Source organism: Gymnoscopelus microlampas (assembly GCF_963454915.1).
Source record: "Gymnoscopelus microlampas genome assembly, chromosome: 8".
Lineage (NCBI taxonomy): Eukaryota > Metazoa > Chordata > Actinopteri > Myctophiformes > Myctophidae > Gymnoscopelus > Gymnoscopelus microlampas.
The window spans coordinates 21,967,360-22,022,359 of NC_139945.1; the positions used below are offsets into that span (position 1 = coordinate 21,967,360).

Here is a 55,000-nt window from a genome sequence, read left to right on the forward strand (position 1 = left end):
TCATAGGCCTGCGTCCTGCGTCTCTGACGCACAATATTGTGAAAGGACGCATTCATGACACCGTCCTGGCGTCCATGGGACGCACTAGAGTTGTCACCAACAACAGAGAAAAATATTTTTTTTACCGCGAATATTTTACAAATCCACGGGACACCACCATTTTGCATGGCCACGTTCTACTTTATCCTACTTTATAAACAATAAAATCCACATAGAAAGACGATACAAATAACATTAATAATCCACGGGAGCCGCCATTTTGCACATGCTAACTCACTGCTCAGACCGAATTCTTTAGGTAACGCGTTTGCGTGCCGTCCGCGCAGTTGAAACGTGACGCAGATGCCGTGAGGCCCGTGACGCCAGTAGACCTGATTCTGTCGTTATGAACCCCCCCCCTTGACAAAACCGCCCCGGGGGGCACCGAACCGGGTCCAAGCACCGGGCACCACGTAGGGTGTGATTTTTGTGGGACTCATAAAATGTCCCTGGGACCCATCTAAAAGACCACCCTTGGGTCCCAGGACCCATTACATTGAAAACCTAGCAACATCACTGGACGTGGCCATGCAAAATGGTGGTGTCCCGAGGATTGTTTTAACATTCTTTTCTCTTTAACATGGAATCTGTTGTTGGTAACAACAGTAGTGCGTCACATGGACACCGCGACGGTGACACGAATGCGTCCTTTCTCAATAATGTGCGTCAGAGACACAGGATGCAGGCCAACGAGCATCTCTGACGTAGATGCACTACATGTTGACATTATGATCAATTCTAAGGAGGGAAAAAAAGAAGACAAGGTGGTGCAATGTGTCCCTCTTCAGAAATACTTGATGAGTCACAATTCAGTAAGTGGAGAGACACAGTAGCTGTGATAGCTGTAGTCTAATAACGTTAGGGGAGATAAGACAGGTGTAACACAGAGAGAGCTCCTCTCCTATCACTTGCAGACCATCATTAGGGCCTCAGCTGGGTGACAGACGCTGCAGCATCTGCTGGCAGGCTGGACCCACGCCAGGGCCACTGTGTATGTGCCTATGTGTGTCATCAATGTTATGTACTATAGGTGCAACTTAGTTACTTTATGTAATGTATAGCAGTTGTAGGAAGCTGTTTCATTGTGTGTGTGTGTGTGCGTGTGCGTGTGCGTGTGCGTGTGTGTGTGTGTGTGTGCGTGTGTGTGCGTGCGTGCACATGCATGTTGTGTGCAATGCATGCATATTTAGGGGCATAGGTACATCAGCATCTATGCTGCCAGCTCTTGTTTGGGTTGTAAGTGAAGAACATATGGGATGGCAACTGTTGCCTTCATGGGGAAATGGACAGATTAATTGAAATTGAGAACAGATAGGAGAACAGACACGCAAGTGATGAGCATTTAAGACGATCATCAAGGAAAAATCACTAAGGGGCTGTGTGTGTGTGTGTGTGTGTGTGTGTGTGTGTGTGTGTGTGTGTGTGTGTGTGTGTGTGTGTGTGTGTGTGTGTGTGTGTGTGTGTGTGTGTGTGTGCGTGGGCTTTGGGGTAGACGTGAGCAAAAGGAGAAAATAAGAATGACTGCAATTAAGTAATAAGTGGGTGCCTGCTCAACACCACCTGTCGAGAACGCTCGACATAGCAACACATTAGCAACGACTAATGCAATACCAACCAGCTCCCCAGTAATCACAATGGCACTGTCTCTGTGCAGGCTGGCAGTGTAGACAGCTGTCTGACAAAACCCATGTATTTGCAACCAGTAGCCTTCCAAGGATCGGGGGTGAAATAATCACGACTTATGGAAATCTCATGAACACGAAACCCTGACATGAAATCACTTGCTCTCAATGTGCACAATAGCGCTGGATGATATATTCTATTTAATTGTGTTGGAGAGACAAAAGTAGGCAGCATCATAAATATTGAATACCTATCAGCAATTTTAATGAGCTTTTTATGTGGGCAATTGTGTTCCTTGAGGACCGGGCCAATTTCATTGGCCTCGACCTCCTCCTACTATCAATGTCAATGATGAGCATGTGTATACACATAACTGAAACAAAAATGTACTGTATGTGTTCCTGTCGTGTTTTTCAAGTATTGTATTACTATACTTGTGAGGACCTCAACACTTTAAGACAGCCATGTTATGAATGCCATTTAAAAAAAAGTATTGACATTTTTAACCGTAAGCCTAAAGCCGAAAAACAGCAGATCTACAAGCTCACAACGCGTCGCGCTGCGACTGTTTTTCGGTGCATGACACTGGCGCGCAACTACGTATGAATCATGTTTAACTCTAATTCCAATCCCTAAACCTAACCTCTAAATGTCTAATCCTGACCTGAATGTTTTTCTAAGTGTAAACGTAACTCTAAAACAAAACATTTTTAACTATAAAACAACCATTTGTCTTGTGAGGACCAGGAAAACGGTCCTCACAATGTAGATTTCTTCAAATTCTACTATACTTGGTCCTCCAAGTATAGTAATACACACACACACACACACACACACACACACACACACACACACACACACACACACACACACACACACACACACACACACACACACACACACACACACACACACACACACACACACACACACACACACACACACATCAAATGAAGAGCGTGGTGCTGGTGAGATTGGGGGCGTGAGAGTGATTGGACAAACGGAGGAGAGAGAGAGAGATGAGGAGGAGGGGGGGGGGAGATTGAAGTGGTGGCAGATGAGGACCTCATGGAACACTGGAGAGCACTTGGATGCCACAGGCCAACCCCCTGACTACAACGGACTAATCTATATGGCAAGAACCACTTAAATCCTTTAATGAGGTCAATTATCTTGACTAAATGTGACCCACACGCACGCACACACACACACACACACACACAGACACACACACACACACACACACACACTGTAGGAGTAGGAGTATTAGGAGTATTAGACCAAAGCGTTGTCAGTGTTAAAGGAGCACCTATTTTCAACCTCATCTTGGTATAATTGGTCCTCTCTAATGTTCATTATAAGATCCATATACTCACTCTGCATCTCATTGGTGGGCTGGACAGCTCAGAAGCTTGCCGACCGATGGCATCATCGATAGGGACAATTAAGAAGTTCACCTTGCAACGTAATGTGACAATAAAGTTTGATTCTGATTCTGATAGAAGCCATTGTTCTTGCATTAATAAAAAATATGTTTGAAATGGCCTAAATGAGTAGACACTAGACAGAAATGTTCATCTTATAATGAGCATTAGTGAGGACCAATTATATGAAGATTAGGTTGACAATGTCCAAAGAGGCCATGGTATATTGTCATTATCGGGGATACAGACACATTTAGTCTGAAAAAAGACAGAACTACCTGAAGTCAACCCCACCACTACCACCAAAAAAAGCGACAGTGTAGTGTAATATGAAAAATGCCTGTGTTATATGCTTAGATTATATGTAATGTATTCAGATCGATAAGCAATGGATAGATTGTCAGTCAATTACATTCTGTATTTTCAGATTTAGAAACAAATGTCAAACTGTCAAATGAGAAGACGCTTGTTTGCATTTTGCTTTGCAAGAGTAGGATATTTAATCAGACCATCAATGAGTAACTGTTGCACAAGAAGTGCATAGCTTTTCTCAAATTCTCTCATTCTGAAAATGAACGGTGCCATTAGTTGCAGCAGTCTGTATTGTAAAACAAAACAAATCATATATCTGCACTAGAGTATAATAACCAAGTGCTAGAAACTGATGGAATTTACTGGTGTGACTTTGCAATGAATATGTCTACTTTCTAGCCGGGCATTGCACAGTTGTGCATGTCATCCATTTGTTGTGGATTTGACCTTGACCCACAGTTAGGAGCTGCACAGTGATACAGACCCCTATGTCAATTTAACTCTGAGAGTGTACAAATGGAACCAAATGGACCCGTTAGGGTCCATTTGGTTCCATTTGTACACTCTCAGAGTTACAGACCCATAAGGGTCCATTTGGTGCCTAATCTATCATTTAGCTGGGGACCCCCTGGAAGTCCCTCAAGGACCCCTGGGGGTCCCCGGACCCCACTTTGAGAACCAATGGACCAGAGGACCTATTACACACTTCGACCTCACACTGCATTGTAACAGTCTCTCACTTTTGGCATCCCTTCCGTCCTGTCCTCTCCTGTCCTCTCCTCTCTCTGTCCTCTCCTCTCTGTGTCCTCTACCCGTGTCCTCTCTCTGTCCTCTCCTCTCGCTGTCCTCTCCTCTCTCTGTCCTCTCCTGTCCTCTTCTTTCCTTCCCTGTCTTCTCTGCCCCAAGACTCAAACTCAAACAGACAACAGAAGGTTCTACACAGTGACCAACAGAATTCTACAGAAGCTCATCGTCGTCTCGTCATCTTTACTCTTTACAGGGGTAGATCAATGAGCCTTGACCGTCTGAACATCGACTTCCAAGTATGGCCTGCCATAGAAAACAGGGGAGACACATCCAACCTCTTTCTGCTCCAGTCAACTCAGTGAACCACCTGAACCACACACTGACACCATCTGACCTCACGCCCACATCCACCCCAATTCCCTCATGTCTTGAAATGAGACTAAAGTACATGAGCATGAGGGCAACAAAGAAAAAAGAATAGAAAGAAAAAAGGAGAAAGATATATGGAGCGAGCCGAGAAAAATAACAGTTTTAACCCATTAAGACCGGGAACGCATTCATGTCATTTTTTTGATTCCTTTGGCTATTCAAAAATAGCAGATCTACAAGCTCATAGCGCGGCACCGAGTGCCGCGCTATGAGCTTGTAGATCTGCATTTTTTTGCAAATCTTTGAATAAATATTTTGAATATATATATATATATTTTTTGCAAATCTTTGAATATATATTTTGAATATATATTCTTTAAAGTGAAGATTGTAACTCAAATCTTTGCTTCTGGGGGATTCTGCAAATGTCTTCTACATCCAAACAGGATTTTTTTTTTTTAAACCCATGTTGCTACAATATCAGTGGCTCTCAAACCTTTTTCATGTCAAGGACCAAAAATAGCAGATCTACAAGCTCATAGCACGGCACTTGGTGCTTGTGAGCTTGTATATCTGCTATTTTTGAATAGCCTAAAAATGACACACAGATGCGTTCCCGGTCTTGAAGCGTTAAGTGTAGGCCACGCCGGAATACGAATGTCTTAGATAAGCACATTACAACAGGATCTGATAGCTGCTGCTTTCAGGGACTAAGGCTTTTTTCAATACCACCCGCAATGCCTGCATCTGTGAGAGTACACAGTTATGAGAAAAGGAAGAAAAAATAAAAGCTAGGCTAAATTAGAGGACCCATGCACCCCTAGAAGATTGAGAGAAAATGAAAGGATAAGGTGGAAGTAAATCAGGCAATACTTGACATGGCTCTCAGTAACCAGCATGAGAGCTATAGCAACACACACTCGCAATAGCACTGAAGTATTAACCTTGGTCCAAGCAGGCTGATCTAGTATCTGCAGTCATAGCCTTCTATTTCTGATCTCAGGCCAGTGTTAAGATCAATGACCCGGCGTTCACCCATACCTGCAGCCCCTGAATCCACAATGATCCCTGTTGTCTATGAGCTGTACAGGGATCAGCCTCTCGCCATACAGTACCTCCATCGCACTGAGATCAGTGAGGCTTTGAGGCTGAAGATGGAGCAGTGTTCTAGGGGGCAAGTAAGGCTCCCTGGTCCCAGCGGCCCCGGATTTAAGCCATGCATTGATTTATGTAGCGCTCCTATAATACACTTCCCCTCTCTGGATGGGGGACATAAATCTGCCTCTTGTTTTTGTCACACCTCTTTTTTTTTATTTGCTGACGGGATCTCCAATTCAATCTCCACATCTCTCTCTCTCTCCCCCTCTCTCTCACCCACACACATGCAATTATAATAACCTTAAGGGCAATGTCAACACATCCAACAAATCTTCAGTGTCAGGTTTCAGAATTCAGTCAAATAGTTAGAGTTATATAACACACTGGTCTTACTCAACAGTAAATCTCATTACCAGGCCAAGCCCGAAAATTGCATTTCTAACTAGGCAGATATTTATTTAAAGGGAAAAAAGTAACAGTATAAGGTGTTTATCAGGAGAATTATGAAGCTGCCCAAGGTTCTACCCACAAAGAGTCTCACAGCGGGAAGGCAAATTGGAATACATTGCAGTAGTAATGAGCTATCTAAATTCAGAGTTCATATTGCTTGGAATTACACAAAGAATTGGGCTCTGTGAAGCACTGGCTGGCAAATAAAGAAACTGTGATTTCTGCTTCTCTCCAAAAGAATCCCCCTGTCGAGCACAGACACTCTCCTGTACTGGGGGAATCTTTTGAGCTTCAGTGTGTATCTGTAAATGCAATAATACCTTCGTAAATGGCATTTGGTGATGCCTTGCCCATTTCTGCATACTTGGCTGCTGTCAACATGTCAGCTGCACTCTATCACTCTCTCTTGTGGGAAAACGCACGCACGCACGCACGCACGCACACACAGTTCCGAATGCCTCAAGCTCTGATCCCCCACGCCTCTAACACACATGCTTACAGCACGCACGCACGGACACACACATGCACGACACGCACGTGTGTGCGCGCGCGCGCACACACACACACACACACACACACACACACACACACGCACAACCTCTGAAAGTCTAAATGGGATGACTTGAGGGTGACTATGATTAAAGGAATTTGCACATGGTTCCATGGTTCCCTAGAATGAAACGGTAGTTAAACAGCAAATGACAGGAGTAACGGTGCTTCAAAGTTATCTGGAAAACAGCTTGGCATCCTCTTGCTCCAGAGGCAGCCTCTCTGTCATTAAACAGGACATGGATGCACCATTTCACTTGTCATTTGTAAAATTAAAACAGAAAAATGGATGCGGAAGAGCTGGGGGTGGAGGTGGGGAGGGGCGGGGGGGGTGTCTGGATTTATAGCACTTTTCATTTGTCATTTCTTGGGGCGACGGTTGCTGCCAATTGGAGTGGGAAATAAGATAGACAACACACGGGGCAATGTTGAAAACCGATAGAAGACAGGCCTGTCTGAGACAATGGACTTCTTATTTTCCCCTGAATGTAGCCCTGCTGTACTGTAGCCCGGGGGACTCAATTAGAAGCACGGTGTGCTTGTGTTTTCCACCCCCATTGACTCGGCAGTAATTTGTTTACTTCACAGTGACGCTCTGGATAGAAAAAAATGTTTCCTGCGAGTGCAGCTACGATCCCACCTGCAGTGTTACAATGTGTACATGAGCTACCACTATACTGTAGGCTGTATAGCTGCTGCTTCACGCACGCGCGCACACACACACACACACACACACACACACACACACACACACACACACACACACACACACACACACACACACACACACACACACACACACACACACACACACACACACACACACACACACACACACACACACACACATTTGCATTGATACATTCCCAGCATACTGTTATACAATATGCACCCCTGAATGTGCAAGCATGATGACACAAGCACACACAGCACAGCACAATATACAAAATATAAAATATTGTTGCTCGCAAGCGAATTCCATTGAAACGTAGCCAAACCCTGACCTCTGGATGAGGTCATGGCCTGTGGCATCTCCATTAGCATATGTCTACATCATGACCACAGACTGCAGCCTCAGAAAAGCCAGCCAGGCAGCCGGCCGGCAGGGAGCCTCTCTAACCATTTCAGGGAGATGAACGGCCAGTGCTAGACAACAGTGACAGATGTTAACTTGTTATTCCACTATACCTAAACAGCAGTACCTGTCTACGGGGAGTTGATGATTAGCACTGTCTGTACCTGTTGATCTAGCGGTTTCTGTATATGGCACATGCCAACTAACAACACAACAGACTCTGCAGTAGCCACAGTCATAGGCCGAGATGAACTCAAGATGAGGAACAAAGCTGGCAGCAACATGATTGATACACACATAGTTACAGAAGTCAGAAGTTCCATGTGATATGGGCTACTCCCAGTGTCATGTTGATATGTCCTTGAGCAAGACACTGAACATCTATACCTGCTCCAATGTCCAAGGCTCCTAATAGTTAAGATGGGGTCATTCAGAGCACAAAATAATATGTGCGATTTGCAAATGCGCTTGGCCAAATAATGCAACGTTCCCTCCATCCATATATGTATATTTCTTATTTAAGAAACATTTCCAAATAAAGTTATAGGAGATGGCCAGTGTAATTAAGGTTCACACAGAAACCATACACAGATTTGAATTTGTGAACATGAAGAACTCAAATTGTTGTCTCTAAATTCCTCCAGAGACTAATAGGCAATTGCTATGTATTGCATATCAAGTCTATGAACACATTTCTGCATTTAAATCCAAATGAATTAGAGACTACAGCCTTTCAAATATAGGCCCCATCTTAATCTCCACTGTAGAGCTAACGGATGGGAAGCACAATATAGCCCATGCACCTGTGAAATCAGCCTGAATCTGTCTGTTCACTTGGTAGGCTATCCATTCCACACAGTCAATGCAGCAGCAACTGTTTGTTTCTTCATGCATCATGAAGATTAGATAGGTCACTTGTTTCTAAGCTTGTTTGCCTAATCAAATCTACCAAGTAACAACAGATTTCTGTTATCTTAGGTGCTGGGGGTGTAGTCTGTTAAAAAGAGCAGGCTTGTTTAAAGAAACAAATCTTTTTGTAACAGTAGCCAAGGCTTGAGTGGTGTTGGACTTATAATAGCCTACACTGGCATTTCTCTGTCAGAAAGTGACACTTCCCAATGGTAAACGCTGCGCTCTCCTATAATAGAATACCTTTCCTCACAGTCAGTGACCCAAAAGCATCGTTAACCACTTAAACACCAGTATCCCTATTGAGGCGAAAGCTTTCGTTGGAAATAGCAGATCAACAAGCTCATAATCGCATTGTGAGCTTGTCGATCGGCTATTGTCAACAAAAGCGTTCACCACAATAACACAAAACAGAAAATACACTAGTATTGAGCCCCGATTTGTTAACCATTTGGGGTTGAAGTGGTTAAAGTAGCCCTAGACAGACTGGATTCCATTCAGAATACAGCAGCAACAACAAAAAGGAATGCACAAACCGGCAAAACAAAATGCTTCATGATATCTTTGCAACATCCATCCTTATCTGCTATAATCTGGAGACGGCCACCATGCACGGCCACCTCTATGACAACAACATGACACATCACTGTCAAAGGTAACAGGATAGGTGGGCACTTATATGGATATCTGGGCACCTCGATGTAAAATTGGCTATTGGGATTTTTTTGTTGTAAAGTAAACATGATTAGAGAACATGCTTGAACGTCCAATAATTAAGGTTTAATATTTCTACAATTGCTACGAATTTCTACAAAACCTGTATATCCAGTCATTTTGGGGCATAAACAAGAAGTCGAAGGATAACATTAAGTCTGATAATGATGTAGGGCCTGCCGTGCATGTTCACATCATGTATGCTCTACATTACTTTCATATATATATATATATATATATATATATATATATATATATATATATATATATATATATATATATATATATATATATATATATATATATAGGCAATTGTACATCAAGGTGCCCAGATGTCCCAGAGTGCCCAGACTAACCCACCTATCTTTTATCTGATAAAGATCAGTGGTTCTCAACCAGTGGTCCGGGGACCACCAGTGGTCCTTGAGGGGGTTCCAGGGGGTCCTCAGCCAAATGAATAGATAGGAACCAAATTGACCCTTATGTATCTGTAACTCTTAGAGTGTACAAATGGACCCTGGGTCCATTTGGTTCCATTTGTACACTCTCAGAGTTAAATGAACACTAATGATGATGATACAGTGTAGATTGGGACCCCCAAGAAATCAAAATGGTCGAGTCCCCTGCCTGGCGTATCTTTTCAAGTGGGGGTCCGCGGGGGGCTAATATGTGTGTGTCAATTTGGGGGTCCTTGACACGAAAAAGGTTGAAAACCACTGCTTTATCAGATATCACTGTCAATGCGCGCGACGCAGGACAGTTCGGGGGGGGGGGGGGGGGGGGGGGAGCGCAATTATGAACTTGCCCTTCACCTACCTTTACCGGTGTGTGCGGCGCACAGCCCAACAGCAACTAAAGCCACCACGTCGACTAGTATTCTTCTCAGCATCTTCTCTCTCTGGTGTTAAAGCGGGGAGATTCAGCCAGGGGGGACGATGACCTCTTTCCTCTCTCTCTCCCTCTCTCTCGCGCGCCTTTTCGCCCTGCTCTCCCTTGAATTATCAGCGTCCTCCTCCCAGCCTGTGCTTGTGTCCTCCTCACAGCTTGTGAAAATATCTCAACAGGACGGGTAATAAAGGAGAGAATGGAGAAGAGAAGTGGTAAAAACTGCACCACAGCTCGCCGTGAGGGAGGACGTTCGGTCGGTCGAAGGAGCAACTCTTCGGTGAAGACGACAAACGGTCTGAGCGCAAACCCCGGGACTAGACTGTTGTTACGTCACGGGGTGGAGATTCATTCTCTCTCTCTCTCTCTCTCTCTCTCTCTCTCTCTCTCTCTCTCTCTCTCTCTCTCTCTCTCTCTCTCTCTCTCTCTCTCTCTCTCTCTCTAGCTCTCTCTCTCCCTCTCTCTCAGCCCCTCCCTATCTCTAGCGACATCACTTTTTCACAACCCAGAACCTGCTGGGAAGGAAATTGAATTATTTTTGTCAAACAGTTGTGTTTGAAACAGAAAGCACTGTGTGGCACTGTGGCAGCCCTAAACAAAAATAAGTTATGTAAAAGCATACAGCAGACATCATAAATGCTTCTTTTTCATCTATGAGACACTTCACTTCACAGACACTTCATCTTAGACCCCTCTTAAAACATTACAGAAATGTGGCACTTTAATTACCGCCTGGCCCGTTTCTGTCATGTTATGCCAGTTTATATGTCGTCGTAAGGCGGCTGAAGACGCCTGAAATGATTTTTTTTTTTTATAAAAAAAAAACACCAGACTATAATGCATGTTAAACATGAGTAATTAACCTCAATCATAATGAGGTAGGCCTACTGCATAGGCAAACAGAATCCAACAGAATACAACAGTTGGACACATTAACAAACAATTGGGCTTGTACAAAACAGAGCAGTCACTTGAGCCCTTGGTAACTTTGGGTAAAATGATTTGCTGTCTTAAATTATAATTTTAAAAAATCTTAAAACTAAAGATATGTTTTATGTCCCACCTCCATTGATGTAAAATCTGCCAGTTGGACAGGTTCAGAGGAAACATAGAGTGACAATGACTTTCTCTGGCCACCAGGCTGCAGCACAGTTAAAGCAAACATTAACCTGACGGGTAGTTAGAGGGGGAGGATTTCCCAGCATGCCCCCGGGCATATGAAGCTCTCTTATTGTGTGTATTATTTAGTTGTTGGTTGAATTTGGGAATGCATTGTGAGATTCGTAACCGGGAGGGTATATTTTTTACTATGTCACTAAAGGGCTGTTTTTCTATTGGCACGTTTGACCTTCAAGGTTTCAGCCTCCAGGTAGAAACTCAAAATAGTCAGAGAAGACATAAAACACCATAAAAACACCACCAGGGGGCTTAATGAAGTTCTATCAACCTCATAGACACATGTAAAACAGAAAAAGTGCAAAACCATGGCACCACCTCTTTAAGGTTCACACATTCCGCTTCAGCCAACACAATGCTGTTCGAGTTACATCCCAATAGAATCGTAAATCAACTAAAGTATTTATCAAATAGTCATAATAATTCATGAGATTATGTTGTGGACATTTATGAGTAATCTTGTATCATGGTGTTCATTTGGTAATTTATCTTGGTAGGCTGTCTTTTTGCGAACGCGGAAGGAGGCGCGCCGAAGGCTTCGCCTCCAACAGTTCGGTCGAAGGCGTCCTAACAGGCTGTATCACGGCCTGGTATGGGAACTGCACTGCCCGAGAGAAGATCAATCTACAGCGAGTAGTGCGATCGGCAGAGCGAATAATGGGAAGCGAGCTCCCAGAGCTCCAGGATCTGTACAGAAAGCGGTGCGTGGTCAAAGCCAAGCGCATCATCAAGGATAAGCACCACCCTAGTCACAGACTGTTCAGAACCCTACAACGACCGCGGCCGGGCAAGGGGACCTACCGCAGTATCAAGAGTTCCACCACTAGGTTCTGGAGTAGTTTTAACCCGGCTGCTGTCAGAATGCTGAATGAGGCATGAGCCCTGTCCAGCAGCCTGACAACAGGCGGTACTGCCCAGCTGGTCGCAGATTTTTTTTTTTTCTGGCTCTTCCTGAACACACATGTGGATTATAACAGGGACACATGACTTGGATTTAGCTCCCCCTCGGACACACCTGTGGACTACACCAGGTACAATGATTTTTCTTTTTTTTTGCTGCTCTCCCTCATGGAGCTACTTGCGGATTATACCAGGGTCAGTCCACCTTCAGGGACACGCACTGACCTTTTGCACCTTAATCCCATGTATAACGCACTGACTTTTGTCTTTTTTTATTGTGCTCTTTTTTTCTCTAAGCACCTTAACGTCCATAAGTATATCATGCACAGTATACATACATTGATGCTATGCTATGCTCAGGCACCTTAGTTTGTTTCTTATCTCAGGTACTCTTGTAAATATGTAGATAACTTGTTTGGCCTTTCTGCTGTTCTCTTGTCTGATCTCCTTCCCACTTACCCCCCACCCCTCTTCTTCTTCTCCCTCCCCCCTCTTCTTTCTATGGAAATTAACATTTTCTATCCTCAGATTCCAGCCATGATTCTATGAGATGATTATGCTGATCGATTAGATTGATCGGCAGCAAAAATGCCATGACCGTCAAAACCCTATGGGTGTAATGGCAAAAACCTTGAGGCATAGGGACAGTGGAAGTCCCCACTGTACTCTTTGAGTTGGTATTGTGTTTTGTGCGCTGGCATTAGAAATAAAAGATTGTTCCTAATGAAAGTTGTCGAGTTTTCCTTCAGGGATGAACCATTATAGAATACAGCCTTCAAGGACGGACAAATTGTTCAGACTGAGCACAAAGGTTTAAGCTAGTATAACACATAACACGTGTTGTTTACCTCTACCATGCAGGGAGGGACAAGAGAAATTCTCTTCATTTCGCCTCAGCAAAATGTACAAAGATTATGTTGACAAAGTGCACCACCACTGAGTTACCATTCCTTGAGATAAGATAAGAAACATCACACACAGTATATTGTTCACACAGAAAGGCTGAACAGCTGGGTACAGGCCTTTCATGTGGTTCAAATTCCTGTGTCTGTTCTGTCTGCATTGGTTTGCACCTGTATCAAAGAATTATTTCGCTGCTGGCCTATCTCTCTTCAGTTTAGGACTATTTTTGGATACAGAGAGCATGTTGAAGGCATTTTATAGCCTAAAATAATAGCATTAGAATGTCTATTTTTGCAAATACATGGTCGTGCTCTTCTCTGTCCTTGTCCTTGCCTGCTTATAAAAGAATACATACGGAAGCAGTCTTCTGGAAATGTTACCTGTTGATACAAGCCAACAGGGATGAAAAACATTCAACTGCTTTGCCAAAAATGTAGGCTATTTTCTATTTTCAAGAATCTTTAAGCACAATAAAAAGATTCAGTTAACACATGATTTATGCTCTTTTTCTCCACTCAAAAACTATTGTCTCAGCAACATTATAACCCGCTGCTGTTGGCAAATTTCATTAATTCAGTCTCTGCACCTTGGGTTTTGATGTTTTTCATTACTGACATCCATTATGCGCACTGGGCTGCTAAATCCATTCCATCCCGAGAATGCTGAAAGGCAAGACATAATACTAATGTCATTGTTACAACCCAAAGTCGAACCCTGAGTCGAGGGATAAGAGACGCAACAGTATGCCAATGGAGTCAGGCAAAAGTGAAGGTTTATTGAGGGGACCAACCTCAATATATAAAATAACAGAGGCAAGTAATATAGTGAATGGTTATTTACAGTGATACAATGTGCATATATGAACAGAAAAAGTAAATCAAGTCAAAACTAAAGATAGTTCCCTAGCCTACTACTCCAGTGAGTTTGCCTCTGTGAACACAGTCCTGTGATGTCTGGGTCAATTGACGTCAGCTTCAGTCTCAGGTTTGGCTCAGTATCCATCCTGCTTCGCTTCTGTATCTAATTTGTATGACAGCAAGTGGAGAGAAGCCTTTCTCGCACAGAAAGGAGAAAGCGGACGCCCTTGACCGAAAGCCCAGCATATTCACTGTGTTTTTGTATAAAGAAGTCGTAAATGAAGAATTTCAGGGGTTATTCTGCAGGACAATTTTGTTAAACTCTTCTGCTCACCAACAGTGAAGTTGTTGGGCATTTCAGATTTGGCTGTAGTTCTCGACTGCAGTGATTGACAGAACAGAAAGCACTCCTGAGCTGCACCATCATATTTATCTGGCGTAAACAAGCAAATTGGCCAAATCTGCAATATCAGTAGTCGTCCAGCTGGATGGAGCAATACATTTATGCGCTCAATGTGTTTTTAACGTAATCTGCCATGGCTCCTGTTCTCCGTGTGACACGGTGTCATTTGAAAGTAGCACCAATTGTACTGGCAGCCTTCTCCCCAAACATGGTATGATGTGTGTTATATCTTTGGATATAGACACAGTAGTTTGCCAATTCTTCTTCAGTGTGCGAGCACTATCTGCTCACACACTCACAGGCTCGTTCGCAGCATTTTGTAAAGCAAAAGACACTAATGTGCATGTTCTATGGAACAGGCACCTGGAAAGTGGGAAACTTCAAATGTGCTGCTTGAGGCATCCGTGTTTCGTTGAAATGAATAGGTGGCCATTTTCCCATACCTGAGTAGTGGTAAGGAGGGAGAGTGAGAGGGGGAGGCAGAAAGGGAGGGGAGGGGAGAGAGGGGAAGGAGTGGGAGGGAGGGAGAGTGAGAGGGTGAAGGGAGGGAGTGAGGGGGCTATTGAGGGAGAGAGAGAGGGGGAGAACCTACTTCATCCACCCAATAACCTGTGTGTGCGCGCGCCTCTGGTAAAAGAGAAATGTCTGACTTTTATGGTAGTGAGCTGATTCTTGTGAGAAAAAGATAAGATATGCACATCCCCACAGTTTCTGCTGATTCTTACCACCATGATGATTTGGACCACCATAAGATAGATTACAGTTTGGAAAACGCTGAATTGGTCCCACAAGTGAAGCCTATTGTGCGTTACATTTGATATTAGATGTTTTTAAGCGTGTTTTGCTTATAGAACACTTACTTCCCCTCTTCTTTGCTGCTGAGGCACACACACACACGCACGCACGCACGCACGCACGCACGCAAGCACGCACGCACGCGCGCACACACACACACACACACACACACACACACACACACACACACACACACACACACACACACCCACACACACACCATCAAACGCAGCCAACATCACAGTTATTGACAACTTGAAAATGTCACTTGAGGCCCCATAAAAGAGTACCGCTGACGCTGACCCCAAATTGGATTAACTCGGAGCAGAATGTTTGATTATAAGGCCATTAAACTGTAATGAATTAGACGTAATAATTTTGTTTCCTATTGATTTTCCTGAGCGGCTCCGGGCTCAATTCCACATCCATTTAAGAACTGCTCCTATACAGCACGGCAGCGCTAATGACTCACACACATAATCCCTGTGTGACATTTAGGATTTGTTCAACAAAATAAAGCAAACCTGTGGATATACTATAGTATCTGTTGTGGGGAGTAATTAAGTAAACATACTCAAGTACTGTACTTAATATTTTCAATTTTCAATACTTTTACTTCTACCCCACTACACCTCAGAGGCAAATATTATACTATACTACTATTATACTACTATATACTAATATTATATTATACTTTTACTCCACTACAATTATTTGAAAACTTGAGTTACTAGTTACTTTGTAGTTTTTAATTTTTTTTTTGTTTAAACATGCGATTCAGCCCTATAGTATACTTCAGCTATAGAGATTTATAGGCTATACATTTTGAAATGTTGTGAAATAGGAAATTCTGCGTACTTTTACTTTTGGCACTTTAAATATATTTTGAGGCCAATGCTTGTGTGCTTTTAGTCAAGTAAATTTTGAATACCAGACTTTTACTTGTAACAGAGTATTTCTACAATGTGGTATTGATACTTTTACTTACCGGTAAGTAAAATAAAAATATGTGAGTACTTCTTCCCCCACATTATACCTGTGTGTGACATTTTGGGATTTGTTCAACAAAATAAAGCAAACCTGTGGCTATACTGTAGTTCGGGCAGACAACGTGAGTGGCTTCTCCCCACCGGATAAGGTGATGTGTCAGCCGTTATGTGACACTAATCAGGCAGACTTTTTCAATGCTACGCTCACTCCATGCTGCTGCTGCTCTGCTGCTGTTATGAGGGTTGCTGATTCTTGCTAACACCAACCAGCCAAGCTGTATTCATCCATATTTACTTTTCTTTCAATATGCGCACTGCCTGAGTCAGCCTGACTGAAATGAATAATCATCCAAAAGAGATCTGCAGTTGGCAAACTGGCTAACATCACTGGCTATAAGTATTTCAGAATCTTGTGTATATCAGTCAAATAAGCCCTTGACCGAAAGCACAGCATATTCACTGTGTTTTTGTTTAAAGAAGTCGTATGTGAAGAATTTCAGAAGATATTCTGAAAGCAGAATTCTATGTTTTGTCTTAAAGGAAAATGAGAAATTGATTCTCCACAGTGTTATTATCCATTCCCACTCAGCAACATGTTCACAGCTATAATACACGCTGTGTTCCTCTCCCTGCATGCTTGTTCACAACAAGGATGACCATGGTTGACGTATTTGCAAAGCTATTCACACATACACATAGTAACACAACACATAAATGCCAATGTTCTTTCATAAACACACATGTGCACACGCACTCTATGAAACCTTAGCTCATTTCCATTCATTATCGACATAACAAGATCAATAAATACATGAATTGCATGCATATCATCGTGTGTGTGTGTGTGTGTGTGTGTGTGTGTGTGTGTGCGTGCGTGCGTGCGTGCGTGCGTACGTAACTTATTCTATATCTCTACAGTTTATAATCAGTATGGTTCATTTGGGTCAGTTTACATTCTCAGAGTAAAATATAGAATGTGCATTATGTGTCTTATTTGTCTATGTGCAAACTGTTCTTGATGATGTGACTAAATTGAAACCCACGCCAGTTAGAAAAGGCTTGACCCTGTGCTTTCTGAGATAATTCGTGGACGTGGATGGAATAGCGCGCACCGCATTATGATGAGGGAAGCAGTGCATTCTGCTATAAGCTAGATAATCATATGGAGATGTGTGTGTATTTTATGCACATTATTTACCAAGGTCCTTTTTAGACAACAGAGTAAGCATGTATGTAATTCAATTATACCAGCTTTCTGAATATTTGGGTCAGGATCAAGCATTATTTTATCTAGGAATGTTTTACTGTATGCTTTGCAAACTGTATACCACAGAATAGATTATTTAATGTAGCGTTTGAACAATGCTTTCTTTTGTGTAACAGAATATTAAGGTTGGTACAGTGTGCCACTCATTACATTTCTGGAGAGAGCAGCTCAACTTGCAGCTTGCTGATGGCTTGCTGTTAATATACCTGTAGTTCCTGTATTTTCCTAGTATAGTTTCTGTATCCTAGTATATTTCCTGCAGTATCCTAATACTGTATATGTCCTGTATAGTTTCTGCATTATCTTAGTGTACTTCCTGTATTATCCCAGTAAAGTTCCTGCATTAGCCTATACTCACTACATTATCCTAGAGTACTTCATGTAGTATCCTAGTATATTCCCTGCATTATCCAATAGTTCCTATATTATGCAGGGGTCCAGGCATTGACAGGAGCACTTGACAGCCTGCAACTCTCGTATTCCACCGACCATATTCAATCCTCATCTTCGAATGGCTGCGTATTCTCAATAGAGTGCAGAATGGGCCTGTCAACATGTACGGCTGCACAAATATATAGCCTATCCGGAAATGTCTCTGAACTGGGTGCATTAACTTTGCAGCCCGCTCATTTCCCCTGGCAAAGTGTACATCAGTCCCCTTCTCATCTGTCACTCAGACGGGACACTCTCGTTCGCTCTGTTTACAGAGGCTTCACAAGTCGTCCCTTTGGCCCTTCCACGCAGTTCTGCCCGTCCTTCATACTACTTCATCATCCTCGGGGCCTTCCTTTGTTCCTCCTGACTCCTCCGTCTCTGCCCTGAGAGTTACAACCCAGCCCACCCCACCCAGCCAAAGACGCAGGCACACGCACCCGCACACGCACTCGCGTACGCGCACGCGCACGCACACACACACACACACACACACACACACACACACACACACACACACACACACGCGCGCGCGCACACGCTTCCCACTCCCCCAGATCTCTCTATCGCAGCCCCCAGGTCCCCATGTCTCTCTCCAGTTAGTGTGTGTGACAGAGTGCAGTGCCCCCACACTCTCCCAGTGACAGCTGGCGTGGGCTGGCAGAGGGGTGGATGGGGAAGGTGGAAGAGGGAGGGATAAGAGAGGCACACATATAGAGAAAGACACCGCCACCCTCTCTCCCCCTGCGCCTCTCCTGCTGCCGTTTCTCAAGCAGTGACGGTGGTACTGCGTTTCTTCGTCTTTGATGCCGTCTAAGGAAGTGTGGTGCAGTGTGGGAATGCCTTCTGGCCCCGTTATGCCCTTCCCGTGCTGGTGCAAATCAGGCCAGAAGTTGCTTGTCTGCTTAATTCAGAAGTGTTACTTGCTTCATGGCAACTTGCAATCTCTCTACCTTGAAAATAAGTAATATCCTGTCCTCTTGAAGAATAGGCTCTATGCACAGAAGCCATATTGGCAATGAATTGGGTCCCCCTTCCTTACTTCCTTCACAGGTGTTACCAATGATACTAATTAAGGCTCTGTTCCATTTAGTGTGGCATAGTGGTTGTCTTATTTTCAAGAACCCCCATAACTCTGAGAGTGTACAAATGGAACCAAATGGACCCGTACACTCTCAGAGTTACACACCCACCATAAGGGGCCATTTGGGAACCAAAATGGAGTGTTTCTAGTGAGCCAACATGCACGATATCACATAACAGCACTCTGACCAGAATGGAACAGAGCCTTCATTAGTATCATTGGTAACACCTGTGAAGGAAGTAAGAAGAGGCCCAATCTCTTTCCAATATGGCTGCTGTGCATAGATTGCCCGGCTAGACAGATCGTTAACGTCTGAGGGATGAAAAGAACACTTGAAGCTTCAATGAGTTTCGCTTCTTTACTCCTCTTATTTAATCTGGAACAACACAAAAACAGGGTACTTGGCTTGTTACATGAACTAAACAATACTTGACAGAAAATAAATGATAGCTCTACCAAACGTAAAATCTTTACAGGGATAACAGAAAAGCACATCATATGTCATTACAATGCAACACAAAGAAAGGATGTGTAACTTACAGGCATACAGCATATCTTCAGAGCTTCACAGAGAGAATGAAAGTGAACTGCACTCCAGCCCAGCCAGGCTAAGACTTAACTAGATACAGGTGCGTAAAACTGACCACTAGAGGGAGCTCAACACAATGAACCTAAAACATGACTTAAAAACAAAATTATATGAAATACCAGTACAAGTACAACAAGTTAAAGGCAGGGTACATTATATGTTTAGTTTAAAACAAAAAACTAAAAGTTAAAAGGTTAAAGCACTATGTTCTGATAGTATTCATTGTTATAGAGTGTTTGTTCAGTCTGAAAGGTCTCCCCGTCTCTCCAACTCTTTAATAAACAGATTTTTTTTTTTTTACCCTACCTTTAAATTAATTAGAAGAAAAACACTACTCTCTCTCTCTCTCTCTCTCTCTCTCTCTCTCTCTCTCTCTCTCTCTCTCTCTCTCTCTCTCTCTCTCTCTCTCTCTAAACAAGGGTTTAGGGTTGTTTTTTATATTAGAATTCAAAAGAAAATGTTCACTGTTCTCTGCACCTCATCTTACTCTGTCTCCTGTTTTTCTCTCCTTCATGGAGTAGGGGATGCGGGCGTACTGACTGTGGCCTTACTGCAACTGGTCACGGTCAGGTAACCCTCTGACCCCCAAGGTAGAAGAGAGCATTACGCACACAACTATAACACGCATAATGTTGGCACACGTGCATATGCACACACACACACATACACATGTACACACGACACATGCACACATTTGTTCTCAGCCACAAGCATTCTTTTTCCCACTTACCTAAAACACATATACAGTATGTATAGCTGAGTTCACATAAACCTATATAAGAAGCACCTTAATGTTTGAGCTCCAGTTCGCCATGTTGAAGAAAAGAAAAGTGCGGATGTAACACATTGTGCAGTAAAATCCTAATTTAATCCCTTTAATCTTATTTAATAATTTAACTCTACTTTAACTTAGAGTTCAATTAATACTCAGGGCTCTACAGTGTGGTTGCTATGAAAACAGGCACATCAATTGACTGATGTGAAAAGCTCCATAGATACACTGAGCTATTATTAATAGCTACAAAATATGCAGTTTATCTCAAATCAAAGCTCAAAAGATGGTGTTAATTTGTGACTAAATGGAGTATTGTGCATGCAATAAAACTAATTTCTCTGGGTAGAGTGTGTGGGTACGAGTCGTGCTGAACCCAGAGTTGCTTGAAATAAAACTTTAATCGAGTAGAGGGAAGTGACTAACTGCTGTACAAAGGTACAGTTTGGGGTCAAGTCTCTGCTTTATATGTAAAGTGTCTTGAGACAATTTGTTGTGATTCAGCACTCTATCAAATTTAACTAGGGCCTGATTCATTATTATTAGGGCCCGAGCACTGCACAGTAGTGCGAAGCCCTATTGAAACTGCAATGATTATTATTTTCCCGATAATGAATCGCATTTTTGAGGGGCAATGCGTACTCCAAAAGTTACACAACTTTCCACACACATTACCAGTGGCAAAAGAGTACGTATTTTTTTTAAAAAGTGGTGTTTTACTGACAGGGGAGATAAGGAGTTATTTGTTGCCAATGTTGCAAAATAATCCACCCTCGAGGGATTCTATATGGAATGCCTATTTTATCTGATTCAAGGTTGCTAATAGAAACAGAAAAATATCCATACGGTAAGATAAGATGATAAGCAGTTTAGAAGTATGCGCTGTGGGCACTGGGGGCGTGTCCTCTCCTCCGCGTCATCAGTGCCCATACCCTAGGTGGGGTTGGCGAAAGGGCCTTTCTGTGTGGAGTTTGCATGTTCTCCCTGTGTCCCCTAGGGTAGGTACCCTCACAAAAACATGCAGTAAGCCGAGTAACGAGTTCCTTCCATGCTCTACAGTACGTCCTACCGGGGAAACTCCCCCCTGTCGGGTGATAAGAAGGCTTGTTAGCTCTCATGCATTAAAGGAGGCATGAGCTCGGCTCTGGGCTCTCCCTATAGGCTGGCAGAGTGAGTGTAGCGCCCAGGATTAGACAATTGGCACTGAGTGAAAAAATTGGGGTTGCAAAATCGTGGGATAAAAATTTTGACAGAAAATAAGTATGCCTTTACGGTGTGAGCAGTGTTCAATTCTATGAAAATGTGGAGTCAAACAGCTGTCTGATTTGCTTCTCAACGTGACCGGGATCACAAAAGAGCTGCTTGTGTGGTCGAAGGCTGCATTGAGATCAAGCAGTACCAAAACAGAAACGTTATTATTGTCAATGCCAAGTTTTAAGGTCATTAAAACTCTTACCAGGGCAGCTTCTGTGTGTGATTGACCCTAAAACTGGACTGACAAACATCAAAAAAATTGTGGTGTGCCAGATATGTAAATGTTTATGTATGGCCTTTTCTAGGACTTTTCCCAGGAATGGAAGATTTGTCTGTAGGCTATTTCCCCAAAAAACAAGTGGATCAGAATGTTTTTCAACAGTGGTGATATAATATTAGCCTGTTTGGGATATGTGGGAAAGATTCCAGAGAGTAGTGAGAAATGAACAATTACCAGGACATCATCAACCTGATAGCTAAAAACATTTTTAAACATCTTTGTGGGCTTTGGGTCCAGAGCACAAGTTGCAGAGCTTAAGTGCTGCACCACTTCTTGTAATTCACTATGTTGGATTGAAGTGAAATTGGAAAGAGTGCTGGTAATATGGCACTGTGTGGACGAAGCGTGAGCACACCCTCCAAAAGAGGAAGACACAATGTTATTCTTTACATTGGACATTTTAGAGTTAAAGTAAAAGGTAAATTAATTTAGGCTCTAATGTAGCCTGACAGCGCATTACGGGTTCGAGTCCCGTTCCTGACGATCTTTGCTGCATGTCTCTCGCCATCTCTCTCTCCCTGTTTCCTGTCCATCTATACACTATAAATGAAGGCAGAAAATTGCCCCCAAAAATATCTTGGAGAAAAAAAAGAATAAAAAGGCTAATTCAGTGCATTTCTCCAAGGAGAGGAGCTTCTGAAGGGATTCATTAGTTTGTCAATAGTATTAAACAGAATTATGCACATTTTCTGTGATGATTTGGGAAATAGTGCTGTCTGGATATTTTCGTTTCTTTGTTGTATTTTTGAGCAGTTCTTTATATATCATATATTAATAGTCAACCTGTAGTTTGCGCTTAGGCCATAGAGTACCAAATTGACGCCCCCTGGGTCATGGAAGTGTTTTCCCTTTTTAAATTCCATATACTTTTTTAACAAAATCAGCGTCACATCGTGTTGTATTCATAGACCGTAAAAAATATGGACAGCGTCACGCCATTGGTTTCTACAGACCGTAAAAATCCTCCATCTTTCTATATCCGGTTGATATCTGGTCCGAAATACTAACAGAAATTAATGTTATTGGCTGAAACCGCAGCGAGGGCGGGTCTTCACTTGGTAGAACCAGTTGAAACCCTATACTTTATCATTATTTTTTAAATAAATGGGACCATAATTTACCAGAACACACGTTATGGATTGAAAGAAGACTATAAACTAGCGACTGGAAGCATATAGTATTTATGAACATGTTTATGAAGATAATTAAAATCAAGTGTAAAGTTCGGTCAAAAATCCATCCGCTTGAATTGAGCTTAATTCGTTCTGCAACCAGCAAGGGTGAAACAGCGGTGAAAAAGCGAGAATACAGGCCATTCATATGAACTGTCAAACTTCCTACAGTATATAGCCTCAATTTACAAGCTGGATGCTAGCCCCTTGGTTGTGTTGGATTAAAACAAACACACTCTGATAACAAATGTCACAAAATCTACGGAATATTAGGAATGCTTTTGACAGAGCATCAAGTGATTCACTTGGTGAATCAAGTGATTTCCTTCAGTAGTTTCCAACGATATTTCCGGGTACCAGCGTAGAATTAGTTGTGTTCTCCAAACACAGATTTTATCTATCTATTTTTTTGTGCGTATTTTGTATGCCTTCGGCAACGGATTGCCGTATCCAGAGGTATTATGTTTTGTAATAGCCTATCTACAAGCTCACAATGTATCATGCTGCGACACGTTGTGAGTTTGTAGATATGCTATTTTCAGCACGTCGTGTGACAAATGATAAATCAGGCTTAATGCTCAATTGCAAACCCACAATTCCTGATTGCAAATATGAAGTTTTGATCATTTTGAACCTAATGTAAGCCTGTAGTAATTTAAATCCTTCCAGTAAACCCTACAGTCACCTAGACATCTGCTTTTCCGTCTGACAAGGCTCACCACTCAAGAACTGACTCTGTCAAATAAAACAGGATGTTGCAAGTGGGCTAATGTATGCGTGCTTGTGCTTTCGTTATATTCTACTGACATAATTTTGGGGGCATTTCCTGTCTCTCTCTCTCTCTGCACTATCGCAGTCAAATAAAGGCTTTAAAATAACTCAGATTTGATCTCACCAGATGTAAATAGCCATGTACATTAGTAGTTGTCTGTGCAAATCCAATCATTTGACAGAAATGCTTCACGGTGGGATGCAATTTAAGAACTGATTGAACTGTTCAAGCATGGATGTGTGCAGAACAATTCAAAACAACAACTCCACCAATGTCAGTGTGTTTTCAAGAAGTGTGCATTATACTGCAACAACAATTTCTCTTCTCAGGTACATTTAAACTCCCACCCTTGTTTGGCTGCCCCATACATTTTGAATACACGTTTTCCTACAGGTCAGTATTCCTGAGGCTTAGGCTTTAGGCTTTACTGTAGATGAATTAAAATTATTGAGATTTACTCCATAAAAATGTGTGAAAATAAATAGCTTTTACTTTCTCCATAAACATCATCAGCCACATATCCAGTTCTAAAACATACTGTGCTGATTCAAAAGAGATGTGAAAATCTCTCTCTCACAAGCGCACGCACACACAGTTTAACAATTTATTTACGTCCACAGTCACACAGGGAAAGCATACAGGGACACAAATATTTTAGGTGCAGTGAAGGTTACATTGACAAACTCATGGATATGTCCTCATGATACAACACATATTTCACTCAGTCCTCCATGGGCACAAGTAGCGGCGGCTCCGCCATATATGGCAGCGGCGACAGCACAATACTTTGCCAGCCTTTCTGCCTCGTCTTTGGGCATCCCAAGATATCGAAACCCTCCAACAACCAGTCCGTGGGTATGTCCTAGGCTGGATCACCAGAGGAAACAAAGTTCTTAGTCTTGCACTGCTGCTTGGTGTTAAAGCGCTCTCTGTAGTTGTTCTCATGGGCCTGGAGGTCCACCTATTGCTTTTCCAACAGCAGACGGATATACCGCGGGAAGGCCGCCGGGTCTATTGTCTCTCTCTTCCCGGTAGCTGTTCACGGGAGGGGCCGTTAGGTAGCGTCGGCTGTTGGTAGATTCCACCGGTTCTCTTAAACAGGTGTCCACATTCTCTTTTTTCTTCCAGAAGGCATCCAAAGAGAAGTAATAAATCAGTGGATCTATACAGCAGTTAACACTACAGAGACACAATGTGGGGCTGATGGCAGCTTTCAATTTAAGCATTATGACCACATTGAGAGGCATGAAAAAAATCGCAAACATCAACAAGTTAATTACAAAAATCAGCAGTATATTCATCTTGTTGTTGATCCTTGCAGAGTCATTGAGATGTCTGTGAAGAGTCCAGTACACCATAGCAGTGGACACAACATTGACTGCTAGCAAGGCGAATAATACAGCAACCATAAAATAATACATTGTGAAACCTGAAAACTGTGTCAATACACCTTTAGGAAACTCAAAACATGTTATATTGCAGCTTTCAAAGTAGTTTGTAATAGCCATTTGAAAACTTATGCCCTCTGGGATGTTTGAAGCCAATATCAAGACCCAAACAAAGGCACAGGCTCTCCAGGCATTGGTGGTGGTTCTCAGATACCCAAACCTCAGAGGATAAACCACTGCCAGCAGCCGGTCCACACTGATGAAGGTGATGAAGAAGGCACTGGAGCGCATATTGTTGCGGAAGAGCATAGTGATACAGGTACATCCCAAAGGGCCCAGGGGCCAGGAACCTGTAGCATAGAAATAGACTCTCATAGGCAAGGAGATCACCAGCACAAAGTCTGAAATTGCCAGGTTGATCATGAAGACGGCACTGGGAGATTTAAGGCTGTGACGGCGCGCCAGAATCCAGAGTGACAACGCATTGAGAGGAAAGCCTAACACTAAAATACAGCCAAACACTACAGAATAGGTCATGAAGTAACTTGTGTCCTCCAACTCCAAGGTGCAGTTGTCCATGATGTAGTTGAAGCAGTCAAAGGCAGTCGGAAACCACTTGAAGGCAAAGTGTGTGAGATCTGTCTTGATCATTCAGTCTGAACAGTGTCTGATCTTTATAGGGCAGCGCATTGCAACCGAAAATGGGGAGGAACTAAAAACTGGTTGTTTTTAAACTTTCTGAGGTTTTCCTCTTTTCTGCTGTAGTCTGAAACCTGACATCTCTTCAGACTTTAGCTCATCTAAGGGTTGAGGTAAAGTCTTACCCCTTGTTGCCTGTTCTTTGATGGATGCTAGTTAAGCCATGCAATGTTGGTAACGTGTTCACCATGTTATGTTACGTACAGTATATAGATAGACATATGATGTTTGCTTGACCACAAATACTAAAGCCTATCCACACCAATGATTCACAATGCAACTGGTTGCAAAATTCAGACCGCTGCAATTTCTTGCAACTGGTTGCAAGTTGCAACTAGTTGCATTGAGAAACATTGGTGTGGAAACATTGGTGAACTACTGTATAAATGCAGCTACCCCAAGTATGGAGTGTGTTGTCTAACCTCAATGTGTCGTCATGGCATCAGGCGCAAACAAATCAATCAGCTCCATATGTGGACATCGGTGTGATAAATGTATATACAAATACAGCCGATTGGGTACAATTTACCATGTAGGTATTTAACAGTTTCTCTTGTCCAGAGTGACTTACAAAGTCAAAACCCTAGCCAACAAACAGCGGTCTGGATTTTGCAAGCAGTTGCATTGCGAATCATTGGTGGAGACTAGGCTTTAGTATTTGTGGTAAAGCAAACATCATATGTCTATCTATATACTCACTGTAAGTGACATAACATGGTGAACAAGCAACATTGCATGGCTTAACTATCATCAAAGAACAGGCAACAAGGGGTAAGACTTTACCTCTAGGTCTTCAACAGGGGGTCAGAGGTACTGCAGGGAGTCCGCGAAATTGTTTCTTGATTAGACAATTAAATCATATACATATATATATATATATACATATACATATACATATACATATACATATACATATATATATATATATATATATATATATAAATATAAATAGTGGAAGCTGACCAACACCAAGACGCTGAGAGAGCTGGGTTTCACAAGAAAACAGGTTTATTCAGGGTAATTAACAAAGGTGGGGTGGGGGAATAGATGCGGCCAAACGTAAATCATCTTCCCAATCGGGGTATTTTCATCAACATTCATCAGTTAGTAGTGTCCCGCATAGGTTGCCTAAAAACAGAAAGAACAGTCCATTAGTAACGAGTTAACTTCGACTCAAATGTTGGGAAAATAGTGGAATGTATGCCTTACCGCTCGACAGCGTCCAATGCAGAGAAGAGTGAGCCTTACTGAGCTGAGGTGAGCCTCAGCCTTTTATGGCCCAGGCTGATCAGAACCCAGGTGTCCTTACTTGGTAATCAGACACAACAGTCATCATTGCCAGCTGATTGAGGAGGAATGCAGGTAGATACCGCCCCTCAATCACTCTGCCTAGGGCCAAACATGGTCTGCAGTGCTGCACCTCAGCTAGAGCACACCTCTTACCTCTCATGGGACGCTGGTCAGAGCGGGCCCATAGAGACACTCCACAATATATATTATTTTTATTTTTTTTCCAAAATGTCCATTTGTCTTTAAATATATTAAAAAAAAACATTTTCCACATTTATGTTTAAAATAAATCATGATTCTATCCATTTTAATGGCTTGTATATATGATTATAATGCAATTGACAGATTGTTGATAGTATTGACATTGGTTCTCAATAAGGTATGTTTATAAATGGCAGTACGGCCACCCATACTCACTGTAAATGGTAAATTAAATACATTTACCAGAGATAACTGGTCTCTGGTAAATTTATTTCATTTACCAGTTATTGTCTCCTGGCGGAGACAATAACTGGTTATTGGTTATTTCAACATATTGTCACGTGTCACGTGAAGCTTGACCAATGTTAGCTTGGCTAGGGGGGGGTGACACACAGCGGGACGGGAACGAAAACATACTCTCCACCATGCCTTCGGCCTGAAGGCATGGTGGAGAGTATGTTTTCGTTCCCGTCCCGCTGTGTGTCACCCCCCCCTAGCCAAGCTAACATTGGTCAAGCTTCACGTGACACGTGACAATATGTTGAAAGGGTGTGCTTTGATTGGCTAGCGAGACGCATGACGAAATACATACCTATAAATAGGTGTGTCACTTCGAAACATTGTTTACATGTTTCGAAGTAACATCAGTGCCATCAGCCAAGCTAACATTTAGTCAGGGGATATTAGCAGAAAAAGTTCCAATCTTGGAATAAATTCCTTACCAAAAATCCTCACCAATGTGTTTGTAAAGGTGTCTAGTAACACATCTCACAAAGACTGAAATGCAGTTTCCCTAGTTTCCCAGTTTCCCCACACCTATCCTTCAGCCAAGCTAACATTGGTCAAGTGACACGTGACAATATGTAATATTGACAGGATTAATGGAGAGTATCTCTTCCTCTCCGTCCGTCTCTATGTGTCCGTCTGAGAACACCCAACATTGGTCAAGCTGCATGTGACATCACATGCACGACCTCGGAGCACAGGTCTCCGCCAGCGGACCTGTGCTATTTTAACCAAAGGAAATCACTTACCCTATCTTTAATCACCTTTAACACCTATCCATCAGCCAAGCTAACATTGGTCAAGTGACACGTGACAATATGTAATATTGACAGGATTAATATTACATCCGTCTCTATGTGTCTGTCTGAGAACACCCAACATTGGTCAAGCTGCATGTGACATCACAATATGTTATATAAATAGGTAAGACAGGATCAATCAGGAACAGTACTTTCCAGTACAAATTACCCGACCGTGCGTGTGTGTCCGTCTGAGAACACCTAACATTGGTCAAGACCTGCCAGTGGCTGGCAGGTCTATATTACATATTCTGATGTAATATAAATAGCTTAGACAGGATCAATCAGGAACAGTACATTCCAGTACAAACTGAGATCACAGCTGAGATCACACAATGCAACTAACTCCCAGTACGCGAACTGAAGAAGCAGCAAATCATCGTCTGAAGCTTGGTGTAGTAATAATGACTGTTCGATGGTTGATTTGATTGTGGTTTCTTACCACCTCTGTATCTCATTACTTATTGCTATAATAATATAATTGCTATGATATAGTAACATGTTCTATCTTTGGTAAGAATTAGAACATTTCTAGAAAACTATGGTTAAAGATAAAGTAAGTGATTTCCTTTGGTTAAAATAGCACAGGTCCGCTGGCGGAGACCTGTGCTCCGAGGAGCACATTTTCTAGTCTCTTTCTGTAACCATGGTTATTATCTTACCTCAGAAAGTGTAAAAACAACCATATAGTACCTCCCCATTTCCTGTTGCAATGCGCTGCCCTACAAAGATCAGACTAGATCTAGACTGATCTCACACACTTTGCCTTCGAGTGGTTTCCTTTGCTGTCATATTCACAGCTACTGCTTCAACTGCATCATGAACTGCACCTTGGAGTCGGAGGACACAAGTAACTACATGACCTATTCTGTAGTGTTTGGCTGTATTTTAGCGTTAGGCTTTCCTCTTAATGCTGTGTCACTCTGGATTCTGGTGCGCCGTCACAGCCTTAAATCTCCCAGTGCCGTCTTCATGATCAACCTGGCACTTTCAGACCTTCTGCTGGTGATCTCCTTGCCTATGAGAGTCTATTTCTACGCTACGGGTTGCTGGCCCCGGGAGGCATGCGTTAATCCGACAGACCTTTTCTCCGACTATGTGGCATCCGCGTGCGGTTAGGGTTAGGGTGCGGGTTTGGTTCGGGTTTAGTATTGGAAACGTCGGAGCGCTGCGCTGTCGGAGGAATGCGCTGTCGGACTAACGTACTGCACCCGCTGGCCCCAGGCCCTGGGCCCTTTGGGATGTACCTGGATCACTATGCTCTTCCGGAACAATTTGCGCTCCAGTGCCTTCTTCATCACCTTCATCAGTGTGGACCGACTGCTGGCAGTGGTTTATCCTCTGAGGTCAGGATATCTGAGAACCACCACCAATGCCTGGAGAGCCTGTGCCCTGGTTTGGGTCTTGATAGTGGCTGCAAACGTCCCAGAGGGGATAAGTTATGAAATAACTATTAGAAACTACACTGAAAGCTACAATATAACTGCATGTTTTGAGTTTCCTGACAGTATTCAAATCCAGATTTAAAAAAGCAACGCATTTTATTATGGTTGGTGTATTATTCGCCATGCTAGCAGTCAATGTTGTGTCCACTGCTATGGTGTACTGGACTCTTCGCAGACAGGATCGACAACAAGATGAATGTCATGCTTATTTTTGTCATGAACTTGTTACGGGGCCAGAGCTCAGCTCTGGAACCGTATTGTTATTGGCAGTATTCTGTCACTTCTTCTTCTTCTTCTGCCACTTTTCGCAGTTCTGGCTGAACCGTGCAGTCGCTTTTTACGAAACTCGGCCATATGGTAGATGGTCATGAAAAACAATCAAGAAATAATTCTCACAATCTTTCGTCCAAAGGTGGCGCTATAGCACTCAATTGAAAATGGCAACTTTTAACAGGTACAACTCATGCCCTGTTTGACCTACAGCCATGAAACTTGGATACACATATGCGTCTCCTCATGCTGAACAACTTTCACACTCTGACTTTTGACCTCTGACCTTTAGATCTCCCACCATTTTGAATTATATGAAAAACAGTCATTGGCTCCTAACTTCTGCATTTTTTCACTTATGGAAAATCCGTTGGAAATTTTTGTAGGCAGTGGTCCAAAGTTCAAGTGTTAAACGTTTCGTGCAGATTGCTCAAAAATCCCAGGAGGAGATAGATTTTAACTATTACAGTTTTATGAAAAGTATTCATCTGTGCCTAAAACATACATGCAGACTCACATTTCTTTGAAACTTTGCAGAAATGTACAGGGTCATTCCAAATATCACTGAAACCAATCTTACTCCAATTGGCCAAAAGGGGGCACTATAGCAATTTTTTGAAAAGGCAGACTTTAAACAGGCATAAGTCATGCCTCGTTTGGCCGAAAGTCGTGAAACTTGCTTACACATGTGCCTTGACTCATGAGGAACACACGTATCGATTTGACCATTAAGCTCCGCCCTTAGATTTTCCGCAATTTTGAGCAGTTTGAAAAATACTTGTTTTTGCCAGTTCTGGCTTAACCGTGCATACGCTTTTTACGAAACTCGGCCATATGGTAGATGCTCATGAAAAACTACCAAAAAATAATTCTCACACTCATTCGTCAAAGGGTGGCGCTATAGCACTCAATTGAAAGTGCCAACTTTGAACAGGTACAACTCATGCCCTGTTTGACCTACAACCATGAAACTTCGATACACACATGCGTCTCTTCATGCCCGACAACTTTCGTGGTCTGACTTTTGACCTCTGACCTTTAGATCGCCCACCATTTTGAATTATATGAAAAACAGTCATTGGCTCCTAACTTCTGCATTTTTTCACTTATGGAAAATCCGTTGGAAATTTTTGTAGGCAGTGGTCCAAAGTTCAAGTGTTAAACGTTTCGTGCAGATTGCTCAAAAATCCCAGGAGGAGATAGATTTTAACTATTGCAGTTTTATGAAAATTATTCATCTGCCCCTAACGCATACATGCAAGACTCACATTTCTTTGAAACGTTGCAGTAATGTAGAGAGTCATTCCAAATATCACTGAAACCAATCTCACTCCAATTGGCCAAAGGGGGGCGCTATAGCAATTTTTTGAAAATGCAAATTTTAAACAGGCAAAAGTCATGCCTCGTTTGGCCGAAAGTCGTGAAACTTGCTTACACTTGTGCCTTGACTCATGAGGAACACATCTATCGCTTTGACCAGTAAACTCCGCCCTTAGATTGTCCGCAATTTTGAGCAGTTTGAAAAACACTTAAACCCAGGATTTTTCAGCTATTTGCGTGAAACTGTATCATCTGTGTGATCTCCTTTTTCACAGTTACTTGTCTGTTGGGCCAATGGCGTCTCCCTTAAATGAATGCCTCACAATCTCAAGGTCGCCAGTTCAAGCCTCACTTGATGCAGACTTAATTTAAGTTGAATTGCAAACAACATGACTGTATCAATGAATACATGTGCAAATGGTAAAGATAACCTGAAATGCTTATTTGAGAGTACGTTTTTTCAACGTATGACATACTTCATTCTGAAAATAGCTGATCTACAATCTCACAACTTTTCATGGTTTGTGAGCTTGTAGATCGGCTACTTTCACTAGTTTTGGTTCTGAGGAGATGTACAATTTCTTCATTGGTAAATGGTTTGTGAACGAGTGATCTTAGTGTTAGTGAAACAGGGGCTTGGTTCATGAAAGAAGGCAAGAGTTTATGATCTTCAACAGACAATATCAGCCTGGACAAAGCTATAGCACTATAGGTAGTGTTGCAGCCTATTAGTCTGAAGGTTGAGAGTTCGAATCCTGTTAATGGCAGTAGGTTGAGATGTCCAATCAAACCATTATGTTTCCATCTCTCTCTCTCATCAATCTATTGTTTCCATGTCACTCTCTCTCTCTCTTCAATCTATTCCGTTTCCATGTCTCTCTCTCTCTCTATTCACTGGCCCCGTATTATCGCTGCTTGCAGCTATATTTGATGTTTGTGATTCTTTTCTTGCCTCTCAGTGTGGTCATAATGGTTGAAGGGAAAGCAGCTGCCTTCAATTCCACATTGTGTCTCTGTAGTGTTAACTGCTGTCTAGATCCACTGTTGTATTACTTCTCTTTGGATGCCTTTTGGAAGAAACAAGAGGATGTGGACTCCCGTGTAAGAGATCAGTAGGCAATGACAAAAGGCTGTGTGTGTGTGTGCGTGCGTGCGTGCGTGCGTGCGTGCGTGCGTGCGAGATTTAAGTGATAATAGCTTATTTTTACATCTCATTTGAATCAGCATAATATGTTTTAGAACTTGACATGTGGCTGATTTGGTAGAACCAGTAGAAACCCTTGAAACATACCCTATACTTTATCATTAATCTTAAAATAAATGGGACCATGATTTACCAAAACGCATGTCATGGTGATTGAAAGAAGACTTTAAACAGCAACTGGAAGCATATAGTATTTAAGACCATGTTTATTAATTAAGGTAATTAAAATCAAGTGTAAAGTTCGGTCAAAAACCCATCCGCTTGAATAGAGCCTAACAGTACGTTTTAACAGCGGGCGAGTCTCCGGACGATCGCCGGGCGACATCGTCCAAAAGATAAATAAAATCCATCTTTTGAGATCAACATCGTCCCCCCGCCCACTTCGCCTCATCGCCAGTAGTTGCCGGCTCTCATAGACATATAATGAAAATACTATCCTGAATCGCCCGCTGTTAAAACGCACCGTTATTCCTTCTGCAACCAGCAAGGGTGAAACAGCGGTGATAAAGCGAGAATACAGGCCATTCATATGAACTGTCAAACTTCCTATATAGCCTCAATTTACAAGCTGGATGCTAGCCCCTTGGTTGTGTTGGATTAGAATAAACACACTCTGATAACAAATGTCACAAAATCTACGGAATATTAGGAATGCTTTTGACAGAGCGTCAAGTGATTCACTTGGTGAATCAAGTGATTTCCTTCAGTAGTTTCCAACGATATTTCCGGGTACCAGCGTAGAATTAGTTGTGTTCTCCAAACACAGATTTTATCTATCTATTTTTTTGTGCGTATTTTGTATGCCTTTGGCAACGGATTGCCGTATCCAGAGGCATTATGTTTTGTAATAGCCTATCTACAAGCTCACAATGCATCATGCTGCGACACGTTGTGAGTTTGTAAATCTGCTTTGGCAGTTATAATACTTTATTTATACCCACAGCTGTTATTTTCAGCACGTCGTGTGACAAATGATAAATCAGGCTGAATGCTCAATTGCAAACCCACAATTCCTGATTGCAAATATGAAGTTTTGATCATTTTAAACCTATTGTAAGCCTAGACATCTGCTTTTCCGTCTGACAAGGCTCACTGTTCAAGAACTGACTCTGTCAAATAAAACCGGATGTTGCAAGTGTGCTAATGTATGCGTGCTTGTGCTTTTGTTATATTCTACTGACATAATTGGTGGGATGCAATTTAAGAACTGATTGAACTGTTCAAGCATGGAAGTGTGCAGTATAATTCAAAACAACAACACCACCGATATCAGTGTGTTTTCAACAAGTGTTATACTGCAACAGCAATTTCTCTTCTCAGGTACATTTAAACTCCCACCCTTGTTTGGCTGCCCCATACATTTTGAATACATGTTTTCCTACAGGTCAGTATTCCTGACTTAGGCTTTACTGTAGATGAATGAACATTATTGAGATTTACTCCATAAAAATGTGTGAAAATAAATAGCTTTTACTTTCTCCATAAACATCATCAGCCACATGTCCAGTTCTAAAACATATTGTGCTGATTCAAAAGAGATGTAAAAAGAAGCTTATCACATAAATCTCTCTCTCACAAGTGCATGCACGTTTAACAATTTATTTACGTCCACAGTCACACAGGGAAAGCATACAGGGACACAAATATTTTAGGTGCAGTGAAGGTTACATTGACAAACTCATGGATATGTCCTCATGATACAACACGAATTTCACTCAGTCCTCCATGGGCACAAGTAGCGGCGGCTCCGCCATTTATGGCAGCGGCAACAGCACAATACTTTGCCAGCCTTTCTGCCTCGTCTTTGGGCATCCCAAGATATCGAAACCCTCCAACAACCAGTCCGTGGGTATGTCCTAGGCTGGATCACCAGAGGAAACAAAGTTCTTAGTCTTGCACTGCTGCTTGGTGTTAAAGCGCTCTCTGTAGTTGTTCTCATGGGCCTGGAGGTCCACCTATTGCTTTTCCAACAGCAGACGGACATACCGCTGGAAGGCCGCCGGGTCTATTGTCTCTCTTCCTGGTAGCTGTTCACGGGAGGGGCCGTTAGGTAGCGTCGGCTGTTGGTAGATTCCACCAGTGAGTAGTGCGTTCTTATATGCAAGCTACATAGTCCACAGAAGATGTAAATGCATCCACTGCACCTACTGCATTGACAACTGGGCACTTTAATGTCATACACGCACACACACACGCACGCACGCACGCACGCACGCACGCACACGCACACGCACACGCACACGCACACACACACACACACACACACACACACACACACACACAGCCTTTTGTCCATGCCTACTGATCTCTTACACGAGAGTCCACCACGTCCTCTTGTTTCTTCCAGAAGGCATCCAAAGAGAAGTAATACAACAGTGGATCTAGACAGCAGTTAACACTACAGAGACACAATGTGGGATTGATGGCAGTTCTCCATTTAACCATTATGACCACACTGAGAGGCAAGAAAAAAATCGCAAACATCAACAAGTTAATTACAAAAATCAGCATGACATTCATCTTGTTGTTGATCCTTGCAGAGTCATTGAGATGTCTGCGAAGAGTCCAGTACACCATAGCAGTGGACACAACAATGACTGCTAGAATGGCGAATACTACAGCAACCATAAAATAATTCATTGCTTCTTTGAAATCGAACTGTACATCGTCAGGAAACTCAAAACATGTTATATTGCAGCTTTCAGTGTAGTTTTTAAGAGTCATTTGAAAACCTATGCTCTCTGGGATGTTTGCAGCCACTATCAAGACCCAAACAAAGGCACAGGCTCTCCAGGCATTGGTGGTGGTTCTCAGATACCCAAACCTCACAGGATAAACCACTGCCAGCAGCCGGTCCACACTGATGAAGGTGATGAAGATGGCACTGGAGCGCAAATTGTTGCGAAAGAGCATAGTGGCCCAGGTACATGCCATAATGTCCAGGGGCCATGAACCCGTAGCATAGAAATAGACTCTCATAGGCAAGGAGATCACCAGCAGAAGGTCTGAAAGTGCCAGGTTGATCATGAAGACGGCACTGGGAGATTTAAGTTTGTGGCGGCGCACCAGAATCCAGAGTGACACAGCATTGAGAGGAAAGCCTAACGCTAAAATACAGCCAAACACTACAGAATAGGTCATGTAGTTACTTGTGTCCAAGGTGCAGTTGTCCATGATGTAGTTGAAGCAGTCGAAGGCAGTCGGAAACCACTTGACGGCAAAGTGTGTGAGATCAGTCTTGATCATTCAGTCTGAACAGTGTCTGATCTGTATAGGGCAGCACATTGTAACAGGAAATGGGGAGGAACTAAATGGTTGTTTTTAAACTTTCTGAGGTTTTCCTCTTTCCTGCTGCAGTCTGAAACCTGACTTCTCTTCAGACTTTAGCTCATCTAAGGGTTGAGGTAAAGTCTTACCCCTTGTTGCCTGTTCTTTGATGGATGATTTGTGGTAAAGCAAACATCATATGTCTATCTAAATACTCACTGTACGTAACATAACATGGTGAACAAGCAACATTGCATGGCTTACCTAGCATCCATCAAAGAACAAGCAACAAGGGGTAAGACTTTACCTCTAGGTCTTCAACAGGGGGTCAGAGGTACTGCAGAGGTACTGCAAGGGGTCCGCAAAATTGTTGCTTGATTAGACAATTAAATCACACCTATATATATATATATATATATATATATATATATATAAACATTTTCCACATTTATGTTTAAAATAAATCATGATTCTATGATTTAATAGCTTGTATATATGATTATAATGCAATTGACAGATTGTTGATAGTATTGACATTGGTTCTCAGTTAATAAGGTATGTTTATAAATGGCAGTACGGCCGCCCATACTCACTGTAAATGGTATTATTATAAAATAAATTTACCAGAGATAACTGGTTATCTCTTTCTGTAACCATGGTTATTATCTTACCTCAGAAAGTGTAAAAACAATATAGTACCTCCCCATTTCCTGTTGCAATGCGGTGAATGCGCTGCCGTATAAAGATCAGACACTATTCAGACTGATCAAGACTGATCTCACACACTTTGCCTTCGAGTGGTTTCCTTTGCTGTCATATTCACAGCTACTGCTTCAACTGCATCATGAACTGCACCTTGGAGTCGGAGGACACAAGTCACTACATGACCTATTCTGTATTGTATGGCTGTATTTTAGCGTTAGGCTTTCCTCTCAATGCTGTGTCACTCTGGATTCTGGTGCGCCGTCACAGCCTTAAATCTCCCAGTGCCGTCTTCATGATCAACCTGGCACTTTCAGACCTTCTGCTGGTGATCTCCTTGCCTATGAGAGTCTATTTCTATGCTACGGGTTCCTGGCCCCAGGCCCTGGGCCATTTCGGATGTACCTGGATCACTATGCTCTTCCGGAACAATTTGCGCTCCAGTGCCTTCTTCATCACCTTCATCAGTGTGGACCGACTGCTGGCAGTGGTTTATCCTCTGAGGTCAGGATATCTGAGAACCACCACCAATGCCTGGAGAGCCTGTGCCCTGGTTTGGGTCTTGATAGTGGCTGCAAACATCCCAGAGGGGATAAGTTATAAAATAACTATTAGAAACTACACTGAAAGCTACAATATAACTGCATGTTTTGAGTTTCCTTGCGGTGAATGGAAACGGTCCAGTGGCATACAAGCAATGTATTATTTTTTGGTTGGTGTAGTATTCGCCATGCTAGCAGTCAATGTTGTGTCCACTGCTATGGTGTACTGGACTCTTCGCAGACATCTCAATGACTCTGCAAGGATCAACAGCAAGATGAATGTCATGCTGATTTTTTTCATGAACTTGTTGATGTTTGTGATTTTTTTCTTGCCTGTCAATTTGGTCATAATGGTTAAATCGAAAGCTTTCTTCAATCCCACAATGTGTCTCTGTAGTATTAACTGCTGTATAGATCCACTGTTGTATTACTTCTCTTTGGATGCCTTCTGGAAGAAACAAGAGGACGTGGACTCCCGTGTCAGAGATCAGTAGGCAAGGACAAAAGGCTGTGTGTGTGTGTGTATGTGTGTGTGCGTGCGTGCGTGCACGCGTGCAAGATTTAAGTGATAATAGCTTCTTTTTACATCTCATTTGAATCAGCATAATATGTTCTAGAACTGGACATGTGGCTGATGATGTTTATGGAGAAAGTAAAGGCTATTTATTTTCACACAGTTGAATGAGTACATCTCAATCCTTTTCATTCATCTACAGTATAGCCTGTCAGGAATACTGACCTGTAGCAAAACATGTATTCAAAGGAGAAATTGTTGTTACAGTATATCGCACACTTCTTGAAAACACACTGACATTGGTGTTTGTGTTGTTTTGAATTGTTCTGCACACTTCCATGCTTGAACAGTTCAATCAGTTCTTAAATTGCATCCCACCGTGAAGCATTTCTGTCAAATGATTGGAGTTGCACAGACAACTACTAATGTACATGGCTATTTGGTGGTGAGATAAAAAATAGGTTTTTTTTAAGCCTTTGTTTGACAACAAAAATTGAGAGAGAGAGAGTATGGAAATGATATTCAGCAAACAGTCCGGCTGGCCATTGCGCCCATATAGTATGCACCCTAACCACTTGGCTATCGGGTCGCCCTGTAACATCTGAGTTATGTCAAAATACTAGAATGAAAGAACAAGGACGCATATGAGCCCACTTGTACATCCTGTTTTATTTGACAGTGTCAGTTCTTGAGTGGTGAGCCTCGTCAAACGGAAAAGCAGATGTCTAGGCGACTAGACGGATTTAAATTACTACAGAATTACAGTAGGTTTAAAACGATCAAAACTGATGTATTATTTGTCACAAAACAGATCTACAAGCTGTGGGCTTGTGGATCTTCTATTTTCAGCCTGACACCATTGTATGACGGAGTATAAATGAAGCATTATAAATATAGCAGATCTACTCACAACGTGTTGCAGCATGATGCGTTGTGAGCTTGTAGATAGGCTATTACAAAACATAATGCGTCTGGGTACGGCTATAAAATCTATGTTTGGAGAATCTTTTTCTAATTCTACGGTATACCCGGAAATAATGTTGGAAATTACTGAAGGAAATCACTTGATTCACCAAGTGAATCACTTCACGCTCTGTGAAAAGCATTCCTTACATGCCTTAGATTTTGTGGCATTCGTTATCAGTGTGTGTTGATTTAGTTAGTTTAGTTAATCCAATACAACACGATGTGACGCTGATTTTGTTAAAACAGTATATGGAATTTAGAAAGGTAAAACAATTCCGTGACGCGCAAGTTAGGGGGGCGTCAATTTGGTACTCTATGGCGTAAGCGCAATCTACAGGTTGACTATTAATATTATATATATATATATATTATAAGAACTGCTCTAAAAATACAGCAAAGAAATTCAAATATCCAGACAGCACAATTTCCAAATCATCACAGAAAATGTGCATAATTCTAAGTTACTGTTTATACTATTGACAAACAAATGAATCCCCTCAGATGAATACCAGCTGAGCTCCACTCCTTGGAGAAATGCAATGAATTTACCTTTTACTTTAACTCAAAAATGTCCAATGTAAAGAATAACATTGTGTCTTCCTCTTTTGGAGGGTGTGCTCACGCTTCGTCCACACAGTGCCATATTGCCAGCACTCTTTCCAATTTCACTTTAATCCAACATAGTGAATTACAAGAAGTGGTGCAGCACTTAAAGGACAACTTTGTTTTTTTACAACCAAGGTTTATATTTTAGCTTGTAATTAAAGTAAATAAATGATGAGTGTAATTTTTTTTTCATTTACTGCTTTCTATAGTTTTAGCATTTTTTGCGATATTTTTTAAAGTGGGCGGGGGCATTCTGTCCGGTGGCTAAATATGCCTTTTTTACACAATAAAAAAGGTCCGGCTGTCTGAGATGGCCAGATGTGATTTATTGAGGGCTAGAAGAGCTACTGTAAATAATAATAAAGAAAACGCCGGGTTATTGTGTTAAAAAAATACATATTTAGCCACCGGACAGAATGCCCCCGCCCACTGTGAAAACACTGTAAAAAAGATTGTGAAAATTGCTAAAACTATAGAAAGCAGTAAATTTTTTTTTTTTAACGCTCATCTTTTATTTACTTTAATTACAATCTAAAACATAAACATTGGTTGTAAAAAAACAAAGTTGTCCTTTAAGCTCTGCAACTTGTGCTCTGGACCCAAAGCCCACAAAGATGTTTAAAAATGTTTTTTAGCTATCAGGTTGATGATGTCCTGGTACTTGTTAATGCCTCACTACTCTCTGGAATCTTTCCCACAAAATCTTTCTCAAACAGGCTAATATTATATCACCTGTTGAAAAAACATTCATCTTGATCCACTTGTTTTTTGGAACATGCAGACTGATCTCAAAGCTTCCATTCCTGGGAAAAGTCATAGAAAAGGCCATGTATAAACATTTAATTTAAATTTATCTGGCACACCACAATTTTTTTGATGTTTGTCAGTCCAGTTTTGGGGTCAATCACAGCACAGAAGCTGCCCTGGTAAGAGTTGTTAATGACCTTAAAACTTGGCATTGACAATAATAACGTTTTAGTTTTGGTGCTTCTTGATCTCAATGCAGCCTTCGACCACACAAGCAGCTCTTTTGTGATGTCACGTTGAGAAGCAAATCTTTTTTTTTTTAAATAATTGACCATTATGTCCAAATATGGAGTGTATGAAGTCGCTCACTCTAACCTCTTGAGTAACCATGGCGATCTAATGTGGTCAACCCTAGATGGCGTGAAATCCCACAGACAAACGTCAAATGCACATAATGGAGTCAAATTTGAATGGAGTCATCTAGCACTTTTTCATTTTCATTTTTCCATGTCATGTGAAAGCAGACTACAAAGCTACAAATTGACATACCGGTTGTGCGGTTTGACCCAGTTTTCGAGACGTGGCTTAGTGACGTCTTGCAGAGTTATATCGAGCAGAATAAACAGGCTTAAATGGGCCACTTCTGTGGTTTCTGTTGTGTCTGACATCAGTCCATGTGGAAAATCAAATCACCATACAGTATGTGCATTTTGTTTATGTTCTGTGTATGACATCAGTGCATGTTGATCTCCATATATGTGCATTTGACTCCATATGTGCATTTGACATTTGTCGGTGGGATTTCACGCCATCTAGCCTATAGGGTTGACCACATTAGATCGCCATGGTTACTCAAGAGGTTAGAGTGAGCGACTTCATGCACTCCATATTTGGACAAAATGGTCAATTATTATCAAAAACATTTAAATAATCATTTGGAAAAAGTTAAAAACAGGCACACATGTTTGGGAACCTAAGAAGTCTTTGTGTTTGTGTGTGCAGTAACATCACGACATACCCGCATCAACATTCAAACGTCATCCCTCCAATCTTATCGGCACATTCTCTCTGACGCTTTAGCTCTGTCCCATAAAAACATCAACATTTTGACCTTTTCAGAGATTGAAATAATGGCTGCTATGATGACAGCAATTATGTGATTTTCCATCACTCTCTAGATTGTTAGGCGTATTAGGCTGGTTCACCAATGCAAGGAGGGCATAACAGAGCCTAAATTGGTTTTGCTACAAAAACCTAGCAGGGCCATTTTCTCTTAGATGTAATATTCAAGGCTCTTGAGTGAGGAGACAGATAATCTTGTTATTAACGTTCAAGCGAAGGAAACTGATTTAGAATTCTGGACCGACCTGTCACTCTGCTGAAGAGACAGACAGACTGGCAGAGGAAGAGAAGACACACGTGAGAGAAGGTGGGAGAGAATGTAAGTGTCTATGGCGGCAAGAGCGAGAGAGATTCTGGGAAATGACCTCTCTCCCCATGACATATAGGTGTTTTTCTCTCCCATTCCTCATTAACTACATCAATCTTCCACTGATGCGCATCCAAACAGACAAAATGACAGATAGGACAGACGGACAGACAGACAGACAGACAGACAGACAGACAAATAGGCTTATTTTCTCTGTGGTCCACCAACAACTAGATATAAACAAAACTACAAAGGGAAAATGCACTGTACATAAATACAAGGAGCAAAAATGGCAGGGTGCTTATAGCAACAAGACTACATGCTGCTGGGCAAGCATCTTGTTAAGGCCACATTAAAATACCTTTTCCTTTCATCAGCTTTAGTTTTTGTGCAGAGATCCTTCCTCTGTACAGCTGCCAAACAGAGAAATGTATATCTATTAGCTATGAGTCTATTGATCTGTGAAAAGTAATTGGTAGACAGACAGATGGGCGGACGGACGGACGGACAGACAGACAGACTGAGTTTGAAAATGATTGAACAATGACCCATGGGGTTGTCTGTCTGTCTGTCTGTCTGTCTGTCTGTCTGTCTGTCTGTCTGTGTGCGTGCGTGCGTGCGTGCGTGCGTGCGTGCGTGCGTGCGTGCGTGTGTGTCGTACCCTGCAAAGCACTTGTCATAGAGCATTGGTTCTCAAAGTGGGGTCCGGGGACCCCCAGGGGTCCTTGGGGGGTACCAGGGGGTCCCCAGCAAAATTTGTTAATAAAGCGTCACAATCATTTTAACCCCTTTATCCATATTTTATACTTAGGATATTCAAAAATAGCTGATATACAAGCTCATGAGCTTGTAGATCTGCTATTTTTGAAAAATCGTGAAAATGTGTGCAAATCTTTGAATATATAATTTTTAAAGCGAACATTTGTAAACTCAAATCTTTGCTTCTGGGGGTCCTTGCAAAATATTTTGAGGTGGGGGTCCACGGCCAAATACATTTCATTTTGGGGGGTCCTTGACATGAAAACGTTTGAGAATCACTGTCATAGAGCACTTTTTAAATAACTCTATAGCACAGGACTCTCATACAAATGCTGCTGCTGGAAGAGCAAAGGCACATGGAACTAAGTCATTAACACAAATAAACAAGATGACAAGATGGCTTAATTATGGTGACCTTTACAACCACGGACAAGAGAGAGAGAGAGAGAGAGAGAGAGAGAGAGAGAGAGGGAGAGAGAGAGAGAGAGAGAGAGAAAAGATGAGTTTGAAAGTGTTGTGGAAGGTGGTGATAGAGCTGAAGCCATAACAGTGGGTTGATGGAGAAATGCAGCATTCATTTGAGGTGTGATTGTGTGTGTATGTGTATGTGGGGGGGGGGGGCTCAAAGGGGCCTCCTGTACCTCTTTTCTTCCATCTATAATGAAATTGGCAGTCTGTGGTTGACCAGAATGGACTGAAGAAGTGCCATTTATTCCCAACAGGTGATGGGGTGGGTGGGGCGGGGCCGAGGGGCGGTCGGAGGCCAGGCGGCGAGCGACCACCACTGGGCTCACTTCATTAAAATTTCTATTTCCACAACTGCAGGAGTCCCGATGAGTCACACGCCTCCCTGACCCACGGTCATGGAGGCGTGTGAGGTTCAGTGTGAGCTTTCTGAGTTTGAAAATGATTGAACAATGACCCATGGGGTTGTGTGTCAGCGTGTGTGTGTGCGTGCGTGCGTGCGTGTGTGCGTGTGTGCGTGTGTGCGTGTGTGTGTGCGTGTGCGTGTGCGTGTGTGTATGTGTGTGCATGCACACATATAGGAGCAAACCAGTGCCCGAGCACATACTTGATTGCCTTCACAGGACAAATTGCACTTTTTATGATATTGATATCATAATATTTATATATAATTTCTCTCATTAATGTCTCTCTTGCTTAACCACAGTTGTACCACAGTATGTAACACTTTTAAAACAGGAAACGCACTTGTTTCCTCAGCATTTCCGAGACACAAATGTTTCTCGCCTACATCATATTGGTGTGAAGTCTTAGCTCTGTGAACTCTTAGCACATGGCTAACTCGTGCACAACAGTGTGAACTTGTTCTTTGCAGTTTAATCTGTCAAAATTCTTAAGCGGTATCTATTCATCATTATTATCCATTTAACTAGAATAGATTGTTTTGCTTCTCTGGTTTCTAAATCTGCTACAGACATACAGTAAAGGCTATTTTCTTCTTTTATGCCTGCATAATGTGTGTTTTGGAGGGGGGGAGTGCGTGCGTGCATGTGCGTGCATGTGCGTGCAAGTGTTTTTGGTGTGCAAACACACATACATTGGCATGCCATGGAGAGTGATTGACCGGCACTGACTGTAGTGAGTATGAGTCTAATTTGTCCCTTCTCTTCTTTGGTCAGATAAAGAGTCAACAAGTCTCCTCAATTGTGAAGCTCTCTCTCTCTCTCTCTCTCTCTCTCTCTCTCTCTCTCTCTCTCTCTCTCTCCTCTCTCTCTCTCTCTCTCTCTCTCTCTCTCTCTGTCCCTCTCTCTCTCTCTCTCTCTCTCTCTCTCTCTCTCTCTCTCTCTCTCTCTCTCTCTCTCTCTCTCTCTCTCTCTCTCTCTCTCTCTCTCTCTCTCTCTCTCTCTCTCTCTCTCTTCCTCTGTCTCTCTCTCTCTCTCTCCCTCTCTCTCTCTCTCTCTCTCTCTCTCTCTCTCTCTCTCTATCCTCCTCTACTCATCCATCACCTTCATTGGCTCTTCAAATTGCTGGCAACAAAGGGCCATGGATTTAAACAGATTATGTGCCTCAGACGGTTTCTCTTCCATCACCAGCAGGGCCAAGGCAATTAACCTGCATCACATGCCTCGTCAGAGGCCAAAAACAAAACAAGCTCATTGTTCCACAGCAGTGGGGACCTCACTTTATTAGTGTCGTGCAAAGAGAAGAAGTCAGGAGGAAGCATGAAGCCTGCGCTATAGGCCTACTTAGTTGCGTGTCGGTGTCACGCACCAGCAATGGCTGACCTGCAAGCTCACAACACATCGCAGCGTGACGTGCTTGTAGATCTACCATTTTCGGTGCGTGACACCCAGACGCAACTAAGTATATAGCGCAGGCGTAACTCAGATGCCGCCTTGCATTCCCTTTTCCAATTAGCCCGCTGCCATCTTCAATCTTAGCAGGTTGTGAAAATATGGGCTGATTACATATGCAAATGAGGGGAAAGCTATAATAAAGCTGTCAATGTAAATAAACGCGCTTAACAGAGGAGAACGTTGCAATCCTGAACACTGCCCGCCGGGCTGAACACGGAGCGACAACATTCATGAGGCGCTTCACAAAGACAGAACGAGTAGAAGCGTTAGCAGTGACATAAGGCGCTCTGTGTTTATGGATGTATAAGGATGGAAGTTGGTCAGGTCAGGACTAATCATGTGGACCACGGGTCTTCAACGTTTTCAGGCCAATGACCCCCTATAGCTGATAGAGAGATGAAGCAGGGACCCCCTCTACATAGTGTAAAATTGTGTTGCAGATGAGACCTAATTTTTTTTCTTGGTCTGCTCTTTTTTCCCTCTACACGATACCTTTTTTGCCAAAAATGGCCGATCTACAAGCTCACAACGCCTCGCGCTGCGAGGCGTTGTGAGCTTGTAGATCTGCTATTTTTGGCAAAAGTTCTCCTCAGAAAAGGGATGCTAGGGGTCAAGTGGTTAATGTAAAAAATGTAGACTATGTTGTTAATTGTGGATGCAGACAAAGGAGGTGGTATCATTTAGCTTTCAACGTGTTTGTTTTTGTTACACCCATGTTTTGTAGTAGTTTCATTGCACAAACTGGATGTCATCACTGCCAAACATTAAAGAGGTGGTGCCATGGTTTTGCACCTTTTCTGTTTTTCATGTGTCTATGAGGTTGATAGAACTTCATTAAGCCCCCTGGTGGTGTTTTTATTGTGTTTTATGTCTTCTCTGACTATTTTGAGTTTCTTCCTGGAGGCTGAAAACTTTAGGGTCAAACGTGCCAATAGAAAAACAGCGCTTTAGTGACATAGTAAAATTGTACCCTCCCCCTCATTATCATAACACAACAGGTGTGGGCATGAGGAGGAGGAGGGACTAGGACAGGTGGGTGGTGCTAAGGTGGTGGAGGAGGTGCGAACCAGGTATACTTAATGAACTGGAGTCGTGTCCACATAAAAACATAATTTTAACAATTTCTGTACACTTTTTTGAAAAAACTCTTCCTCCTAGTATAACCATAATACCTGATGATTATGTTTTAGGGGGGAAACAATCACTGAAAATCACGGCACCCCGTCTTTAACTTACGTGGAACTTGAGTATCAACTCATTGCGAGTAACTAATTGCAAATTGTATGCATTCTATTGCAAGAATCTAGAGGGATTTATTTGGATGAGATAAGATGAAACAAAATAAGTACAGTTAGAACAGCAGGTATGATGAACCTCTTAAGGCAGGTATGATATCTTAAGCAGCAGTGTCAAATGTGCAAGACGCAGAAGGCAGGATGCAAGAAAAACACTTAAACTACACCAAAATGGAGCTCGTAAGGGAGAAGAAATATTTGAATGATAAAGTCAGCAGACGGTGAAAAATAATCTTATCTAACTATGTAGCAACACTAGACATGCACTAATGTGAAAGCCACAACAAACAAAAAAAGGTCACAAGGCACAGTTGTCATCAGCAGGTGATTCATACAGCTGGGGGTGTATGGTACAGTAAGTGTCTCTGTATAACCATTCATGTGAGGGGTACACATCTGCTCTAAAAATAACACTATAAACATCCATGCCTGCGAGTCATGTCCATGAATATGCATGTTCCATGTCAACCTGCCATTCACAGTCATTCCCATGTTATTGAATGGGCGACAGAACCAGTGAGGGGGCAGACATCATTCCCACGTAATCATAATTACCTCTCCTATATGCTGTACCTCCCTGGAGGGTATAATTACATCCTATACCTTACATGCTAATGAGGCGTGTGAATTGCTTGATTGTTAACCTGGAAATGTAACTGCCTGGATTTACATAGGACTAAACAATAGCCGGCCCCCTAGCAATCTCACACACGCTCAATTTGCTTTGTACAATCCCCCAGGCCCATAGATAAGCACTGCACGGGGAGATAAAACAGTGGAGTGAGAGGCGCGTGCACGTGTGCGTGTGTGCGTGTGTGTGTTTTGGGGGCGGTGTTGTTCAGCATTTACACTGTGGTGTGGAACAGCATGGCATACAAACAATAGCATGGTAAGAAGGGATGTCAACTGTCAGCCAGTTAGACGCACAAATATCTGAATATATTTAACGACGTATTGGTTAATTTGCATAAATGTTTCATAATAATAAACATATCACATCTCGGTCAACACAGTGACATGTTCCTTATGTAGGTTGGTGGTGTTGTTTTTGGTGTTGATGGTGGTGCTGGTGTTGGTGCTGTTATGTTGGGGGTGCTGGGGGTGGGGTGAACGAAAGAGAAAATTGGGAGTTGAGGCAAGAGTAGTCTGGGAGGCATTGCCTCGGAGTTTGGACAGCGGGGGCGCGGCCACTGCGTTGTGATTCAAATCAACAGCCAATGAAGAAAAGGGGGCGGGATCCAAATGCAGTGGGTGTTGCATCTAAATAGGATCGACGGGAAGCAATTTCCCCTTGAGAAATTTCGGCCGCCATTGTTGTGTACTGCTGTTTGCCTCTCGTCGGACTTTTTACACGAGTTGCACAGCTCCAGACCGGTAAGAGGCGTGTCCGCTCAGATTCAGAGCGTAAATTACATCCCGCCCACAAATCCCAGGGCTCTGGCCCAGAAGTTCCTCGCCGAGCCGGCGAAAACTTCTGGGAACTCAGATTAAGGCAAGAGTGATGGGATGAAACAAGAGAGACAAGCTGCAGCACAAAAGCACAAAAAAAGAAGGTGAGAGTGTGAGTTGGAGTGGAGAAAATGACTATACTAAAGGATACAAGGGTGTGTGTGTGTGTGTGTGTGTGTGTGTGTGTGTGTGTGTGTGCGTGCGTGCGTGCGTGCGTGCGTGCGTGCGTGCGTGCGTGCGTGCGTGCGTGCGTGCGTGCGTGCGTGCGTGCGTGCGTGCGTGCGTGCGTGCGTGTGTGTACTTCCACTTCCTACATACTGTAATCTTGCCCTACAGGCATCCTCTGACGAGCAAGCAGCATCCATCCTACAACAGTCAACCAAAACCCCAGACGGATCTCAAATCTCACTGACTTTTTTCATTTTCTTTCTTCTATGTTCACCTTCGGTTTGAAACAGATGGAAATTCACGTGTTGCTCTATATACACAGTTCTGTTCAGTTCCCACCCTTCACAACCCTGTGACCTTTATGTTTCAAGCCTAAGAAGCAACATGTCGTGTTTTTTCAGTTGAAAGTCAGTTAGTGCCAGCAAGTATGCATTACCTGCTGGCATTACATTCAAATGTCTGGGTCAAATTGCACGAATATCACATGAAAGAAGGCAGTGGTGTAAAGTAACTAAGTGCATTTACTCAAGTAATGTACTTAAGTACTTTTTTTTGTAATACTTTTTTTATTGGAATTTTGTAGTAACATGATAAACACATCAGAGTATAAGCAACTATAAAATATAAAACAAGAAAAGACAATGACAGATAAACTTAAGTACAATTTTGAGGTACTTTTACTTTACTGGAGTATTTCCAATTGTCTATGCTTTTACCTCTAACATCTCAGAGGAAAATATTGTACTTTTACTACACTACAATTATTTGAAGACTTTAGTTACTTTGCAGATATAAATGATTACATTATAAAACATCCATTAACCTCTTTTACCCTATTTTAATAGCTGATCTACAAGCTGAACTTGTACATCTGCTATTTTCAAACATTTTAGTACTTTTACTTTTGTTTCTTTGATTACATTTTGATACCAATACTTTTGTACTTTGTACTCGAGTAAAATTTGAAGTTGGGACTTTTACTTGTAACAGAGTACTTTGCTACATTGCAGTGTTGATACTTTTACTTAAGTAAAACATTTGAGTACTTTTTTCACCACTGAAAGAAGGTTAAGGACCCTATTTTCAGGCGAACCAGCATGAACCAAAGTCAATGGATTGGACCGTGGTGACAGACGCCTGTCATTTCCTGGACTTAGAAGGAGGAGTACACGTGAGGAAGTGGTGAGGAGGGTTGCAAACACGCTGAATATTATCAGTGTGTGTGATGCCGGTGGAGTCAGGGACGTGCACAGATAGACTCTAGGTGGTGCTGGAGCACCTGCCCTTTGCCCTCTTGACCAGAAGTGCCCTTTTGAAAAAAGAAAAAAAAAAGTTTTTTTTTTCAGTTTACAGCAGGGGTCTTCAACAGGGGGTCCGGGACCCCTCGGGGGTCCTCAGAGTTACTACAGGGGGTCCGCCAAATCTTTATGTGATAGGATTTTTTTTTTTACCATAACCACTCGAAACCTAGCATCCCTTTTCTGAGGAGAACTTTAGCCAAAAATAGCAGATCTACAAGCCCACAACGCCTCGCGCGAGGCGTTGTGGGCTTGTAGATCTGCTATTTTTGGCAAAGAGGTATAGGTGTAGAGGGAAAAAAGAGCAAACCAAGTAAACAAAAAAAAGTATAATTTACTTGAGCACCGAGAGCAGATGGGATATTTTCACTTTCAAAAAGATGTTTGGTCTACTTTTTTCATTTATTTAATTTAATTGTTTTTATTGTATTTACGTTTTTTTCATTTCCCCCCAAAAATGTTAAACATGAATTTAAAAAGTAATTGAAAAAACACTCACATCCTCACGTATTATAAGGACAATATTAGTCACCAGAACCAAGGACGGGTGTGTCCGATGAATCTAACGAGTTTGAAGTTACAATGGGTTTGTATAAGAAGGGGCATGTGTCTGATGGAATTAATATCAAATATCTAAATACTGAATCAAGCAACTTAAAAACTATCCGGGGTGCTCCTAAAAGCCTGAGTAGACGATAAGGCGTGGAAAAGGTGAGGAAATAACAAAGTTAATATGTCTGACACTGGTACTGTACTATAATAAGTGCTTTTAGTTGTAAAGCCCATTTAAAAAATCATAATCACCATTCGCCAAATGTACAACGCGGACGGACGTCCGCAAAACGACTGCAGTGAGGACCTTGTAGACGGACATCTGCTCAGGGTTTGCCCTGGGTCCGCTCAGTGTCCACGTGGACGCTGAGCAGATGTCCGCCTAGGAGGTCGGCGCACCAGTCATTTGTTTTGTCAGTGCGTATCTGACCTGTCCATGAGACACGTTGTCTGTAAAATGGGGTTGGTGTTCTCTGAGCATGCTTCGAGTACCCTACACCGAACTATGAAAGGCAAAAAGTCCATGGACAATCTGGTGGACTCTCCATCTGGGTGTCGGCTCCCTGTATTAACCACTTAAACCCCATACTTTGTTGACCAGATTCGCAAGGGCTCTATATTAGGCCCCATCCTGTTTGTACTTTAGTCTACACTAAATACATTTGCCACAAATAGCCGATCTCAGAATCAGTATCAGCAGCTTTATTTGTCACATCACAGGTTTACATGTGTAACACTCATTTTGTAGTATTCCGTGGGAACAGAGAGGACAACGGTAGAGTGAAATGTTTGGAACGGGGGAGTCTGGTGCGGCGCTCAGGTCCTAGACCTGGTGAGACGAAGGAGGGGCCCGGACGGGAGGCCATCCACGGAGCCTAGTCCCTCCACGTGCCATGAGCCTCCCCCGGTCGCGGCAGAGTAGTTCCGGAGAAGCGGACTGATGGGCCCTGTCTTTCCCTAAGAGGGCTGACTGTGGGTAGCTACTGGGACGTAAGTCGGGGGCTTGATCAACCCCGGCTGGGTCACCTGGGCGAGGTTGTATGTTGTGAGACCGGAAACACCCGTCGACCCCTGCAGGCTACAACACTGATTATACGTGCCAGGTGCATCTCAGGACTTTATCCAGGATGCTAGGATTCAAGTGCTTTAAACACTACATACTAGCACCTTAAGGAGCAGTTCCATCACGTCTGTTTTATGATCATCCAAACAGAACCTGCCAGTATCTATATGTAGTATTTGTCTAATCAGTAAGCCTTTTAAGAAGGAGAAACCTACAATAATATGGATTTTATGCTTTCAATATTCTTTGCACGTCAGCTTGAGGGAGTAATCCCAGAGGGAAAAAGACAAGCATAAGGTATATGAAGTGGGTTTGTGTGATTTTGACATTCTGTAGATCTGGATGCGCATCAGCCAGCTATAAAGTGTGCTGTAAATAGCCAAAGGATGAACGTGTAACTCGCTATAGTCCTGGTTGGATTGCAGTGCTTTGCAAATCGCACACCTCCTACACTACCTCTCCTCCCATACCAGCAAGCAATGACTCTCCAAAATACCAAACACACTCAGGCGGGGAAAAACATAAAAATCACCTGAAGAAATTGTCAACTCACCCATTCGCTGCACGCCTCATGCTAATCAACCTGCATGAAAGTAGGACAGTCTCTGCTAGACAGTCTCCACTAGAAGCTGTGTGTTCGATAGAACAGCTATATAAAAGAGCCATAAAGTTATTTGATAAAAAACCACATAGGTTTTTTTAACAAATACCTATGTGAGGAAAAAAATATCGTTTTTTTTCCTTTGATAACTGGAAGCTCTTTAAACAGGCATGTGCGGTGTATAAGACTTTATATGGTTTATGCCCGCCTCCTATGGAGGAATTTATAAAACAGCTAGAAGCCCAACACAGGCATCAGTACAAGGGCCGTCACCGCAGAGGGGATTGTGACGAGCAGTCTAGACGCACAGCCTTTGCGCAAAATTCCTTTTCAGTTCAAGGAAGCGCAATTTGGAACAATCTACCCACACTAACATAATGTCCATCCTTTACATCTTTTAAGGTCCAAAAGGATGGATCATGGACAATCAAACATGTGAACATTTTTAAATAGGCTTAAAGGACAACTTTGGTTTTTTACAACCAAGGTTTATATTTTAGCTTGTAATTAAAGTAAATAAATGATGAGTGTAATTTTTTTTTCATTTACTGCTTTCTATAGTTTTAGCAATTTTCACAATCTTTTTTACAGTGTTTTCACAGTGGGCGGGGGCATTCTGTCCGGTGGCTAAATATGTATTTTTTTAACACATTAACCCGGCGTTTTCTTTATTATTATTTACAGTAGCTCTTCTAGCCCCCAATAACTCACATCTGGCCATCTCAGACAGCCGGACCTTTTTTATTGTGTAAAAAAGGCATATTTAGCCACCGGACAGAATGCCCCGCCCACTGTAAAAAATATCGCAAAAAATGCTAAAACTATAGAAAGCAGTAAATGAAAAAAAAATTACACTCATCATTTATTTACTTTAATTACAAGCTAAAATATAAACCTTGGTTGTAAAAAACCAAAGTTGTCCTTTAAATGTATTTTTTTTTCTCCCTTTTTTTCTTTTTAGTTTTCCTCTGGTATTTTAGGTCAAAACTAGGCCTTTTTTACCGTTGTTTTTTCTCTTCTGTTTGTACCCTTTTAGTAATGTGGGGGTACCGCAGCCCAGCATCACCAAAGAAGAGTACACCAAGAAAACACCTGATCACAACAGAATGAAGCTGGTTTCGTGTAGTGTTATAGACGGGTTTCATGTTTGTAAACATTGAGAGGATATGACCGCGCAGAGGAGGGGGAAGCCTATAGAGGGCGCCATTACCCGCAGCAGCTCTGGTCAAATGTCCATTCATAAAAGAAATGATCTTCACCGGGTTTAATGAAAGTAGATTAAATTGTGCAGTTTGTAATACCTTGTTTACTCAATAAAAATGATTTGTCGAAAGTTGGATCTGTTTGTATATAACAGCAGCATTATGCCTATTATGCCTATAATAGCAGAATTATGGCTATCTAACTCCCGAACATAACAACAGAGTGAACGGCGCTCGTTTTCGTTTCCCCCGAGCATGCGCAGATTGCGCATTCTGCTCTGTGATGACGTCGCGCGGAAATCAGTCTATAGGATTTATAAAAGTCCCTTTTTCTCTGCTTTCTGTTGTTTTTGGCGAAAACAAGCCACATTAAACTGGCCATAACTATGGAATGGATTACCACCGCGACCGGACAATTCTTTCCCCCCGATTCTACGAGACTCACGTGCATGTAATGAGGTGATCGCTGTGAGGATGGTGATCACGAAAAATATTCCATGATTTTTAAAAAGGTACAGTAAAATCGCTGGTTTTCGCTGGCAGAGGGGTGACACTATTAATTATTTACTCTGGCAGTTAAAGAATATGTGCTGTCCCTCCCAAATAAACGTATAAAACAAAAGAAAACCAAAAAAAAGATTGAAATTGAAATAAGATCAAGTAAAACAGGCATGTACACATATCAGAGTCAACCAATGCCTGAGCACCTGACCTATTGCCTTCATAAGAGAAAGTGCCTTTTTTATGCCTGTATACAATTTCTCTAATTTCCATCTCTCTTACCGAACCACAGTTGCTCTCTGCCCTGCTCTCATTCAGTACAAATGCTAGGCTAGGGCATTTTGTTTTCCCCTCTTGATAATTCTGGTGTCAGCAAGAAACAAGGGAGCTGGCATGCTCAACTGAAAAATCTCCAGAGTATGTCGGGTGCTGACCCAAAAGACACCAAAATAGCAAAAGTCGTCAGTATAGTGGTAACAATTTTAATAATGCACATTGCACAGCAGTAGAAGGAAACTGTCCTAGACCTTCCTGAGCATTCCTGAGACAACTCTGGTGGTGGACACCACTCTCTCACATGTAGTAAGTACGCTTTTACTTGACTCTGTCTTGCTTGTTTAGTTCCTCATAGTTTCAAAATGTGCTATTGGCCTCCGATAATGAATAAGCTATTTTACTGTTAACTGTTTTTATTCGTTTTTTTCTCCTTGTGTGTGTGTTCGGAGAGTTGAGATTCCCTCCCAAAATCTGGTGCATGGCCAACTGGGAGTCAAAGGTCTACAAAATCAGTAGGTACATCCTCATCATATGGTAGGTGCACGGCCTCAGAGGAGGTGGTGCTAGAGGAAAGGTCTTGGGGTCACTCAAAAGGATAGGTCATCCAGGGAACAGGAATGCACTCAGCAAGTTTCATAACAATTACATTTTGAGATATCTTGTGGGCAAATGAGAGTATTATAGAGCTTACAACTGACCGACCGACGGACCGACGACCAACAAACCAACCGCAGCCACAGTCATTTCTGGAGCTGACAGAGAAAGTAGATTTAGAGTGAAAATGTCATTCAGTCCTTGGAGGGGAAGCTTAGGTTGTCAATTATACATGTACCTCTGCCACCATCTCACTCACTTAACTTACTCTCTGCATCCCTGCCCCCCTCTCTCTCTCTCTCTCTCTCTCTCTCTCTCTCTCTCTCTCTCTCTCTCTCTCTCTCTCTCTCTCTCTCTCTCTCTCTCTCTCTCTCTCTCTCTCTCCCATATCCTCATCCTATACGTCCAAAGGTTTACTCCCCTCTCTTTTTACTTCCATCTCGATTTTTCTCCCTCTCTCTCTCTTTCTGAAAATTCATGTTCTTTTTTTTATATTTATTGATTTATTTCCTTGATCACGTCGCCATTGAATCTCGGCCCATAACGGGATGTCCCCCTCTTCTGTGAAACTGCTGGCTGAATAAACGTTTGGGAAGCAGACAGACAGAAGTGAACCCAAAATATTCCGATCGCAATATGGGTCGGTGCTGTGGTGATGGAGAGAGATGCATGCTGCTCTACATGTGCACAGGCCTATAAATAAAGCACTTTGGGGAGGACCGGAGAGAGCAGAGATACTGGTGCAAAGAGCATGACTTTTAGCTCAAATCAGGGTTTCTCCTCTGACTCACATCTTACAAGTCTGATTCTCTCTCTCTCTCTCTCATACACAAAGATGCAACGCACACACACGCACACACAACAATGATAAATCAATAAATAAAGAGGCAAATAATTCCCCTGTCTGTCTTGTCTCCGCTCGCTGTATATTTGTTATCAGGTTGACATTTCACTCTGCTGTAATAGAGGTTCACTAAGCGTAAATAAAGGGTGTATTTCTATGCGTTTAATCAAAAGCGGAAACAATGTGTACAAGCGGAGACATGCTCTCTATCTCCTCCCCTCCTTCTCTCGCTACTCCTCCCTCTCTCTTCCATCTCCCGCACCTATTTCTCCCCTACTTTCTCTCTCTCTCTATCTCTCTCTCTCTCTCTCTGCTATAATGTGACAGGTCTTAGTTGTGATTGAGTAGTTGGGGCCATTGTCCTGCACAATGGGTTCGTTATAGGCTCAGCCGCTGGCAGAACAGAACAGAACAGAACAGTGCAGGGAAGCTTTTGATAGCTCTCCATTCCAACAATGTGTCAATCCCGCACAACAGACAGTGGGCCCTTCAATTCATTCCCCTTTTTAAACCGCCTATGCACTCAGAGCAAGTCCTATATATTGTCCCTACAGTTACATCTT

General features: G+C 42.4%; 5 protein-coding genes across 5 annotated transcripts in view; 2 read left to right on the plus strand and 3 right to left on the minus strand.

Moving 5' to 3' along the window:
* Window positions 1-10,198, minus strand: part of LOC311049822 (calsyntenin-2-like) — a gene marked incomplete at its 5' end in the record, with an annotated part of 321,705 nt that extends 311,507 nt beyond the window's left edge. The window contains one exon of the mRNA XM_084063685.1: window positions 10,126-10,198. Within this exon, the coding sequence (XP_083919811.1) occupies window positions 10,126-10,198 (73 nt within the window). The remainder of the gene's footprint in view (window positions 1-10,125) is intronic.
* Window positions 10,199-24,780: 14,582 nt separating this feature from the next.
* On the minus strand, window positions 24,781-25,878 carry LOC311050032 (lysophosphatidic acid receptor 6-like; the record flags this gene model as incomplete). The annotated part of the gene is made up of 1 exon (XM_084063999.1): window positions 24,781-25,878. The coding sequence occupies one exon, from the start codon at window positions 25,876-25,878 to the stop codon at window positions 24,781-24,783; it is 1,098 nt and encodes a 365-aa protein (XP_083920125.1).
* Window positions 25,879-29,252: 3,374 nt separating this feature from the next.
* Window positions 29,253-32,653, plus strand: LOC311050033 (lysophosphatidic acid receptor 6-like; the record flags this gene model as incomplete). The annotated part of the gene is made up of 3 exons (XM_084064000.1): window positions 29,253-29,555; window positions 29,727-30,009; window positions 32,574-32,653. Exons 1-3 carry the CDS (start codon window positions 29,322-29,324, stop codon window positions 32,651-32,653), a joined length of 597 nt encoding a protein of 198 aa, XP_083920126.1. The 5' UTR covers window positions 29,253-29,321.
* A 2,325-nt stretch (window positions 32,654-34,978) lies between these two features.
* LOC311050035 (lysophosphatidic acid receptor 6-like) lies at window positions 34,979-35,987 on the minus strand (the record flags this gene model as incomplete). The annotated part of the gene is made up of 1 exon (XM_084064002.1): window positions 34,979-35,987. One exon carries the CDS (start codon window positions 35,985-35,987, stop codon window positions 35,040-35,042), a length of 948 nt encoding a protein of 315 aa, XP_083920128.1. The 3' UTR covers window positions 34,979-35,039.
* Window positions 35,988-36,795: 808 nt separating this feature from the next.
* Window positions 36,796-37,928, plus strand: LOC311050140 (lysophosphatidic acid receptor 6-like). Its single transcript, XM_084064107.1, has one exon. The coding sequence runs from the start codon at window positions 36,853-36,855 to the stop codon at window positions 37,744-37,746; it is 894 nt and encodes a 297-aa protein (XP_083920233.1). The 5' UTR covers window positions 36,796-36,852; the 3' UTR covers window positions 37,747-37,928.
* The last annotated feature ends 17,072 nt before the right edge of the window (window positions 37,929-55,000 follow it).

Excerpts from the sequence above, each read along its gene's own strand:
- LOC311050140 (XM_084064107.1), top strand. The coding sequence starts at position 36,853 with ATGAACTGCACCTTGGAGTCGGAGGACACAAGTCACTACATGACCTAT.